The sequence below is a fragment of the Accipiter gentilis genome, chromosome W (assembly GCF_929443795.1).
Source record: "Accipiter gentilis chromosome W, bAccGen1.1, whole genome shotgun sequence".
Taxonomy (NCBI): Eukaryota; Metazoa; Chordata; class Aves; order Accipitriformes; family Accipitridae; genus Astur; species Astur gentilis.
Window position 1 is genome coordinate 12,375,093 of NC_064918.1, and position 72,089 is coordinate 12,447,181.

Sequence of the window (72,089 nt, forward strand, 5' to 3'; positions counted from 1 at the left end):
ATTCCTGCATTTGATATTCCACTTTAGTTCTAGACCAGAAGGGAACGATGACCCACAATGAGCATCAAACTCACCAAACTGCACCCCCTTTTAACTTTGGAGGCAAGAGGTGACTGTACCACCACTCCAAAGAAACCAGTCGAATCATGACTCTGGTCACGGGGTGGATTGTGGCAGTGCATTCCCCACCCCACCCCCCATCCTGCCAGCAGGAAACAAAATTTCTCCAGGAAGGGAGAAGGGGAAGGAAACCCTGGAGGCTGCGGGTTGAAATTTGAACTGGCCAATTGAGATGTGCCAGGTACACCGAGGTGACCCTCCTAGCCAATAGAATTAAATGACCACCGGTCAGATTCGATAGGGGTATAAACAGGGTCCCGCCGGAGGACACGTTGGCAGTCCTCCTTGGAGCAGCGGGTCTGCAGTCAGGGATTCCCCCTCAGGCCGGGGCACTGCCTGAGGTAACTACTCAAGGGAGAGAGCCCTCAGCTTTTAGGTGAGTGATACATGTGTTTTGAGCCATCTCTTTAAATCTTGGGGATTCTTAAGTCGGCCATGTAGTAGTAATTCTCTTTACATCATTGAGCCTGTGGTTTTATAAAATGTTACTGGACTTCTAACTAACTTTTGCTGAAGAATAAATCTGAGTTTTAGCACCTGTTGGATTTGGTTAGTTGTGCATCTATAACAGTCTAAATATTTTGGTGGTATTAATATTTTGTCCCAGCTGTGGAAACTGGTTTGCTGCTAGGTGACTGTAAAAGTGAGATTTGGTAAATAATTATTAGAAATCTTATACTAACACTATGATTGAAACAGTAGACAAAAGTATAGCCAAGCAATTAACTAGTAGAGGTAGTTTCTCATAAGTTTTGCAGTTCTTGGCTCTTATGACTAGATGTTCCTGTACGCTAGATGAGAACAATGTTGAAACTGACCACATGTGATTGAAACTGTGTTAAGCTTCAAGATCAAAGAACAAGGACAAGAATAAAGACTTCAAGGACAGCCAACAAGAACTTCAAATGGGTCAGTGGTTGCAAAAGCAGCCCTTCGACTCAAATGGATCCTTCATTGCACATGATCGGATGTAGGCAGTACTATGATAATCAGTTATAATAATTTTTATGTATTTGTATACTAATCTGATTAATATGCAATTAGTTATTCTATATAACCTGTTTGTGCTAAAGCTGTGGTATGCACGATAGGTGGAGTGATCCCCTGTGCATCCAGCGCTGCAATAAAGAATGCCTGCTTTCTAAAACTCCAAAATGAGTCTAAGAGTTTCTTTGTCCAGCTTTTCAGTATCAGAATTCACCCTGGCCACAGGCACTCCAGCAGCTCCAGGTGGGGGGGGGGGGGAGGAGGAGTGACAGGCATGATGGCTTTGTTTCCACCTCCAACTGCCAGCCTTCCCTGGGCCCCCCCCACCAAGGGCTGCTGGCCCCAAGCGACTGTGCCCCTCGGAGCCAAATGCCCAGTGCCCCCAAGCCTGCATCGCAATGCACTGAAGCCTGAAAACCCTATGGTAGCTGCCAGCTCCAGATCAGGTCCCACCAGCATCTCGGTGCCTGCAAAGAGAGAAAGACAACCACAGAACTAGGCTAGGCTCAAACCACCCCGCTGCCCATGCTCTCTGCCACTGGCTCCATACTGTGGCTGCCCCAGAACCACAACAGGAAGTGGCTGGATATGGCAAGAGGTGCCCAGGGACACCTATCTGCCTCCACTGCCCCCCCAGCCAGACCCAGGGCCTGCAGGGTTTTTCATCTGGTTGCCAGAAGCTGGCTGTGGCCTTGTGCTGTTCTCCTGTCACTGCTCGTAAGGCCTTGACAAAGTCTGGAGAAGATACAGGGAGAATTTACTGCTTTGTCATGTAAACCCTGCAGGATTTGGGGCTTAACTTCAGGTTCTCCACTTGGAAAGTAGGGGGCATTTCCAGGCGTGCCTCTCATGAAGCTTTCTAGAATGGGCACTGGACTGATCCAGGAGCAGTCAGGGCAGTAAATGTGATTTACAAACCAGACCCATTCCCTGAAATCCAGGTTTCACCCAGCCCTGAGACTTCCTACAAAGGTTTGGGAACGCCTATGCTGTCCAGAGCAGATAAAACATTTAGCAGAGGCCCGAGCCTGATAAGTTAACAGCATGTGCTACAGTCACATTGATGTGTCAGCCCAAATTTTGGAAGAGCAACAGCCACGCCACATCATGCAGTGCAAAGGCTTCTGCACTTGGCTCCAAGTAGAGGCTCTGTGCATGCCTTTGAAGGGGAATTCTCACTATTTTTTGTTTACATCACTACAAACAAAATCTGTGTATGTTTTAATAACTCTGATGCATATGGTCTTGACACAATATCACATCAGGCTTGCAGTATATATTTGACGCAGCTGTCACAGGAACACCCCCCCACCCACCCCAAGAGCTACAGTGACTGCTTAGCAGAGAAATAGGCAAGGAACCACCCAGGGTCACACAACGCTGACAGGAACTGCTTCCTGCTGCCTGTCATGTGCCTTTGCAGGCCTGCGACAATAGACTGCGCTTGGCCCTCGGGTGGCCCACAGTGATAGCGCGGCGACCCGCCAGGCCACAGGGCCCGTCGGTGAGGCAGCGCGGCCCCGACGCGGTCGTCAGCCTGCCCAGCTTCAGCAGCTTCCCTCTAGCCACGCTTAATTCCCAGCCTCCCACTGGAGCCCCTCTTCGACACAGGCCGACCAAGTACCGCCTGGAGACAATCCCTCCCTGGCGCTCCAGGCTGCCGTGACACCCACAACACCGCTACGCTCTCTGCCACCCAGCCCTTCCCCCCCTTTTCGCCAACAGTAAGCGGCCATAGGCGCAGTGGGATTGCGTCACGCGCGCAAGGACTGACGGGATTTGGCGGGGTGCAGAACGGCGGGTAGCGAGTTCGTGCCCTCTGGTCGTGCGCAGGGCCTTCCCCAACCCTACACCTTACCATGCCCGCCGTCATGATCCCCGCGGCGCCCACCGCGCACGAGGTGCTGGAGATCGCGGGCTGCATCATCGACCGGCAGATCCAGGATGATCGCTGTTACCCGGACCTCTCCAAGCTGCTGGCGGTGCCGGTGCCTGGTAAGGAGCATTCGGTGGCCCTCTGCCTCGGGCTCTCGTCGCTTCAGCCGCCCCGGTGCGTTCGCCGCACCGCGCCCCCTGCAGGGTGGCCTTGGTTGGCATTTTGAGTGACTTTTATTTGTCTATAGCTGTATGTCACACACATGTAGTTATGATGTATGGTATAACTCCTCAAACATTTCTTTTGTCCTCCTTGAAACATCAGGACAGCATTTTGTCGTGGTTTAACCCTAGCCAGCAACTAAGCACCACACAGCCGCTCACTCACTTCCCCCTACCCAGTGGGATGGGGGAGAGAATCAGGAAAGAAAAAAAAGTAAAACTCGTGGGTTGAGATAAGAAGAGTTTAATAGAACAGAAAGGAAGAAGCTAATAATGATAATGGTAACATTAATAAAATGACAATAGTAATAATAAAAGGATTGGAATATACAAGTGATGCACAATGAAATTACTCGCCACCCACTGACCAACATCCAGTTAGTCCCTGAGCAGCGATTCCCCCCACTCCCCCTAGTATATATACTAGGCATGATGTCACATGGTATGGAATATTCCTTTGGCTGGTTTGGGTCAGCTGCCCTGGCTGTGTCCCCTCCCAACTTCTTGTGCCCCTCCAGCCTTCTTGCTGGCTAGGCATGAGAAGCTGAAAAATCCTTGACTTGAGACTAAACATTACTTAGCAACAACTGAAAACATCAGTGTGTTATCAACATTCTTCTCATAGTGAACTCAAAACACAGCATTATACTAGCTACTAGGAAGACAATTAACTCTATCCCAGCTGAAACCAGAACACATTTCCTACTTCATTGGTGCCAACTGTCTGGTGAAGTGGGCTGTGAAGAGGCACTCTAGAGCTGTAGGTGACCTAATCAATGTATATTCAGCAGGTATCAGGATACAAGTTGTCGTGGTTTAACCCCAGCCAGCAACTAAGCACCACACAGCCACTCACTCACTCCCCCCCATCCAGTGGGATGAGGGAGGAAATCAGGAAAAAAAAGGTAAAACTCCTGGGTTGAGATAAGAACGGTTTAATAGAACAGAAAAGAAGAAACTAATAATGATAACACTAATAAAATGACAACAGTAGTAATAAAAGGATTGGAATGTACAAATGATGCGCAGGGCAATTGCTCACCACCTGCCGACCGACACCCAGCTAGTCCCCCAGCGGCGATTCCCTGCCCCCCACTTCCCAGTTCCTAAACTAGATGGGACGTCACATGGTATGGAATACACCGTTGGCCAGTTTGGGTCAGGTGCCTTGGTTGTGTCCTGTGCCAACTTCTTGTGCCCTGGCTGGGCATGAGAAGCTGAAAAATCCTTGACTTTAGTCTAAACAATACTGAGCAACAACTGAAAACATCAGTGTTATCAACATTCTTCACATACTGAACTCAAAACATAGCACTGTACCAGCTACTAGGAAGACAATTAACTCTATCCCAGCTGAAACCAGGACACAAGTAAAGAGTATCTGTTTTCTGTTATGATATGATGTAATGTGCATGGCCAAAGTGTAGCTGCCCTAGCAGCATCATGGATACACATCACATAAAATAATGGGGGTACATGGGTATTTTAACTTGATACTGGGAGTACAGATCAGCTTTTCTAGGTGAAGGAATATGCTCCTGGCTTGTTCATGTGGCATATTTAATGTCGGGCCATACAATGAAAAAAGGGCTGGGGAGTGTCATGGAAAAAAGGGTGTAAAGAGTCGGCTGGGGGCCAGATGAGTTGTTGTAAGAGTCTGTTTGCAAATCTGTTTGCTCATGTCTGATTTGAGATTTAGATTTATTGTTTATGGTCCTGCTCCTACAGAAGCCTTTGTTCACACATATCTTGTGAGTAGTGGTATTTATATGCTTAAAGTCTTTGCAGTATCAAGACGTTTTTCTGCATAGTCTGAAGGCCTATGTTATTAATCGAAATTAAAATGAGAAATGCGCATTAGTCTAATTTAGATTTCACAGATTAGGAAACAATCAGGTAAAGACAGAGAAAGAGAATATAAACATTTTTTGTAAATTACTAATCCTTTATAGGAAGTCTAATCTTTTTTGTTGTTCTTAATTGCAGGTAGCCCTACTGTTTCTGGTATGTCAGATATGGATTATCCTTTGCAAGGACCAGGTTTGCCATCAATACCTAATCTTCCAGAGATCAGCTCAGTCCACAGAGTCCCACTTCCCCCAGAGCTAGTGGAACAGTTTTGATGTATCCTGATGAAAAATAATGTGTTAGGTTATGTAAGTAATAATATTGGAAATGAACTTTTTTCTTTCATAATCTTTTATTCGCTGATCTTTCTGTCAGACTACCAGAAATTAACTTTGATATTGTTCACGTTCCCTTCATAAGGCTCCAAGTGGTAACAAGGTCTATTTGTATACAGTTGCTGGTGGAATTAGTTTCTGTATGAAGAACTTTGAATGTTTATGGTACATAGTTTGTATACTACTATATATAAAGTAATATTATTTTTTGAAGTGCTCCAAAGGGGATTTTGCCTTTGCTAGCCAAAATTCATTTAGTCCTTACATCAGCAGTGCTTCAGATATGCAGTGCAATTGTATGATGGGAGTATTTTCAGAAATCAGCAGAGCTTGGCTAACCATCGAAAGTGACATTTTTATGTGGAACTATGAAGACGGGTATGTAGAGAACACATTTCCAGTTATGTTTTATTGGTATTATATCAAAATCAGGCAATTCCAGTAGTGGGAGATTGTTTACTGGTAGCACAGAGGTGTGCTATTCAGTTTAACTTATCTTGATTCCTTTCAGGTTTTACTGAAACTTTAGAATAAGTGTTTAAGGATTTTTAAGTGTCCTGGTTTTGGCTGGGATAGAGTTAATCGTCTTCCTAGTAGCTGGTATAGTGCTATGTTTTGGGTTCACTATGAGAAGAATGTTGATAGCACTGATGTTTTCAGTTGTTGCTAAGTAGTGTTTAGACTAAAGTCAAGGATTTTTCAGCTTCTCATGCCCAGCCAGCAAGAAGGCTGGAGGGGCACAAGAAGCGGGGAGGGGACACAGCCAGGGCAGCTGACCCAAAGTGGCCAAATGGGTATTCCATACCATGTGACGTCATGTCTAGTGTATAAACTTGGGGGAGTGGGGTTGGGGTATCGCCGCTCAGGGACTAACTGGGTGTTGGTCAGTGGGTGGTGAGCAATTGTATTGTGCATCACTTGTATATTCCAATCCTTTTATTATTACTATTGTCATTTTATTAGTGTTATCATTATCATTATTAGTTCCTTCTTTTCTGTTCTATTAAAGTCTTCTTATCTCAACCCACGAGTTTTACTTCTTTTCCCGATTCTCTCCCCCATCCCACTGGGTGGGGAGGGAGGGAGTGAGCGGCTGTGTGGTGCTTAGTTGCTGGCTGGGGTTAAACCACGACAAAGCGTTAGTAATACTGCTACCAAATCATCTAGAGATGGAAGAAAGGAAAATGCATTTGCTTAGTTAGACATATCTAATATCCTAAAGTTATTGCTGTATTTATGCTAGGGCTTTAATTATGACAAAAAATTAAAAAAAAAAAAATACTAATTGCCTATTTTTTCTAAGTAAATTTAGTAAGTACACTGATGCATATACAGTGGTCAGTCATTCCCACAGTGGTAAGTAATATGGTCTTAGTACTTTGAATTATTGTGATTGTAGCTCTCCTGCCTAACTTATTTTAAGGATGCATAAACCTGAAAATAATTTTGTTATCTTTTCAAATGACAGTGATATGTTTATAATTTGCAGGTTTGTTTCCTTATTTGTCTATATAGTAGTAATTCTTTTAGTAGGAATTGCTCTCTATATATTCTTGCATTTCTTAAGATTAAAGTTAAGATTGTGCCTCACATAGCTCCGCTCCATACATTTACATTGTGTTACAGTGCATTAAATACATTCACCAAATAATACAACACTTCATGGTGTTAATCATAAGGTACTGGGGAGGAGGTTGGGTTTTTTTGATTTAGATATATTGTACTTTTTTCCCATGAAAAATAAGTCTCTCCCTCTTGATGTTAATCAGCATTGCAGATGCTGCATTGTGTAATTCAGAGTAGACTGTATGAATTGACAGAATCCAAAAATATAAAATGCTGCAGTTGGGTTTCAGGTTTGAAACTCCACTATAGGGACTCCAAGCAGCTCAAATGATTGTATAGTTTTGCTGTGAAACTTCTCTGTCATTCCATTCTGCTGGACCTGCTTTCACCCAAAGCAAAATGTGTAGATGGCTTCCCAATGGTACAATAAGTATTTATAATTTTTAAATATACAGAATCTGATTTTGTTTACTTTGTTATTATGTGATACTGTGTGACATGTTTTATGCAGGGGTTTTTTGTTTGTTGACAGGGGAGATCTGGCTTATTTTGATGGCCTTAGTGAAACTATTCTTGCAGTGGATCTTGTAAAGCCAAAGGGAGGTAAGGAATATATGATTCGTGACTAGAATTAGGCACTTACTGAACCTTCTATGTATATTTTTTTGTATATGCATATGTAAAAATCTGTTTTATGTACATATATATATATGCAAGATACATGGGGTTTTTTTTGTTTTTAGCAACATGAAATTAATTATAAGCCAAAAATAATGTATAGTTTAACAGTCATTTACACTGATGATCTTGCGTTTTTTTGCCACATCATACTCTAAAGTTTGTACTGTTTATAAATTTACACATTCAGGTGATAACTTCCATGAGATCCTGATTTCTAGTCCTCCTAGTTTTTTTGATAGCTACTGCTTTGTCGTGGTTTCAGCCCAGCCGGTAACAAAGGACCACGCAGCCGCTCGCTCACTCCTCCGCCCCCCTCCGGTGGGATGGGGAGGAGACGGAGACGGAGGAGAGAAAAGAAAAAGAAACTGGAACCTCGAGGGTTGAGATAAAGGCAGTTTACTGGGACAAACACAAAAGAGATTACAACAACAACAACGGCACTAATGAAAAAAAAGTATACAAAAAGAGTGATGCACAGTGCAACTGCTCACCACCCGGGACCCGACGCTCCGCCACTTCCCCCACCGAAAACAGAGACCACCCCCCGGCCCGCTCCCCATTTATATACTGGGCATGATGTCACATGGTATGGAATAGCTCCTTGGCTACTCCAGGTCAGCTGCCCCGGCTATGCCCCCACCTCCCAGGTTCCTGTAAAAATTAACTCTATCCCAGCTGAACCCAGGACATGCTTACATAACATTGAAATCAAAGTCGAATCAGAAGTAGGGCTGAATTTAAAAGAAGCACATTTATAAGAAAAATGTAATTTTAAAGATCCTGTATTTCATGAACTGGAAGCTGAACTGCTGACTGATACTGCTTTCTAATTCTAGAGTTTCACAGATCATTAGGTCTTAAATATAACTTTCCCCTCTAATCCTTCTGATGTGTCTGTCCAAAGAATACAGTGGATATCTCATTGTGAGTTTGAGAGGTTGGCTGCAAACTAAAATCTAATTTTCTCCCCCTCTTTAGGTATATTCCAGCCTCATGTACAACACTTGTTCTGGCTACCCCCGTTGATATTGTGATTTTAGGTCTCAGTTGTGCTAATATACAAGCAAGTAATTCTCTCTCCTCCCCCCACCTCTTTAAGTAAATAAAAGAAGCTAATAGGGTAGCATTCACAGTTGTGCATTAACAAGTATGTAAGTATACAATGGATATTTATTAGTAGCCATTTGAAAAAAGAAAAACATGACCATGTGGTAAGCCCCTTGCATGTGGTAAGCCCCTTGCTAATTTTTAAATCATGTTACAGACAGGGTCAAATAATTTTTATGGGGTGTGCACCTGCTGGATCCTGGACTCCCATAGGAGCATTGAGTTGTATTATTCACATGTTTAACATAAAAACCCCAACATTTAAAACAGATATTCCTGTTTGTCCTGGTTTCAGCTGGGATAGAGCTAACTGTCTTCCTAGTAGCTGGTACAGTGCTATGTTTTGAGTTCAGCATGCGAAGAATGTTGATAACACTGATGTTTTCAGTTGTTGCTCAGTAGTGTTTAGACTACAGTCAAGGATTTTTCAGCTTCTCATGGCCAGCCAGGGCACAAGAAGTTGGCACAGGACACAACCAAGGCACCTGACCCAAACTGGCCAATGGTGTATTCCATACCATGTGACGTCCCATCTAGTTTAGGAACTGGGAAGTGGGGGGGGGCAGGGAATCGCTGCTCGGGGACTGGCGGGGTGTCGGTCGGCGGGTGGTGAGCTATTGCCCTGTGCATCATTTGTACATTCCAATCCTTTTATTACTACTGTTGTCATTTTATTAGTGTTATCATTATCATTATTCTTATCTCAACCCAGAAGTTTTACTCTTTTTTTTTTCCCGATTTCCTCCCCCATCCCACTGGATGGGGGAAGTGAGTGAGCGGCTGCGTGGTACTTAGTTGCTGGCTGGGGTTAAACCACGACACTGTTAATTAAACAGCATGTTAGAGAGGGAGAGGAGAGATGGGCATGGATCTTGGAACTGCTGAATGCGGTTTGTTAACCTTGTTGGCATTTGTGTTCCAACCACAGAAATTGAGAACCTAATACCATTTTTTTAATGCCATATATATTAATAGAGAAAATACACAATTGTTGAGAAAGTGAGAGGATTATAATCTTTTGCAATCTTTTGATACTATCTTGATGTGAAATAGAAATGTAGAAATCTGTAGTTTAGACTTGTCGGGATTTAGAGGATATGACAATGTATGGAAATGAAAAAACATTACATTTCCTTGGAAACTTATACAGAGAATTTTCTTTATTTTTTTTAAAAAACAGAAGATTTGTTACTCTGCAGTTCACTTTGGAGAATAGCTATTCCAGAATATGTTTACTAATTATGAAATTTGCTGTAATTTTTCCTGTTTTCTGAAATGCTTCTAATCACAGACCTGTAATATATATTAAAAACCTAAAAACTGAAGAGGATTTATTTAAGGTACTGGATTGCTCAATGACAATATGTCTGGCGGGATGCAGCTGCTACCAGACCCTCTCTATTCGCTCCCTACTGATAATACTTGCATTCTGGCAATAACATCCACTGATAATGGGCGTATCTTTTTGGCTGGAAAAGATGGCTGCTTATATGAAGTAGCTTACCAGGTGATTATAGGTTTTACACACAGGCATTTTTCATTGTTTCATGGTTGTGGGGTCTAGGCACTAAGAGCTCTAAAACATGTCAGATTTGCCATCTTTTCTTCCATAATTATGTTGCATGGCTTATTTGCACAACTGCTCTGATGTCTTAGCATAGATGCATTTTCTTTGAAGAAGTAGTAATTATATGAGGAACAGCAATACAGCTTTGGTCAACTTCAAAAATAAAATTAAAATCATGATATCTTGCACCCTTTTTTCATGTAAAATTTTCCTTTTAATGATCATCTACTGCTTTCAACTGAATAATATACTTTACTGAAATCAATGGTGTGTAGTTAGATTTTTACTTGTTTTCATACTTGTCCTGTTAATGACTTTTAAATATAACTGCTAGTTTGGTTTTTGTTTTGGTTTGTTTTTTCTTTCAACGCTGTATCTGTTTTAAATTGTAGGCTGAGGCAGGCTGGTTTAGCCAGTGCTGTAGAAAAATTAATCATTCAAAGAGCATGCTGTCTTTCCTTATTCCTTCATTGCTACAGTTCATGTTCCCAGAGGATGGTAAGTATTGATGTTAAAGACTTATACAATAATTTAATGTAACCTTTTAAATAATACTACCAAGAAGTTCGACTGAATAGTTTCCTCATTCTGTGCATATAGTTATTGTCAATGAAACTTGCAGTGGTTGGCGATTATGAAAATCAGGTTACTTGTTTGTGTGTCTAGGTCAGGATATAGATGCCAAAGCCTGAAAAGTTTGACATTTACGACTAAAGTTAGTGTTCTGTAGTACAAAATTAATATGTGCTTAGTGAGATCACTGGAAACAGAAGAATCTTTAAGTAAATAATTTTACCCTGTTTCACTGTTTAGTGAAAAATTACTTTGAAATTATTATGCAATTTCTTGCTTTCTTTTTTGTTTGTTTGCTAATAATTGTGTGAAATTGTTTGCTGTTTTAAATCCCTTCCAGTAGGAGTCCTGTGTGGGACTCCTGCAGTTTTTGTTAACTTGCAATTAATTATTTTATAAATATTCTGTCTTAAACTTGTTTTCACCAAGTCCAATGTTGATTTGTTGCTTCTTTCTTTTGTTCCCCCTCCTCAGATCCTGTAGTTCAAATCGCCATTGACAACTCTCGAAATATCTTATATACCCGCTCAGAAAAAGGAGTGCTGCAAGTATGTGACTTATTCTAATGACTGTTGGCTATGTTACTAATGTGTATATAATTTTTTAAGTTTTTCTCAGTACCTGGGAATTCTCTGTAGGTGTGTCAGGTTATTATTCTGGTTTATCTTTCCCTAACACAGTATGTGTTGAAGACCTAAAATACTTTCTTCTGAGGAAAGAGTAGCCTTTTGATCTTCTCAATTATATGGAAACATGGGGATGGAATAAAAATAGAGTTTGAGTTGCTGCTTGATAGGTGAGGCTGTATGAATTAATTCAACTGTAAATCGCTGTGTTATTGTATTGCAGGTTTACGATTTGGGACAAGATGGTAAAGGAATGACCAGGGTTACTTCTCTTTCATAAAATGCTATAGTTTCTGCTGCTGGGAGCATTGCCAAGTATATTTATAAGTATAATGTAAGAGGATTCCTGTAAGACCAATAGTTTCACAGTATATTTTTGAAGAATGTTGTTTGCTTATTTCTTTTGATTGAGAGTGTATGGGGTTGGTTTGTTTTAGAACAATAGATCGTTCTGTATTTAAGCCTATTGTTCAAATAGCAGTGATTGAAAATTCTGAATCCATATACTGTCAACTACTAGCAATCACACATGCAGGTAAGAAAGCAATGCTAATTGCCCCCCTTTTAAACTGATAAACAGCATCTGCACAATTTAACAAAATTATGACCTTTTTTCCCTTTTGTTCAGGTGTCCGACTGTATTTTAGTACTTCACAAGTTAAGCATCCAACAGCTCGTCCCTCTATGTTAACCTTGGTTCATGTCCATTTGCCACCTGGATTTTCAGCTTCTTCTAATGTGGAGAAGCCCTCAAAGGTTCACAGAGCTATTTATAGCAAAGGTAAGCAGTGGAATACAGCTCAATGAATTGTTTTCCTGTTTTGGGGTTTTTTTGTGGTTTTTTTTTGTGACAGTCACTATTGCACTATTTTACATTGGCGAGTTTGAAGCAATGGGAATAACTGAGAACTAAACATGGCTTCTGTGTGTTACTGGGAGAGTTCTTGGAAGTGGAAGGTTGTCATATTTTTCAGTATTTAGTTCTTTTGCAAGGTACAGTGTTTGAGCAGAGAACTCTGTTCATGTGTTGATCAACCATTTTTTTCTTGCAATTGCTAATCTCCCCATAAAATAGATTTAATATAATGCAAATTTGCCTATATGTCTCTAGCCATGTGTGATAACTTCTGGAAAGCAGGGGATAGAATAGGCTTCTTGCCTATTCAGTGCCTCTCATCTTTGCTGAGTTTACCAAGTGTTCTGACTTGTTTATTTTTAAACTCATTTAGCTACTGATACCACGTAAGCTACCAAACAGCTGCCAGATCGTTCCAGCTTTATGTCACTTACGATTGTAGGCTGAATTTTTAAGTGCTGTAGAAATGTGGGGAGAAACATCTCTATGTTGCTGACCCTTTTAGTTGTACATACTGATTTTTATCCTTGAAGTCATTTCCGGATGGTTTTTTTCACCCAGGACCTGTTTAAACATCTCATTTTTGAGGCATGTTCTATCTATTTTAGGCTCATTATTGTTTGTACCTTTCAGAGTAGATGGCAAGATGGTGTCAAAAGTGACCTCCTGAAGAACCCCATGACATACAAACTCAGGAGATATTATTTGCTGTTCAAATTGTATGATGAGGACTTAAAGATTGATTTTTACTAAATAAGGAATTAATGAATTTGCATCTAATGCATGGTTATTGCTTCTAATACAAACTTAATAACGCTGTTCTTGCTAGGGGTCCTGCTAATGGCAGCTTCAGAAAATGAGGATAATGACATCCTGTGGTGTATCAATCATGATTCTTTCCCTTTTCAAAAGACAATGATGGAAACACAGGTACTAAAGTAAACAATAGAATTTTGATGGATTATAGATATTTTTTTTCTTTCTTTCTTTCTTTCTGATAACGAATACTTGAATAATACTATCTGAAAGAAATAGGTAGTTCACAGAAAACTTCCATGAGGAGTTTGGAAACACAAAGCTACTAATCAATATACTTCAAAGAAAAAAAACCCAAATTTTTTTAGTAGGCATTTTGTCAGTGAATGGGAACTGATCTCTTAGTAGGAATTCCCAGTTCAGCCATATTTTCTAGCTTCATGCAAGATATGTATCAAAAGCAATTGCCTTGACTTCTAAGATTTGACTTCTAATTAACATATTTGAAAATATTGTTGTCTATAGCACGCTGCATATTGTGCACAAGCACATGAAGACATGGTCCCCAGCCCATAGTGTGCTGACTGTTGTTTATTTTTAAACTCTCCTGGTTGTGTAGGGATGTTGTGGTTTAACCCCAGCTGGCAACTAAGCACCACGCAGCCGCTCACTCACTCCCCCCTCACCCAGTGGGATGGGGGAGAAAATCGGGAAAAAGAAGCAAAACCCGCAGGTTGAAATAAGAACGGTTTAATAGAACAGAAGAAACTAATAATGATAACACTAATAAAATGACAACAGCAATAATGAAAGGATTGGAATGTACAAATGATGCGCAGGGCAATTGCTCACCACCTGCCGACAAACACCCAGCTAGTCCCCCGAGCTGCGATTCCCCACCCCCACTCCCCAGTTCCTATACTAGATGTGACGTCACATGGTATGGAATACCCCATTGGCCACTTTGGGTCAGCTGCCCTGGCTGTGTCCTGTGCCAACTTCTTGTGCCCCTCCAGCTTTCTCGCTGTCTGGGCATGAGAAGCTGAAAAATCCTTGACTTCAGACTAAACACTACTTAGCAATAACTGAAAACATCAGTGCTATCAACATTCTTCTCATACCTAACTCAAAAACATAGCACTGTACCAGCTACTAGGAAGACAGTTAACTCTATCCCAGCTGAAACTAGGACAAGGGATGGGGTCAGGAAGGCCAAGGCGCAGCTGGAGCTGAACTTGGCAAGGGAAACAAAGAATAATAAGAAGGGCTTCTATAGGTATGTCAGCCAGAAAAGGAAGGTCAAAGAAAATGCCCCCCCCCGATGAACACGACTGGCAAACTGGTAACAACAGACGAGGAGAAGGCTGAGGTACTCAAAAACTTTTTTTACCTCAGTCTTCACTGGCAATCTCTCTTCCCATACCTCTCAAGTGGATGGACCTCAAGGCAGGGACTGGGGGAGCAAAGTCCCTCCCACTGTAAGAGAAGATCAGGTTTGAGACCGCCTGAGGAACCTGAACATACATAAGCCTATGGGACCTGACAAGATGCATCCCAGAGTCCTGAGGGAAATGCCTGATGTAGTTGCCAAGTCACTCTCCATGATATTTGAAAAGTCATGGCAGTCAGGTGAAGTCCCCAGGGACTGGAAAAAGGGAAACATTGCACCCATTTTTAAAAAGGGTAGAAAGGAGGACCCTGGGAACTACTGACCTGTCAGCCTCACCTCTGTGCCTGGGAAGATCATGGAACAGATCCTCCTAGAAGCTATGCTAAGGCACATGGAGGACAGGGAGGTGATTTGAGACAGCCAGCATGGCTTCACCAAGGGCAAGTCTTGCCTGGCCAACCTAGTGGCCTTCTACAATGGAGTGAGTGCATTAGTGGACAAGGGAAGAGCTATGGATGTCATCTATCTGGACCTCTGTAAGGCCTTTGACACGGTACCCCCCAACATCTTTCTCTCTAAATTGGAGAGAGATGGATTTGATGGATGGACTTTTTGCTGGATAAGGAATTGGCTGGATGGTCGCATCCAGAGGGTAGCAGTCAATGGCTCAGTGTCTGGATGGAGATCAGTGATGAGTGGTGTCCCTCAGGGGTCTGTATTGGGGCCAGCACTGTTCAATATCTTCATCAACAACAGAGACAGTGGGATTGAGTGCACCCTCAGCAAGTTTGCAGATGACACCAAGCTGAGTGTGGTTGACACACCTGAGGGACAAGGGATGCCATCCAGAGGGACCTGGACAAGCTCAAGAAGTGGGCCCATGTGAACCTCATGAGGTTCAACAAGGCCAAGTGCAAGGTCCTGCACCTGGGTTGGAGCAAACTCCAGTACCATTACAGGCTGGGGGATGAAGGGATTGAGAACAGCCCTGTGGAGAAGGACTTGGGGGTATTAGTGGATGAAAAGCTGGACATGAGCTGGCAATGTGAGCTCGCAGCCCAGAAAGCCAACCGTATCCTGTGCTGCATAAAAAGAAGCGTGGCCAGCAAGTCGAGGGAGGCAATTCTTCCCCTCTACTCTGTTCTGGTGAGACCCTACCTGGAGTACTGTGTCCAGCTCTGGGGTCCCAGAAGACAAGAAAGCCATGGACCTGTTGGAGTGGGTCCAGAGGAGGGCCATAAAAAATGATCAGAGGGATAGAACACCTCTCCTATGAGGAAAGGCTGAGAGAGTTGGGGTTGTTCAGTCTGGAGAAGAGAAGGCTCCAGGGAGACCTTATTATGGCCTTTCTATACTTAAAGGGGGCTTATAAGAAAGATGGGGACAGAGTTTTTAGTAGGGCCTGTAGCGATAGGACAAGGGTTAATGGTTTTGAACTAAAAGAGGGTAGGTTCAGACTAGATAGAAGGAAGAAATTTACAATGAGTGTGGTGAAACACTGGAACAGGTTGCCCAGAGAGATTGTAGATGCCTCATCCCTGAAAGCATTCAAGGTCAGGTTGGATGGGGCTTTGAGCAACCTGATCTAGTTGAAGATGTCCCTGCTCATTGCAGGGGGGTTGGAGTAGATGACCTTTAAAGGTCCCTTCCAACCCAAACCATTCTATGATTCTATGTTAGTGGTGTTCATTGACGAGGATAACACTTGGCAAAGGTGGTTGTTTAAAATTTAGGTGCTAGAGACTTTGGGTTTCTTTATTTAAACAGATATGCTATGTCTTCATTAAATTTCAGACATGATTAATCTCTTCATCTCTTCATTATTTCACTCTATTTTTTTTCTTTCCTGATTTTCTTTTTCCCAATTGTTACATAAGTGGGTTTGTAGGAGGGGCTTGGAGAGGGTTAGTTGCCTTATGCATCAGTTCAGGGATAACGTTCCATGCATTCCAGCACTGAAGGAAGTCTGGAGTCTTCTGCTGAAGTAGAAGGATGACATGTCAAAAATAGTATTATTGGAGGAGCAATGGTAGAATTGGAGTGAATGGAGAGACTGTATAAGTTAAAAGTTTCAAAGTAAGGTTTTGATTTATCTGCTGTTTTAGTAACTTACAAAGGAGATTTATTACTCCATCTCTCTTCCCTGCAAAAACGTACACATAAATATCCCAAGTGCTGACCTCTCTTTTTTCCGAGGCATTTGACAGTAACAGACAGCTAGATTTCCCAAACAAAACTGCAACCTGTTCTTGAGCAGTTCTTCTTCATTAGCATACATAGTTTTCTGGAATATCTTCACTACCATACATCTTTTCTTGAGTTATATTTAAAGTACTGCTGCCAACCATGAAAGTCTTGTAAACCCTTATGATTCAGTTGCAGCATTTTTTGTTTCTTTAATAATAAATAAATAAAACTAATGATACCTTTGGTACTTACTTCTCACATGGTTAACAGATTGTTGCTGTTTATATTGAAGCAGCACTAAAAGATCCCACTTTGCAAGTTGTTTTACATTTAAATACAAAACACTGTCCCTGTCCCCCAAAAGAAGCAATATATTCCGTGTCTCCCAAAAGAAGCAGTATATATAGCTGTAAATTTGGTGATAATCTTCTGTAAGACAATACAAGAACTTGCTTATTTTCTTTGGGTTTTCTTGTGTCAAGAGTAGTTTCTATTCTGTGTAATTTTAAATTGTAAATAGTAAAATATCCCCATGGATGTACAAAATCCATGTCTGTTGCCAAACTTTGGATAATATCTATCTGTTTAGATGACTATCTGTATTGATGGACATTCCTGGGCTCTTTCTGCTATCAATGAATTTAAAGTTCAGAAGATTGTAACACCGCTAAATAAAGACACTATTCCAAGAACTGATTCCCCTATTGTCGTGCAGCAACACATGTTGCCACCTAAGAAGTTTGTTCTGCTTTCAACCCAGGTGAGTATTACTTTTCTTAATACAGGAAATCAGAAGAATAAGTATAAAGTTGGAAGACTGATCTAAGCCTGTAAATATTTATTCATTTTTAATATGTTTTTAGGATTATATTACGAACATAAAAAGGAATAAGGGAGAAGATTGCTGAAACCATCTGTACCTATTTTAAATTTACTCAAAGCTCTTGGGCCAGCTTCTCTTGTATAGTGTATTAATCGTTTTTCTTGGCCTCAGGAGACCCTTGCAGATACGGATCATCTGAGAAGTTCTTTTAGCCTTGGTTATACTCATGATTATGTGAAGTTGAAACAGACACGGGCTGCCCAGAAAATATAGTTTGAGTAAATATTGTTGGCAATTGAAATTTGAACAAATAATTTCTTCTTTGTCATAGAAGAAGTCCCAAAAGGGTTTTTTGAAAGGGTTTTAAAAAACCAAAACAAAACCCACAAAAAGAAAAAAGAAATTAACTTTCCTACTTCTCTTTTCTGATAACATTTGGCAATATTTTAGGGTACTTACTATCTTAACCAATAGGCAATTTTAAAAAATGTTTAATCATTAATGTCTTGCAACCTCTAGACTCAACCTGCATTTGTTTAATGGCAGCTGTTTTGTTAAAGGCACTAATCAGACCCTCTGCAGTAGTTAGTGTGGATGCAGGCAAGATGATTGAATGGAGTCTTACTGTGCCCTTGATCCTGAATTCTTCAAGCATTTTTTTCCAGGCAGTTTTGAGGATTTGCAAGATGCATATAGCAAGTATATAAAGAAAAAGAAAGGCTTTATGTTTGTATTGTATGCTTCATGTTAGGCTAATTAACTCAATTTCTGGAGAGTTTATAGCCATTGCAGTATTTTTCCTGCTTTTCCTAGACTTGCTAGAGAATTTTCTGCATGTGAATGGGAACTAGGCTTTAGGCACCATTCAAATTACACTTTGATCCAATAGTGCAAGGAAGGAAAATTCAGAATGCTAAAGATAAGCATTTTGGGGAGGGAGTGTTGGTATGGCCAGTGTAAAGACAGCTTTATTCAAACTTTGTATTTTAGGTTACTTTTAGGGGAGCTTTATGTTTCATAAACTCAGACCTGTCAATCAGCTGCGGCATCTTCTTGTTAGCAATATAGGTGGAGATGGAGAAGAGATTGAAAGAATTTTTAAGTTGCATCAGGTAACAACTTTTGACCTGTTATGAAAAATGCAAGATTTATAATATTTATGTAAATCTAATAGCTTTTTGTAGCATGTGTCCCTTTTTTTTGTTGTTGTTGCTGCTGCAAGCTTCTAGTTAACATTTCATTTATCGAATTAAGTATTAGCTTTTCCTCCTGTGTTGTCTACATAAAACAAGATTGTATAATGAGAAATAATTTCTCATTTTATGATATGTGTGAGCTGACACAGGCAGGACACAGGAACAACCACAAAACCACAGATGAAATGCAAAGAGTAAATTTATTTTCATTACCTCGTGAACCGGGGGATCCCTGAAGCAGCACCTGGGCAGAGGCACACAAGCGGGGACGCAGGCACTGCGGAGCTCAGTCCTTGCTAGAGGATCACCAAACCTGCTGGTTTTGCCCGTTTTTCAGGGATTCGCACAGGTGTAGTTTACCACTGTGCTTTGATCTTTCCCGCAGCAGGGCAGGAATCTCAAGCATGTCCAATAGGGTGCCTCTGAGCCTATTCCAAGCCTATGTTATCTGAACACAGATGTTCTACTTGTCAAACACACAAGGATAGACAATTAGAATGATATATGTATTTTTCTACACCCCAGCTGCAAGTCACCTGAGTGTGTTTACAATCCTCCTTGCCATTCTTCTGTTATTTTCCCACAACATCTAAAAATGGAAGTGTAATTCATTTTCCCTGAAATTCTTATATTTCTTGTACACAGAAGTATAATGCAGTTCTTAGTTTAGGAAAGGAGTTAATCTAAGACCAGGGGAGGAAGAGTTTCTAAAAAAGTTAAATTCCTACCACTATAAGAGGTTTTTACATTTTGAAGGCCAGTACAAATGTGTAAACTGATCTATTTGTTTTGTTTAAGGTAAATAACAGAGAAGCAGGAAGGAAGCTATTGTGGATTACAATTTTAATTTGACTAGTGCTGATTAGTATCTGTAGTGAATGTTCACTGTAATCTGTTCTCTTGTGCTTTGATAGGACACACTAAGTGATATTTTAACATGCCATTAGAATATGCAAGCCATTATTACTTGTATAGATTATTTTTTTTCAAACACAATCTTAATTATACATTTCTGTAGATATTTCATGAATCTTAGTCATAATTAGGTGATTGTCATGGTTTAACTCCAGCCGGCAACTAAGCACCACACAGCTGCTTGCTCACTCCCCCCGCGTCAGGATGGGGGAGAGAATCAGAAGAGTGAAAATGACAAAACTCATGGGTTGAGATAAAGACAGTTTAATAGGTAAAGCAAAAGACACGCACGCAAGCAAAGCAAAACAAGGAATTCGTTCACCACTTCCCATCGGCAGACAGGTGTTCAGCTATCTCCAGGAAAGCAGGGCTCCATCACATGTAACGGTTACTTGGGAAGACAAACGCCATCACTCCAAACGTCCCCCCCCTTCCTTCTTCTTCCCCCAGCTTTATATGCTGAGCATGATGTCATATGTTCTGGAATATCCCTCAGGTCAGTTGGGGTCAGCTGTCCCAGCTATGTCCCCTCCCAACTTCATGTGCACCCCCAGCCTACTTGCTGGTGGGGTGGGGTGAGGAGCAGAAAAGGCCTTGACTCTGTGTAAGCACTGCTCAGCAGTAACAAAAACATCTTGGCATTATCAACACTGTTTCCAGCACAAATCCAAAACATAGCCTCATACTTGTGGGGAGAGACTTGAAGGAATCAGACAGGACAGCGGGTACTGCTCGGTTGTTAGAAAGGGATGTGCTGGAACTTGTAGGCTATAAACCTTGGGAGGCCTGATAAGGGAAATAGAGAGGCGCTGAGGTGGTGGAGAATTACTGACCTATGAGTCATTTTCGATAAGGTGCTGGAACTTAGAGTCTTTTGCAAAAATAGCTTAGTTGCTGACAGTCCAATTGTTAAAGTTAAGTAGCTACCAATTAGCGCGCGCTGATAAGAACTTTGAAGCATAATAACCAATCAGTTCAAAAAATGCGTCTTCTAATTTTCTATATAAACGAGTGTTATATGCAATAAAACGGACCCTCTGCTTGCATCAAGCTGTGTCCCATCTCTCAATCGCGGCAAATTGGCGACCCCGACGTGATTCCAGGGTCCAGGAACCGCCTATCTGCGTGGCATGCTGTGAGTCCCACAGAACGTTGAATGAGCTGCTGAAAGGAAGCAGGAGCCGGCCGGCCTGAAATCCCTCTGTAGTAGAGAGGTGAGCTGTGGGAAACATGGGGAATCAAGCGTCTTCCCCGGAAAGAGATGTATATGAGCTTATGAAAGCTCTTCTTCAAAAGCATGGGAAAGTTATCTCTGGGCATGATCTTAAAGCAATGCTTAAATGGGTACAAACAAAGATACCGGCTGTAACTGCTTCTAGCATCTTTACGCAGGAACTTTGGGATGATGTGGGGGTGAAGTTGTGGGACTCTGCCACATCGGGGGATGTAGAAGCACAGCATATGCTTCCGTGGTGGAGGATCATTTTTCAAACCCTAAAAGCTCAAGAGAAGAGTAATAATGGTGACGTAAAGACTAAAGGGAATGCCCCCACGGTCCCTTCTCTGCCTTCGTAAGGTCAAAGCTGCCAAGGACCCCCAGAGGTCGGCGCCACAAATTATCCTCCGGAGGAGGTCCCCTTTGATCCAGGGCCGGTAAACCCCAAGAAGGAGACAGACCTATATCCCCCTGACCCACACGACGTGTGGGCTAATATAAGACGCCAAGCCTTAAAGGAAGGGGATCTCGAGATTGCCAAAATGATAGTTGCCCCCGTAATTTATCAAGGCTGGGGGGTACAATGGGAAGCCTTATCCTTTCCCATAATTAAGGAACTGCGCTGTACCGTCACGGAGCACGGGCTTTCCTCTCCTTATTTCGCGAGCCTGTTATCTTCTGGTTTTGATACTTATGTTATGACTCCTCATGATTTAAAGTCTCTAGCAAAATTACTGTTAATTCCTACTCAGTTTACGCTGTGGGAGTCACATTGGAGGGGGGGGCTCCAGGCACTTCTCACGTTTGCGGGTAATGCTAATCAAGTTGTGGCTGCATTAACCATAGAACATCTTACCGGCACCGGTCAGCACACTGATCCAATAGCTCAGGCACGGGATATCCCTCAGGAGGCTCTTGAAGCGGTCCGTGAAGAAGTGAAAAAGGCTTTTTTTAAGGTCCCTGACACACAAAAGCCACAGAAAGCTTTTACAACTATTACTCAAGGACCCCAAGAGCCCTATATGCAATTTATTGATAGATTAAAACAGGCTCTGGAGTGTCAGATAGACAATGTGGAAGCGCGAGAAATTTTGTTGTTGAAACTGGCTGTAGAAAATGCTAATGTGGATTGTAAAAAGCTCCTGAAATCCCTCCCTAAACCAAATCCTACACTGATTGAAATGGTGGAAGCTTGTAATAGAATTGGCACTGTGGATCATAAATTTGAGGCCATGGCTGCTGCCTTTGCAGCCATGCGCGGTCCGTCACATTTGGGGAATTGCTACGGCTGTGGTAAACCAGGGCATTTAAAAAAGAACTGCCTGTCTATGAATGTGGGAGCCAGGCACCAAGCCCCTGGGGTTTGCCCTAAATGCCGAAAAGGGCGTCATTATGCTAATCAATGTTGGTCTAAGTATGATTTTCAGGGTCAATTGATACAGGGAAACCGGTCGCGGAGCGTGGGGCAGCGACGCGCGCAGACACAAGTACCGCAGCCAACATCTCAACCCCCATGGAGGGAAGCAGCAGTGCCTCAAGTCTTCATCCAGCAACAGCTGGGAGTGCCGGATTGGACCTGGCAACCGCCCACACAGTAACGTTACTTGACTGTTCAGTTCACTTGCTGTCGACAAATATTTCGGGACCCTTGCCCCCCAAAACACAAGCGCTGTTGTTAGGGAGATCATCTACCACATTGTCGGGGCTTTTTGTATTACCAGGGGTCATTGATTCTGATAGTACTGATGAAATTAAAATTATGGCATGGACTCCATTTCCTCCCTGCACGATACCTACAGGTAGTCGTGTAGCGCAATTAATATTGATTCCTGCGGGGATGAACTCCCCCATTCCTAGTCAATCTCCTCAAAGGCGGGGAGGGTTTGGGTCTACAGGGAACCCACAAATTCTATGAGTGCAATCTCTTTCTCAGAACCGACCTGTATGTCAATGTACCCTCATCCGCGGAGGGCAACAAGTAGTACTAAATGGAATTATTGATACTGGAGCCGATGTCACGGTAATATCTCTGGCTAAGTGGCCTCCACAATGGCCTCTGGCTAATGCTTCCCAAGCATTGGCTGGAATTGGAGGAACTGGTAACAGCCGCCAAAGTGTGGAATTAATCCAAATCCAAGGTCCAGAGGGGCATATAGCCTCTGTTAAACCTTTTGTGTTACCCGTCCCTATGATTCTATGGGGGTGTGATGTGCTGTCCCAGTGGGGAATGTCCATTCGGACACATTTTTAGAAGGGGCCATTGAAGCGCGCGACACCCTTAAATTGACATGGAAGACCAGTACCCCTATTTGGGTAGATCAATGGCCCCTACCACTGGAAAAGCTTCGCGCCCTCCAAGAATTAGTTATGGAACAGTTAACAAAAGGGCATATTGTGCCTTCTACCAGTCCTTGGAACTTGCCTATCTTTGTTATTAAAAAACAAACCGGCAAGTGGCACTTGCTTCACGACCTCAGAAAAATTAATGATGCTATGGAAGACATGGGAGCCCTCCAACCAGGACTCCCGTCCCCCACTATGATTCCTCAAAATTGGTATTTGACTGTTATCGATCTCAAAGATTGCTTTTTTAATATCCCACTACACTCCGAGGATGCTCCTAAATTTGCCTTTTCAGTTCCAAGCGTCAACATGCAAGCCCTGTTGCAAAGATACCAGTGGGTTGTGCTGCCACAAGGAATGAAGAATAGTCCTACAATTTGTCAGTGGTATGTAGCTAAAGTACTTAGTCCGGTTAGGATTGCGATGCCTAGTGTCTTGTTATACCATTATATGGATGACATCTTGGTGGCTGCACAACATCACGAGGTCGTGGAGGAAGCTGTAGCCCTTGTCATGGCTGCCATCAACTCGGCAGGCCTCTGTATTGCGCCGGAAAAAATTCAAATTACTGGCATCCCTCATTCCCCTACAGGTCAATCTCTAATTGAACGTTCTCACCAGTCTTTGAAGCGCTTACTACAACAACAAAAAGGGTGAGTAGGGATTGCCACCCCTGAGGAACGACTACAGAAAGCTTTGTATGTTTTTAACTTCTTGAATTGTTCTTTGCTAGATAATAATCCTCCGATAGTTCAACATTTTAACGTGAATACGTCATTCGAGACACGAGTTAAAGCCCCAGTGTTGGTTCGCGACCCAGAAACAGGTAAAAATAATGGGACCATATCCCCTTGTCACGTGGGGAAGAGGTTATGCTTGTGTCTCCACAGAGAAAGGCCCCAGGTGGATTCCAGCAAAGAACGTGCGTCCATTCCATGAATCCCTGCCTCGAGCGCCCGACGAGCCCGGCAGGGACTCTGCTCAACCCCCAGATCGCCCTCCTGAACAACAACTCCCTGACCTTCTTGAGGCTACGGAGAACACCTATGGAACTTCATAGACTGGGGATCATTAGTATTGTTTATGCTTTAGCCGTCTTTATTCTCTTATTGCTTTTTATACGCTGCTTGTTACAATGTTTGCAACGACTGATAGAGCGCTGCATGAAAAAGATTCTTTTTCTGCAACAGGAAGGGGGAGATGTGGGGAGAGACTTGAAGGAATCAGACAGGACAGCAGGTACTGCTCGGTTGTTAGAAAGGGATGTGCTGGAACTTGTAGGCTATAAACCTTGGGAGGCCTGATAAGGGAAATAGAGAGGCGCTGAGGTGGTGGAGAATTACTGACCTATGAGTCATGTTCGATAAGGTGCTGGAACTTAGAGTCTTTTGCAAAAATAGCTTAGTTGCTGACAGTCCAATTGTTAAAGTTAAGTAGCTACCAATTAGCGCGCGCTGATAAGAACTTTGAAGCATAATAACCAATCAGTTCAAAAAATGCGTCTTCTAATTTTCTATATAAACGAGTGTTATATGCAATAAAACGGACCCTCTGCTTGCATCAAGCTGTGTCCCGTCTCTCAATCGCGTCACATACTAGCTACTATGAAGAAATTTAACTCTATCCCAGCCAAAACCAGCACAGTGATAGGCATGGAGATTGTTTCGTACCAGTAACCTTACTGAGTTTGCAAAAACTGTGTATAACAAAAGCTTGCCTGCTATAGTGGGATGCCTCACTATGATTCACTTCCTGTCTATAATTGGGAAGAGCTGATTTCCTTGCCTTTTAAATAATATGATGCAAAAAGTATTTACTGTTTAGTTATTGACCAATATAACTTCTGTATATTTCTTATCAACTTGATATAAGCTGCCACGCTAATAGTACAATATGCTCTAGGAGGGTCAGGCCTGTGCCTTTTGCTTCATCTTGGCCTGTTCTAATGCTGCATGTGACAGAGAAGTGTATGCCTGGGCTATTCGAGCATTCTTCAGGTAAGTTTCAGTTCTGTAGTTCTGAATATTATGCTTAGGATTACTACAGCCACTAAATAATCGTATAGACTCTTTAATCATAGAATTGTAGAATCATTTAGGTTGGAAAAGACCCTTAAGATCATCGAGTCCAACCATAAATCTAATGCTGCCAAGTCCACCACTAAACCATGTCCCTAAGCACTACGTCTACACATCTTAAATACCTCCAAGGATGGTGACTCAACCACTTCCCTGGGCAGCCTGTTCCAGTGCTTGATAACCCTTTCAGTGAAGGGTTAAAGATACTGAAGCATAAGCCTGATTTTGAGAACTGGTAAATTTCTCTTTAAAGCCATATCTTATCATATCATATCATATCATATATCACCACAGAACTTAAAACATCCACAAAAAAATTAGTTGTTCATTTAACTTATCTTTGCAATTGCATATATTAATGCTTTTCATATAACATGCATTATGTTAGTTTTCTTTTCTTGTGCCGAAAGTATCATACATTCACAAATATTTCTGAGAAGTTATACCGGTTTTGGGTTTGGATTTTTTTATTCCCCATTTTAAAAGAACCCCCAAATTGCTGATAATTCTCAAAGACATGAAAATTAAACAGACTGTTGTCCTGGGTTCAGCTGGGATAGAGTTAGTTTTTACAGGAACCTGGGAGGTGGGGGCATAGCCGGGGCAGCTGACCTGAACTAGCCAAGGAGCTATTCCATACCATGTGACATCATGCTCAGTATATAAATGGGGAGCGGGCTGGGGGGTGGTCTCTGTTTTCGGTGGGGGAAGTGGCGGAGCGTCGGGTCCCGGGTGGTGAGCAGTTGCACTGTGCATCACTCTTTTTGTATACTTTTTCATTAGTGCCGTTGTTGTTGTTGTAATTTCTTTGTGTGTGTCCCAGTAAACTGCCTTTATCTCAACCCTCGAGGTTCCAGTTTCTTTTTCTTTTCTCTCCTCCGTCTCCTCCCTATCCCACCGGAGGGGGGCGGAGGAGTGTCCTGGTTTCAGCTGGGATAGAGTTAACTGTCTTCCTAGTAGCTGGTACAGTGCTATGTTTTGAGTTCAGTATGTGAAGAATGTTGATAACACTGATGTTTTCAGTTGTTGCTCAGTATTGTCTAGACTATACTCAAGGATTTTTCAGCTTCTCATACCCCTCCAGGACACAAGAAGTTGGCACAGGACACAACCAGGGCACCTGACCCAAACTGGCCAATGGTGTATTCCATACCATGTGACGTCCCATCTAGTTTAGGAATTGGGGAATTGGGGGTGGGGACGGGGAATCGGTGCTCGGGGACTGGCGGGGTGTTGGTCGGCGGGTGGTGAGCAATTGCCCTGCACATCATTTGTACATTCCAATCCTTTTATTACTACTGTTGTCATTTTATTAGTGTTATCATTATCATTATTAGTTTCTTCTTTTCTGTTCTATTAAACTGTTCTTATCTCAACCCAGGAGTTTTACTTCTTTTTTTCCCCCCATTTTCTCCCCCATCCCACTGGATGGGGGGGAGTGAGTGAGCGGCTGCGTGGTGCTTAGTTGCTGGCTGGGGTTAAACCACGACAGTCCATTTTGGCGCCCAACGTGGGGCACGAAGGGTTGAGATAATGACAAACCTGACCAGAGCTTGTTAAAACAAATTTGTTCTAAGCATTCATTATGTTGATTTATGTGTTCTTAGAGTTGTTGCTCTGGTCTTTAAAGCTCTGTTATGTATCACCTTGCTTGCTGTATATAGTTCCTCTTCTACTGCTTATCATCCGTGGGAGGTGGATTAAGGTTTTCGCTTTCATGTATGGTATAACACTGGTTTATGGTATGATAAAGTCATCGGCTGTGGGATTAATCCGGTATTTGCACTCAGCATTGTCACCTTTATACTGTGGGAGCCATCTGTGGGAAACTATTAATAATTATACCATTTACCTTTCCTCCATGGAAAACCAGTCTATGGGTGGGGTACCTTTCTTCCCCTCTCCTTTCTCCTTCAGTCCAGTTACAATGGTGTTTGAGAATTTTGAAAAATTTGAATACTCCTGGGGTGTTGGGACTAGCACGGTCCTAGCCCTACTGCTAGGAATTAGCATGCTTCTGAATGTGGTTCAGCTCTCGTTTAAGGTTAAACAACTACTTAAGAAGATCACCCAGAGATGTGCCCCAAGGCTGGATAATTATGAGTGGCAGGGTGTGTGGGGTAGTATGGGCAAGTACCTAGAAAAGTGGGCACCTCCAATGTTTTGGAAATTCACCCCTGAACAAGTGCAGGATCCAGAAGAACTAGTAAAATATTTGGAAAAGGTATGCTGTCACCCCGGCAGCTCCAGAGAGATACAAATCACTGCAACGTGCTGGGGCCTGGCCCATGCCTATCAAGCCCTGTTCGACACCACTCAGTACCCTCAAAGGGAAGAGAAAGTCTCTAGACCTAACAACAAAACGATGAGCACCGTGGCCACCCAAACCTCTGCAATGGGCGCTGCGGCCCCTCCAGGCCTAGCAAGGAGCATTGCAGGCACCCAGACCTTGGCGACAGGCACCGTGACCCCTCCAGCCCCGGCGATGAGATCTCGGGCTACCCAAACCTCAACAACAGGCACTGCGGTTATCCAAAACCCAGCGAGCGATACTGCAACTGAACCAGCGGACCAACCTGCACCAGTATCAGTTGCCCCTGTACAGAAAAGAAATATACAAAAAAATCAGTTCGCTTAGTGAAGGATGAAGGTGAACCAGGGTCATCACAGGAACAGGAGGAAGGGCAGAACCAGAGGTAATCCACCGGATCCCTATCCTTGAGTGAGCTGCGGGATATGCGAAAAGATTTTGGCCGCTGTATAGGTGAGCATATTATCACCTGGCTCCTCCGATGCTGGGACAATGGGGCTAATAGCTTGGAATTGGAAGGTAGGGAAGCCAAGCAGCTGGGATCGCTTGCCAGGGAAGGTGGCATTGACAAGGCAATTGGAAAAGGGACACAAGCCATCAGCTTCTGGAGGTGACTCCTGTCAAGTGTGAAGGAATGGTACCCCTTTAAGGAAGATGTTATATGTCAATCAAGCAAGTGGACCACCATGGAAAAAGGTATCCAATATCTGAGGGAATTAGCTGTGCTAGAGACGATTCATCATGACCCGGACAACCCACAATTACCCAAAGATCCAGACGAAGTCCAATGCACATAACCCATGTGGCGGAAGTTTGTACGGAGCGCACCATCATCCTATGCCAACGCATTGGGAATAATGTCCTGGAAGGATGAAGAGGCACCAACAGTGGAGGAAGCGGCTCACCAACTCCGTCAATATGAAGAAAATCTCACTCCCCCACACACAGGTTGTGTCCTGTGCCAACTTCTTGTGCCCTGGCTGGGCATGAGAAGCTGAAAAATCCTTGACTATAGTCTAAACAATACTGAGCACCAACTGAAAACATCAGTGTTATCAACATTCTTCGCATACTGAACTCAAAACATAGCACTGTACCAGCTACTAGGAAGACAGTTAACTCTATCCCAGCTGAAACCAGGACAAGGAGTGAGCGAGCGGCTGTGTGGTCCTTTGGTACTGGCTGGGCTGAAACCACGACAGTCCTTTCTGGCGCCCAATGTGGGGCAGAAGGGTTGAGATAACGACAAATCTGGCCAGAGCGTGTTGAAACAAGTTTGTCATACGCATTTCTTATACTAGATAAATAGATGTTAGTCACAATGTTGTTTCATTTGTTTACATGGTGGCATTTTGTAAGCTCTTATATGCTCTATGTATTGCCTGTAGTTGCGTATCTCATCTCTGGGAGAGTGATTGGGATTATCATTTTGCTGTACTGGGCAATGTCGACTTGTGAAATGATTACATCACTGGTCATGAGGTTAAGGTGGTATCTGTATGAGGCAGTGATATCATTTCCATACTTTGGGCACCTTCTGTTGGATGTTATTGGTAATTACACCCAATCCATGGGGAAGTTGGGGGGGATACTTCCCCCCGTCCGTTCACCTCCCTTTTCTCCTTCTGACTAATTACAACAGCTTTCGAGAATTTTGAATATCCTTGGGATGCGCAAGCCAGTGTGCTGTTAGTGCTGTGCCTCCTGAATATGTTTCAGGTCTTGTTTAGGGCTACAAAAAGGCTCTTTAAGAGTACCACTCAGAGATCTCCCCCAAAGCTGGATACTCATGGGTGGCACGGCATGTGGGAGGATGTGGGCAGGTATCTAGAGAACTTCTCACCTCCAGTGACTTGGAAGTTCACTCCCGAACAACTACAGAACCCTCATGAAGTGATAGAATATTTGAAAGAAAAATGCTGTGGCTATCCCAGAGACACAAACCTCACTACACTGTGCTGGGCCCTGGCCAGTATCTACCAAACACTGCTTGATACTAGGCAGCACCCTCAGGGGGAAAAGATGGAAAACAGGACAACATGCACCATGGCTACCCAAAACCTGACAACAGGCACCGTGGCTGCCCCAACCCCGGTGACAGATACTGCAGCTAAACCAGAGAACCAACCTGTGCCAGTATCAGTCGCCCCTGTACAGAAAAAGAAACACACTAAGAAATCAGTTCGCTTATTGAGGGATGAAGATGAACCAGGGTCATCGCGAGAACAGGAGGTAGAGGCAGAACCTGAAATAATTACCCGATCTCTATCCATGAGTGAGTTGCGTGACATGCGAAAAGATTTTAGCCGCCACCCAGGTGAGCACATTGTTACCTGGCTGCTCCGATGCTGCGATAGCGGGGCTAGTAGTTTGGAATTAGAGGGTAAGGAAGCCAAGCAGTTGGGATCTCTGTCTAGGGAAGGGGGCATCGACAAGGCGATTGGGAGAAAAACACAAGTCCTCAGCCTCTGGAGGCGACTTCTGTTAGGTGTAAAGGAAAGATACCCCTTCAGGGATGAAGTTACATGTCACCAAGGCAAGTGGACCACCATGGAGAGAGGTATCCAGTACCTGAGAGAATTAGCCGTGCTGGAGGTGATTTACAATGATCCAGAAAATGCGCAGTCACCCACAGATCCAGGTGAAGTCCAATGCACACAACCCATGTGGCGGAAGTTTCTACGAAGTGCACCACCAACCTATGCCAACTCGTTGGCAGTAATGTCCTGGAAAGAAGGCTATGGACAAACGGTGGATGAATTGGCTGTCCAACTCCGGCAATACGAAGGAAGTCTCTCTTCCTCCCTACGGGCCTGTGTCTGAGCTGTAGAGGAATTGTGAGTAAGTGAGTAACGGATATTCTAACCAGGATTAGAGGGACCCTGCCTCCAGCCAGGTGGAGGAGAGGGACAACCGAGTCTACTGGACAGTGTGGATTCGATGGCCTGGCACATCAGACCCACAGGAATATAAGGCTCTAGTAGACACTGGTGCACAATGTACCCTAATGCCATCAAGTTATAAAGGGGCAGAACCCATCTGTATCTCTGGTGTGACAGGGGGATCCCAAGAGCTAACCGTATTGGAAGCTGAAATGAGTCTAACCGGAAATGAGTGGCATAAACACCCCATTGCAACTGGCCCAGAGGCCCCGTGCATCCTTGGTATAGATTATCTCAGGAGGGGGTATTTCAAGGACCCAAAAGGGTACCGTTGGGCCTTTGGTATAGCTGCATTGGAGACGGAGGAGATTGAACAGCTGTCTACCCTGCCTGGTCTCTCCCAAGACCCTTCGGTTGTGGGCTTGCTGAAGGTTGAAAAACAACAGGTGCCAATTGCTACCACGACAGTGCACCGGCGGCAATATCGCACCAACCGAGACTCCCTGATCCCCATCCATAAGCTGATTTGCCAATTGGAGAGCCAAGGAGTGATCAGCAAGACTCACTCACCCTTTAATAGTCCCATATGGCCCGTGCGGAAATCTGATGGGGAATGGCGACTAACAGTAGATTATCGTGGGCTGAATGAAGTCACGCCACCGCTGAGCGCTGCTGTGCCAGATATGTTAGAGCTTCAATATGAACTGGAATCAAAGGCAGCTAAGTGGTATGCCACAATTGACATTGCTAATGCATTTTTCTCCATTCCTTTGGCAGCGGAGTGCAGGCCACAGTTTGCTTTCACTTGGAGGGGCATCCAGTACACCTGGAATCGACTGCCCCAGGGGTGGAAACACAGCCCCACCATTTGTCATGGACTGATCCAGGCTGCACTAGAAAAAGGTGAAGCTCCAGAGCACCTGCAATATATTGATGACATCATCGTATGCAGCAACACGGCAGAAGAAGTTTTTGAGAAAGGGAAGAAAATAATCCAAATCCTTTTGAAGGCTGGTTTTGCCATAAAAGAAAGTAAGGTGAAGGGACCTGCGCAGGAGATCCAGTTCTTAGGAGTAAAATGGCAAGATGGGCGTCGTCAGATCCCTGTGGATGTCATCAACAAAATAGCAGCTATGTCCTCACCGACTAATAAAAAGGAAACACAGGCTTTCTTAGGTGTTGTGGGTTTTTGGAGAATGCATATTCCAAATTACAGTCAAATTGTAAGCCCTCTCTACCAAGTTACTTGGAAGAAGAACAATTTTAAATGGGGGCCTGAGCAACGATAAGCCTTTGAACAAATTAAGCGGGAGATTGTTCATGCAGTAGCTCTTGGGCCAGTCCGGACAGGACAAGATATTAAAAATGTGCTCTACACTGCGGCTGGGGAGAATGGCCCTACCTGGAGCCTTTGGCAGAAAGCACCTGGGGAGACCCGTGGCCGACCTCTGGGGTTTTGGAGTCGGGGATATCGAGGATCCGAGGCTCGCTATACTCCAACTGAAAAAGAGATCTTGGCAGCATATGAAGGAGTTCAAGCCACCTCATGTTGAGAATTTCTTGGCTGGGCGAGGGCATGTGAGCAATCCAGCCGTTAGCTGGGAACGAAGCATAAGTTTACAAAATGCTGGAGCAGACAAGGACACTGTGTCCTTGTACGCTGGGAAAAAGGAAGATAAGAAGATCCTGACAATCAACTCCTGGATGCCTAAGAATGAGATAAGTAACTGCTGGACACCTCGTGAAGAAGCTTGCACAGCCAATGGAGGATAAGATAGTGTCGCATGAACCAGGGTATTGTACCAATTAGAGTATTGTATAAGGCGCATGCGCAAGCACATAAGGTATATAACTGTACTAAAAGTTGTAGTAAATGGACTTCACTTCATCACATTGGTCTGTGTGTGATTTCCCCTGTGGATCCTCCGCAACAACCGGCATTCCTCATTCTCCCACAGGTCAAGCTATAATCGAACGTACTCATAAAGGCGATGATTTTTTTGATGTCATTTTATGTCAGGGCACAGGTAGCGGCGAATAGTGTTGATAGTGCTCCTAAGCAGAGGCATAGGGTAAGGGCGGTTTGATTAGTAGAGAGTAGGTGGTGGGTGCGGATTTTCCTGTGGCTGCTAGGATGAGGCCTAGTAATGGGAGGGTTGGAATTTGGTTAGGGGAGATAGCTTGTTGGATTTCTCAGGTATTTATTGTTGAGGCTAGGTATGCTATGCTTAGGATAAGACCAATGTCTCCGATTCGGTTGTAGAGGACGGCTTGGAGGGCAGCGGTGTTGGCTTCTGCGCGGCCCTGTCATCAGCCGATTAGTAGGAAAGATATGATCCCGACTCCTTCTCAGCCGATGAATAGGAGGAATAAGTTATTGGCGATTGTTAGGGTTAGTATGGCGATTAGGAATGTTAGGAGGAAGGAGAAGAATTTTGTGGTGTATGGTTCTGATGCTATGTACCATGAGGTGAATTGGAGAATAGATCATGTCACAAATAGTGCAATGGGGAAAAATGTTATGGAGTATTGGTTGATTTTGAAGCTGAGGGGGATTTTAAAGTTTGTGATGAATTTTCACTCTCAGTGGGAGATGATGCTTTCTGATCCTGAGTATATGAATAGTGATATTGGGATGAGACTGGTTAGGAAGGCAGTTTTAACGGTACGTGTGATGGTGGTTGGGGAGGGTAGGAAGGGGGTTGGGAGTAGGGGAAGGAGAATTGGTATTAGGATAATGGATAGTGTGAGGAGTATGGAAGTGTTTAGGAGTAGTGTTGTTTCCATTACTTTTACTTGGATTTGCACCAAGATGGATGGCTCCTAAGACCAGTGGATTACTGTTATCCTTTAAAAGTTAAGGGGACTGAGGTTTTAAACTCAGATGCAGGAATTAGCAGTTCTTGCTGGTTGAACTTCCCCTTGGCAGGTAAGAAGAGTTTAACTTCTATTTTTAGAATCACAGTCTAATGTTTGGGTTAAAACTATACTTGCATAAGGGTATTCCTGAGATTATTTCTGGTTTGAGGATTAGGAGTAGGAGGGGGGCAATGTGAAGGGTCATTAGGAGGTGCTCTCGTGTGCTTGAGTTTTGTATGGAGGTGATATGAGTTGGTAGTGTGCCTCGTTGGGTTGTTAGTAGTATGGATAAGGTGTAGGAGGCGGTTAGTAGGGTTGTGGCTCCTGTTAGAATGATGGTGAGGGTAGATCAGTTGAATAGTGAGGTTATGATGGTTAGTTCTGCTATCAGGTTTGTAGTTGGTGGGAGGGCTATGTTTGTGAGGTTTGCTAGAAGTCATCAGGTAGCTATAAGTGGTAGGAGGGGTTGTAGGCCTCGTGTTAGGAGGATTCGGCTGTGAGTGCGTTCATAGGTTGTGTTTGCTAGGCAGAATAGTATTGAGGAGGGGAGGCCATGTGAGATTATTAGGAGTATTGCTCCTGAGAATGATCAGTGGGTTTGGAGGATGCATGCGGCGATGACTAGTCCTATGTGGCTTACGGAGGAGTAGGCAATGAGAGATTTTAGGTCAGTTTGGTGTAGGCAGATTGAGCTAGTTATTAATGCCCCTCAGAGGGCTAGTATTAGGAATGGGTAGTGTAAGTGTGGTTTTGTTTGGCAAGGTTTTGGTAGCAGAGGGGGGTTACAGGGGTGGCTTCTGTAAGAAGCTGCTGGAAGCTTCCCCTGTGTTCGAGAGAGAGAGAGCCCATACCAGCCGGCTCTAAGACGGACCCGCCGCTGGCCAAGGCCAAGCCAATCAGTGATAGTGGTAACGCCTCTGTGATAACATTTTTAAGAAGGAAAAAAAAAAGTTGGGATGGGGAGAAACTGCCGCCGGAGTGAGGAGTGAGAACATGTAAGAGAAACAAGCCTGCGGACACCAAGGTCAGTGAAGAAGGAGGGGGAGGAGATGCTCCAGGCGCCGGAGCGAAGATTCCCCTGCAGCCCGTGGTGAAGACCCTGGTGAGGCAGGCTGTCCCCCTGCAGTCCAGGGAGGTCCACGGTGGAGCAGATATCCACCTGTAGCCCGTGGAGGACCCCACGCCGGTGCAGGTGGGTTCCCGAAGGAGGCTGTGACCCTGTGGGAACCCCGCGCTGGAGCAGGCTCCTGGCAGGACCTGCGGATCTGTGGAGAGAGGAGCCCACGGAGCAGGTTTTCTGGCAGGACTTGTGACCCCGTGGGGGACCCGCGCTGGAGCAGTGTGCTCCTGAAGGACTGCACACCGTGGAATGGACCCATGCTGGAGCAGTTCGTGAAGAACTGCAGCCCGTGGGAATGGCCCACGTTGGAGGAGTTCGTGGAGGACTGTCTCCCGTGGGTGGGACCCCACGCTGGAGCAGGGGAAGAGTGTGATCAGCCCTCATCCTGAGGAGGTGAAGCGGCAGAAAATAACGTGTGATGACCATAAACCCCATCCCTGTCCCCCTGTGCCGCTGGGGGTCTTGGTGGTGAAATCCGGGAGTGTAGTTGTGCCCGGGAAGAAGGGAGGGGTGGTGGGAAGGTGTTCTGAGATTTCGTTTTATTTCTCATTACCTTGCTCTGGTTGATTTGTAATAAATTGAGTTAATTTTGCAAACTGAGTCTGTTTTGCCCGTGACGGTAATAGTGAATGATCTCTCTCCTGTCCTTATCTCGACCCGCGAGCCTTTTGTTATATTTTCTCTCCCCTATCCAGCTGAGGATGGGGGAGTGATAGAACGGCTTTGGTGGGCACCTGGTGTTCAGCCAGGGTCAACCCATCACAGGGGCCAGTTAGGAGGGTTAGGCGTATAATGCCATAGCCTCCTAATTTTAAGAGTAGGGCTGCAAGTAGTATGGATCCTGCGATTGGGGCTTCTACGTGGTCTTTAGGTAGTCATAGGTGGAGGCCATAGAGGGGGGCTTTTACTATGAATGCTATTAGTAGGGCTAGGCTTAGTAGGAGGTCGGTTCATGAGTTGGTGAGTATTGGGTGGAATAGTTTGAGTATTGTGAGGTGTAGGGTGCCAATATGTGTGTGTAGATATAGAATGGTTACTAGTAGGGGTAGTGAGCTGATGAGGGTATAGAATAGCAGGTAGATGCCTGCGCTTAGACGTTCTGGTTGGCTTCCTCAGCGTGTGATTAGGATTAGGGTGGGGATTAAGGTTGCTTCGAATGTAATGTAGAATAGTATTAATTCGGTGGCTGAGAATGCTAGGAGAAGGAGGGGTTGGATTGTGATTAGGGTTGTGATGAAGACTCGTTTGCGGGTTGGTGGTTCTTGTTGTAAGTGGTTTTGGCTTGCTAGGATTATGAGTGGGAGTAATCAGCAAGATAGTACTAGTAGGGGGGATGAGATTTGGTCGATGCTTGTTCATTGGGTGAGGTTTTTATGGGGATAGTGTGTGGGGAGTAGTCAGTGAAGGCTGATGGTAGCGATTAGAAGGCTATGGGCGGTGGTATTGGTTCATAAGAGGTTTTGAGGAGATAATATGGCAGTGGGGAGTAGTATAATTGTTGGGAGGAGGATTTTTAGCATTGTAAGAGGTTTAGGTTATGGAGGTGGTCAGATCCGTGGGTTCGTGTGGAGGCGACTAGTATGGCTAGGCCGGTTCCTGCTTCGCAGGCTGAGAATGCTAGTATAAATACTGGAGCTAGAGTGATGGATGGTGTTTGGGTTTCGACTGGTCAGATTGATAGGGCAATATATATGGAGAGTATTATGCTTTCTAAACATAATAGGGCGGAGATTAGGTGGGTTCGGTGAAAGGCTAGTCCTAGGCAACTTAGGGTGAAGGCGGAGTAGAAACTTAGGTGTAGGAGTGACATGGAGAGAGGCATAGGGTCGATCTATGGTTTGTTGAGTCGAAATCAACTGTCTTAGTTAGACTACCTTTCTGGGTTTATTCAGCTCATTCTAAGGCTCCTTGAATTCATTCATAGATTAGTCCTAGTGTGAGAAGATAAATTATGATGAAAGCTCAGGTTAGGGTGGTAGTGGGTGATTGGAGTTGGATGGCCCATGGTAGTGGTAATAAGAGTGCGATTTCTAGGTCAAATAGTAGGAATAGGATGGCTACTGAGGAAGAATCGGATCGAGAATGGTAGTCGGGCGGATCCTAGGGGGTCGAAGCCGCATTCGTATGGTGAGAGTTTTTCTGAGTCGGGGTTTGTTTGGGCGAGTCAGAGGTTTAACGTGACTAGGATAATGCTTAGGGTGAGGGATAGTATGAGTATAAAAGTGATTGTGTTAATTGCTCTTCTCTGGGGTTGCACCAGATTTTATAGATTGGAAGTCAATTGTAATTAGTATACTAGAAGAGCAGGATCCTCATCAGTAGATGGTTATGTAGAGGAATAGTCAGATAACGTCTACGAAGTGTCAGTATCAGGCGGCTGCTTCGAATCCGAAATGGTGGTTGGATGTAAAGTGGAAGTTAATTAGGCGTAGGAGGCAGACAAATAGAAAGGAGGATCCGATGATTACATGTAGTCCGTGGAAGCCTGTGGCAACGAAGAAGGTTGAACCGTATACACCATCAGCAATTGAGAAAGGTGCTTCGTAGTATTCTGTTGCTTGTAGTGCTGTAAAATAGAAGCCTAGGAGAATAGTTGTAGTAAGTGCATGGATTGCTTGTTTTCGGTTGCTTTCTATGATGCTGTGGTGTGCTCATGTTACAGTAACGCCTGAGGCAAGGAGGATTGCTGTGTTTAGTAGGGGGACTTCTAGGGGGTTAAGGGGGTTAATTCCTGCTGGGGGTCATTGCCCGCCTAGTTCTGGGGTTGGGGCTAGGCTAGAGTGGAAGAATGCTCAGAAGAAACCTAGGAAGAAGAATGCTTCAGATGTAATGAATAGGATTATTCCGTATCACAGGCCTTTTTGGACGGTAGGAGTGTGATGGCCTTGGAATGTGCTTTCTCGTACGATATATCGTCATCATTGTAGTATCACTAGGAGTATGGAGAGGATACCTATAAATAGGAGTTGAGAAGAGTTGTAGTGGAATCATATGATAAGTCCGGAGGTGGTGAGTAGGGCAGCTGCTGCGCCAAAGATGGGTCAGGGGCTAGGGTCTACTATGTGGTAGGAGTGTGCTTGGTGTGCCATTAGATGTTTTCTTGTAGATATAAGCTTAGGAGTAGGATGAAGACGTAGGCTTGGATTATGGCTACTGCAATTTCTAGGATAGTTAGTAGTAGTAGGATTAATGAGGTTAAGGCAGATACTGTTGGGAGGATTGGGAGTAGAGCAATAGTAGCAGTGGAGATGAGTTGGATTAGTAGGTGTCCTGCTGTTAGGTTTGCTGTGAGGCGGACTCCTAGGGCTAGGGGACGAATGAGTAGGCTGGCGGTTTCGATTAGGATTAGGGCTGGGATTAGTGGTGTTGGGGTTCCCTCAGGCAGGAGGTGGCCTAGGGATATTGTGGGCTGATTTCGTAGGCCTATGAGGAGTGTAGCTAGTCAGAGGGGGAAGGCAAGAGCTATGTTTATTGATAGTTGGGTAGTTGGGGTAAATGTATATGGTAGTAGTCCTAGAAGGTTGATTGTAAGTAGTAGTATTATTAATGATGTTAGGACTAGGGCTCATTTATGTCCTCCTTTATTTAGGGGTGATATTAGTTGTTTTGTAGTTAGGTGGATAAATCATAATTGGAGGGTAGAGAGACGGTTGGTAATTCAGCGGTTGGTGGGTGAGGGGAATGATAAGGTAGGGAATGTTATTACGATTAGGATGAGTGGGATACCTAGGAGTTGGGGGCTTGTGAATTGGTCGAAGAAGCTTAGGTTCATGGTCAGTTTCAGGAGGAGGTGTGGGTAGGTGAGGTGAGTTTGTTGGAGGGGGTGTTAGTGGAAGTGAAGGGGAGGATTTTAGGTTGAATGATTAGTGTGAAGGTTAGTCATGATAATAGCATAATGGGGAATCATGGAGTTGGATTGAGTTGTGGCATATCATTAAGGAGGGATGAGTGGTCCTCTTTCTCTAGCTTAAAAGGCTAGTGCTGTTGCATAGCTTCTTAATGATTAGGAAGATATAAGTGTGGATCAGTGTTCGAAGTGGGTTAGGGGGGTAGATTCTACTACGATTGGCATGTAGCTGTGGTTAGCCCCGCAGATTTCTGAGCATTGGCCGTAAAAGATCCCAGGGCGAGTGGTAATGAATGATGTTTGGTTTAGTTGTCCTGGGATTGCATCAGTTTTTACGCCTAGTGCGGGGACTGCTCAAGCGTGGAGTACATCATTAGCGGTAACGATAATGCGGATAGGTGATTCTATTGGGATGACTACGCGGTGGTCAACTTCTAGTAGTCGGAAGTGTCCTAGTGGTAAGTCGGTTGTTGGTGTTATGTAGGAGTCGAATGTTAGGTCTTTGAGGTCTGTATATTCGTAAGTTCAGTATCATTGATGGCCGATGGCTTTCAGTGTGAGGTCTGGTTCGTTGATTTCATCTATTATGTAGAGGATTTGTAGGGATGGGAGGGCTAGTATAATTAGTATGATTGCTGGTAGGATTGTTCAGATTAGTTCAATTTCTTGGGCATCAACGGTGTTTGAGGATAGGCTTTCTATTAGTATTAGTGCTAGGAGATATAGGACTAGGCTGCAGATTGCTAGTGCAACTATTAGGGCGTGGTCGTGGAATTCGATGAGTTCTTCTATGATAGGGGATGAGGCGTCTTGGAAACCGAATTGTGAGTGGTTGGCCATGATGAGGTGTACGGGGGTTTCACCTGTAATTTAGTCTTGACAAGGCTATGTAATTGTTTTACTAACATCTCATGGGAGAAAGAAGCATAGATGGTTAGATGCGGCTGGCTTGAAACCAGTGTACGGGGGTTCGATTCCTTCCTTTCTTGTACTTGGACAAAGGCTGGTTGTTCGAAGGTGTGGTATGGGGGTGGGCAGCCGTGGATTCATTCAACATTGGTTGTGGTTAGTTCTGGTTGTAGAACTTTTCGTTTTGAGGCGAAGGCTTCTCAGATGATGAATATTAGTATAATTACGGCTACTATTGAGATTAATGAGCCGATGGAGGACATAGTGTTTCATAGGGTGTAGGCGTCTGGGTAATCTGAGTATCGTCGAGGTATTCCGGCGAGGCCTAGGAAATGCTGTGGGAAGAAGGTTAGTTTTACTCCTGTAAACATGACTCCGAAGTGTGCTTTAGATCATGTGGGGTGGAGGGTAAATCCTGTTAGTAGGGGGAATCAGTGGGTAAACCCTGCTAGAATGGCAAAGACAGCTCCTATTGAAAGTACGTAGTGGAAGTGAGCAACTACGTAGTATGTGTCGTGTAGGGCAATGTCTAGTGAGGAGTTTGCTAGGACAATTCCTGTTAGGCCTCCAATAGTGAATAGGAAGATGAAGCCTAGGGCTCATAGTATTGGGGGGTCCCATTTAATGGTTCCTCCGTGGAGTGTTGCTAGTCAGCTGAAAACTTTAATGCCAGTTGGGATAGCAATAATTATAGTGGCGGATGTGAAGTATGCTCGGGTGTCTACATCTATTCCTACTGTAAATATATGGTGGGCTCATACAATGAAGCCTAGGAATCCAATTGATAGTATAGCTCATACTATTCCTATATAACCGAAGGGTTCTTTTTTACCTGCGTAATATGTTACTACATGAGAAATAATTCCAAAGCCTGGTAGAATTAGGATGTAGACTTCTGGGTGGCCGAAGAATCAGAAGAGATGTTGATATAGGATGGGGTCACCTCCACCGGCAGGGTCGAAGAATGTTGTGTTGAGGTTTCGATCTGTTAGTAGTATAGTAATGCCGGCAGCTAGGACTGGAAGTGAGAGCAGTAGTAGGACGGCGGTGATGAGGACGGATCATACAAATAGGGGTGTTTGGTATTGGGAGAGGGCTGGGGGTTTTATGTTAATGGCGGTTGTGATGAAGTTAATTGCTCCTAGAATGGATGAGACTCCGGCTAGATGTAGGGAGAAGTGTAGACATTCGTCTGATCACCCCGTGGGACTCGGCACAGGGTCCACCATACCCTGGGCCACAGAGCACTGACACCAATATGAGGATGCTGCAAATGGCGTTTATTCAACTGCGTCACGCCCTTATATACTGTCTGTCGGTCATCCCGCCTCCTTTAACCCTTCTCTTTCCGTACATCGCGAGATCTTCCGAGCGCCAATCCCTACAAGTCCCCCCTCACTATGGCGGATGACCGACGGTACAAACTGGCGTTACAGCTATAAGTGATTCCACCACCTCATAGTAATTCGTGTACTGGTGGGTACCCGCACTCTGTATAAAGAGTTTCCGCACGCAAACAGTCAGTGCTGGTATCCCACAACAAACCATAATAACCACCACCAAAAGGATTCCAAATAGGGTCAACGTTTTTCAGTCAATCAAAGACAGGAGCCATTGCCAGGTCGACGAGAGGAGATTGTCAAGCCACTGTCACCTGCCTCCTGTAATTGATTGGCTTTGTCTAAAAGCATATCATAGTCCCCTGCTTGCGGGGTACACACAGCGGTTGCTGTAAAGTGGATCTGCGGTGTTCAAAACATCGGTCACACCATTTTGATGCTCGGTTGGTGCGTCTCCAGAGTTGTTGTCCACAGCAGTCATACTTGGTAAGCACCCAAAGGTCACAGCGACCACAGTGCAGGTACTCAGATGATCTTCTGAACGGCATCCTGCAAAATAACTCACAACAAATCGTTATTGACTGAGGTCTGGTTTCAAACACCGTGACGGCACCCAGCGCACACGTGAGTCTGGGTGCTCTGATGATTGTACTGCAGCATACCCTCTTCCCTGTGTCACCAAGCGCCACCCACCTTCCCACTTTCCTGTTTCTGGGTCTTTCTTGTTGGGCCTCAACTAGTGCTGCTTGTAATCTGTTTGTCCAAGCTTCTTTCTAAATCAAGAAAAAGGTGTGAGTCAAAATCATACTGCAAAACTGTCGCGAATCCCAGGGAGTCAGTGAACCTGAAAAAACCACATCTAAAAGAGAGCCTGTCATGGGATGTCCTAAGCCGTAATCATCCACGGTCTTCTTCACTTGTTGCAAAAGCTTGCTATCTAACGGAGACCACTCCACCCCTACACCACCTGGACCAGCTCGGACTGGGCAAACTAAAGGGGGTCCTTCAAAGCGTATGCCGTCCATAACACATTCCTTTGCTACAATTTTCCAGTCTGGCAACGTGACCTTCGGTGAATCGGGAACTCCTTTCTGTTCCCCAGCTGCTTGTAGCAGCTGCCGCTGTTGCTTCACCTGCTCCTGCATCTCCTCTACTACTCGCTGCAACATCTGCAGCGGATCTGTAGCTGGGTCGGGCGCAGGTATTAAAGGCATAGGCGTTGCCTTTTCACTGGCTGCTGCCGACTGCGCCTTACAGCCGGAGATAGCCTTTTGTTTTATCGCTGCGTGCGGCGGACGACAGCGGTTTCCGCCCACCAGTTGCCACGCCTCCTCTAACTGTTGAGCCGACCCCTCGATTGAGTCCGGCCCACTCTCTTCCTCTTCCGCTACGCGCGGAAGAGGGAGTGTCCTGACTTTCCTTCCTCCTTCCTTTGGCCGTGCTCCGCCTCTCCCGACCTCCGGAGAGACATCCGGGGAGAAAGCGGATGTCGGCGCCATCTTAGGGTGCGCTTGTGGCGCGGTTCGCAAAACACGTCCCGGCACCCAATCCTCCGGATCATACAGGGGAACCGCTCCCTCCTCTACCTGCTCCTTTTCTGATCCCTTCATCACAGCCCTCTCCGCCTCCTCTAGTCTCTGCCTCTCCTTCTCCCGTCTCCTTTGCTCAGCCACGGGTTCCTCTGCCTCCTGAATTAACTGTCGCTCTTTCTCCCGCTCCTCCTCTCTCGCCCGTTCACGCTCCCGTTCAAACTCCTCCCAAGGGTATCCCGGTGGTTCGGCCGGTGCCGACGGCTGCACTGGGAGCACCAGAGGCGTCTGCTCCGCTACCTCCGTCAGCCCTTCTGTCCGCGCCTCCCCATCCGCCTGCACGCCCCGATCCGCCTGCGCGTGCATCAATCTCTTTGCTTCCTTCCATGTTAAGCCCTCCTCCCGCACTTTCCTGAAAATCGCCCTAATCCGCCCCCACGTCTTTAACTCCGGACCATGCTGCGTCGCCATAGCCTGTTCCGCTAAAGCCGCGGTGCATTTCGGCCAGCACTCAGGAGACAATATGTCCCCCGGGCGCTCTATCGCTTCCTCTTTCAGGAGCCGCTCTAGGCAAGCTTTCGCTTCTTTTTGTCCCATAGGGATTTTTACCTCTCTAGAGCATGAGTCCAACACCTTCAGGACTCCTTCCATGCCTGGCCAGGCCTTCGATTACGCCCCGCGTAATCCGCCGATGTCCAATCACGTCAGGGTCACCACTTGTAGACATTCGTCTGATCACCCCGTGGGACTCGGCACAGGGTCCACCATACCCTGGGCCACAGAGCACTGACACCAATATGAGGATGCTGCAAATGGCGTTTATTCAACTGCGTCACGCCCTTATATACTGTCTGTCGGTCATCCCGCCTCCTTTAACCCTTCTCTTTCCGTACATCGCGAGATCTTCCGAGCGCCAATCCCTACAGAGAAGATAGCTAGGTCTACTGAGGCTCCAGCGTGGGCTATATTGCCAGCTAATGGGGGGTAAACAGTTCATCCAGTACCAGCTCCTGCTTCTACGGTTGAGGAGGCTAGTAGGAGGAGGAAAGATGGGGGGAGTAGTCAGAAGCTTATGTTGTTTATGCGTGGGAAGGCTATGTCAGGGGTGCCAATTATGAGTGGGACGAGTCAGTTTCCGAAGCCTCCGATTATGATTGGTATGACTATGAAGAAGATTATTACGAAGGCATGTGCGGTGACGATTACATTGTAGATTTGGTCGTCGCCTAGTAGTGTGCCTGGTTGGCCGAGTTCTGCGCGGATGAGGAGGCTAAGGGCAGTGCCTACTATGCCGGCTCAAGCGCCGAAGATTAAGTATAGGGTACCAATGTCTTTGTGGTTGGTTGAGAATATTCATCGATTAATAAATGTCACAGGTAAGATGGCTGAGTGTTTAAGCGTTAGGCTGTAGTCCTTTTTACAGGGGTTTGATTCCTCTTCTTATCGGCCCTGTAGTGAAGTTCATGTTGAGTTGCAAGCTCATTGATGCGCATTAAGGATGTGCCAGGGTCTGTTAGGTAGAAGCTCGCTGGTTGGGGCACCTAGCTGTTAACTAGGGTTTTATGGGATCAAGGCCCATCTATCTAGGTAAGGCTCTAGCTTAGTTAAAGCATCTGAGTTGCATTCAGGGGATGCAGGGTAATATCCTGCGGGTCTTAGCAGAAACTAAGAGGGTTTAACTCTTATTTAAGGCTTTGAAGGCCTTCGGTTTGGTAGTTATCCTAAGTTTCTAGGTGGTGGCTAGGATTAGAGGGGATAGTGGCAGGATTAGTGTGGATAGGGTAGTGAAGATGGCAGTTGTAATATTTGTTGTTTTAGTGAAGTGCCAGTGTTTTATGTGGTTTGTGGAATTAGGGGGTAGTGTGATTGTTGAGTGATATGCGAGGCGGAGGTAGAAAAATAATCCTAGGAGGGAGAGGATGGCTAGGGTTGTAGCTGTTGTGGTTATTTCTTGTTTAGTTAGTTCTTGAATGATTAGTCATTTGGGTAGGAAGCCTGTAAGTGGAGGGAGTCCTGCTAGGGAGAGTAGGGCTAACATGAGGGTTGCATTTAGTGTGGGGGATTTTGTTCATGATGTCATTAGTGTTGTTATTTTTAGGGCTTTAGTTGAGTTGAGGGTGAGAAATACGGCAGTGGTTATTATGGTGTATAGGTAAAAGGTTAGTAGGGCGAGTTTGGGGTTGTAAATGATTACTATGGCTATTCATCCTAGGTGTGCGATGGATGAGAAGGCTAAGACTTTTCGGAGTTGTGTTTGATTTAGACCCATTCATCCTCCGAGGGCTACGGAGGTAATGGCTAGGATGGTTAGTAGTGCTGGGTCAAGTGAATGGGAGGTTATGAGGAGTAGGGTAGTTGGGGGGAATTTTATTATTGTGGAGAGGAGTAGGGCGGTGATTAGAGGTGAGCCTTGTAGTACTTCTGGGAATCAGAAGTGGAAGGGGACTAGTCCGAGTTTTATTGCAATTGCTACTGTTAGCAGTATGGATGAGGTAGGGTGGGTTAGTTGGGTGATATCTCACTGACCTGTAGATCATGCGTTTATTATGCTTGAGAATAGGAGGAGTGTGGAGGCTGTTGCTTGTACTAGGAAGTATTTGATTGCTGCTTCAGTGGCTCGGGGATGGTGGGATTTTGAGATAAACGGAAGGATGGCAAGGGTGTTAAGTTCTAGTCCAGCTCAGGCTATTATTCAATGAGTGCTTGAGATTGTGATAGTTGTTCCTAGAATTAGGCTTAGGGAGGAGATTAGTTTTGTGTGGGGGTTCATTAGCAGAGGAAGGAGTTAAACCATCATTTTCGGGGTATGGGCCCGATAGCTTTGTTAGCTGACCCTTCTAGAAAATAATATAGAGGAAGTATGGAGGGGTTTGATCTCTTCTGTGTAGGTTCGATTCCTACTTTTCTAAGGTTTGGTGGAGATGTTAGGAAATGAGAGGGTTAGTGTACCTCTATGTTCACTTTATCATAGTGACCCTTTACATTCAGGCACATTTCCTTAAGCAGGGGGGTACTCCTGCGTAAGAGATTGGTATGCTAATGTGCCAGAGGCATAATGATAGTGTTAGGGGTAGGAAGCTTTTTCAGAGGAGGTGTATGAGCTGGTCATAGCGGAAGTGTGGATAGGAGGCGCGGATTCATAAAAATCCGGAGGATAAGAGTAGGATTTTTGTTGCGAGGGTTATTGTGAATAGTTGTGGGGGTAGGTTTAGTGAGCTAGGGTTTAGGAATAGGATTGCGGTTAGTGTGTTTATTAATATAATGTTTGCGTACTCAGCTAGGAAGAATAGGGCAAATGGTCCTGCAGCATATTCTACGTTAAAGCCTGAGACTAGTTCGGATTCTCCTTCTGTGAGGTCGAATGGGGCTCGGTTTGTTTCGGCTAGGGTAGAAATGTATCATATTATTGTAAGGGGTCAGGAAGAGAAGATGAGGTAGAGAGGTTCTTGGGTGATGGTAAGTGTGCGTAGGGTATAGTTGCCACTTAGGAGGATTACAGATAAGAGAATAATGGCTAGTGTGACTTCGTATGAGATGGTTTGTGCTACTGCTCGGAGGGCTCCAATTAGTGCATATTTTGAGTTTGAGGCTCATCCAGACCATAGGATTGAGTATACTGCCAGGCTTGACATGGCTAGGAGGAAGAGTAAGCCGAGATTTAGGTCGGCAAGGGAAAATGGGAGGGGGAGGGGGATTCAAATAGTGCTAGGAGGAGGGCTAGTATGGGGGTTATAGTGAAGAGGAGGGGGGAGGAGGTGGATGGGCGGATGGGTTCTTTGATAAATAATTTTACACCGTCAGCTACGGGTTGTAATAGCCCGAAGGGTCCTACGATATTTGGACCTTTTCGAGCTTGTATGTAACTTAAGATTTTTCGTTCTACTAGTGTGAAGAAGGCCACGGCGATTAGGATTGGGATTACATAGGACAGGGTTATGGTAAGGTAAGTTAAGGCATGGAGTTGGATCATTGATTGTAGGGCTAGGGAGAGGACTTGAACCTCTGGGTAAAGGGCTTAAGCCTTTTGCATTTGCCGGACTCTGCCAAGCTAGCGGCCCTTCTCTGGGGCTTGGGGTTATGTGGGGGTTCCTTTTATAATTTAGTTGGAGTCACTATTTAGGGAGAAGGCGTGCTTGTAGTATTGGCCTTACTTTTCCGGTCCTTTCATACTAGGAAAAGTGTAGCATAGATAGAAACCGACCTGGATTGCTCCGGTCTGAACTCAGATCACGTAGGACTGTTAATCGTTGAACAAACGAACCCTTAATAGCGGCTGCACCATTAGGATGTCCTGATCCAACATCGAGGTCGTAAACCTCTCCGTCGATAGGGGCTCTTAGGAGAGATTGCGCTGTTATCCCTGGGGTAGCTTGGTCCGTTGATCAATTTTTATTGGGTCTGGTCACTGTTAGTACTTTGAGAGGTTGCTCTTAGTTAAGAGGTGTGGTCTTGTTTTTGGAGGTTTTTTTCTTCTCCAAGGTCGCCCCAACCAAAAAATGTGAGCCAGTACTTGGATTTGTAATTGTAGACCTGGTAGGTTGGTGTTTATGCATGGTGGCTGCTGGTTTTTAAGTTCCACAGGGTCTTCTCGTCTTATGTGCTTATTCCTGCTTTTGCACAGGAAGATCAATTTCACTGACTATCTGTGAGAGACAGTGTATTGGTTTTGTTTGGCAAGCTTTTGGTAGCGGGGGGGGTTACAGGGGTGGCTTCTGTAAGAAGCTGCTGGAAGCTTCCCCTGTGTTCGAGAGAGAGCGAGCCCATACTAGCCGGCTCTAAGACGGACCCGCCGCTGGCCAAGGCCGAGCCAATCAGTGATAGTGGTAACGCCTCTGTGATAACATTTTTAAGAAGGAAAAAAAGTTAGGACGGGAGAGAAACTGCCGCCGGAGTGAGGAGTGAGAACATGTAAGAGAAACAAGCCTGCGGACACCAAGGTCAGTGAAGAAGGAGGGGGAGGAGATGCTCCAGGCGCCGGAGCGAAGATTCCCCTGCAGCCCGTGGTGAAGACCCTGGTGAGGCAGGCTGTCCCCCTGCAGTCCAGGGAGGTCCACGGTGGAGCAGATATCCACCTGTAGCCCGTGAGGGACCCCACGCCGGAGCAGGTGGGTTCCCGAAGGAGGCTGTGACCCCGTGGGAACCCCGCGCTGGAGCAGGCTCCTGGCAGAACCTGCGGATCTGTGGAGAGAGGAGCCCACGGAGCAGGTTTTCTGGCAGGACTTGTGACCCCGTGGGGGACCCGCGCTGGAGCAGTGTGCTCCTGAAGGACTGCACACCGTGGAATGGACCCATGCTGGAGCAGTTCGTGAAGAACTGCAGCCCGTGGGAATGGCCCACGTTGGAGGAGTTCGTGGAGGACTGTCTCCCGTGGGTGGGACCCCACGCTGGAGCAGGGGAAGAGTGTGATCAGCCCTCGTCCTGAGGAGGTGAAGCGGCAGAAAATAACGTGTGATGACCATAAACCCCATCCCTGTCCCCCTGTGCCGCTGGGGGGGCTTGGTGGTGAAATCCGGGAGGGTAGTTGTGCCCGGGAAGAAGGGAGGGGTGGTGGGAAGGTGTTCTGAGATTTCATTTTATTTCTCATTACCTTGCTCTGGTTGATTTGTAATAAATTGAGTTAATTTTGCAAACTGAGTCTGTTTTGCCCGTGACAGTAATAGTGAATGATCTCTCCTGTCCTTATCTCGACCCGCGAGCCTTTTGTTATATTTTCTCTCCCCTATCCAGCTGAGGATGGGGGAGTGATAGAACGGCTTTGGTGGGCACCTGGTGTTCAGCCAGGGTCAACCCATCACAGACAGTTAAGGCCTCGTTTAGCCATTCATACAAGTCCCGATTTATGGGACAATTGATTGCGCTACCTTCGCACGGTTAGGATACCGCGGCCGTTGAACCGAAGTCACTGGGCAGGCATCACCTTCAATACTGGGTTTGCTGAAGGCTATGTTTTTGGTAAACAGTCGGGTCTTAGGTTTGCCTAGTTCCTTTTACAGATTTTAGTCTTTCTAGTGGGCGCTCCTGGGTTGGGTTAACAGGGTGGTTTTAATGTGTGGGCTTGTTAGGGTTGTAGTATTAATTAGGTGCTGTTAATAATGTAATGATGTAAGTTTGCGCTTTAGAGGAGATACTCCTAATTACTCATTGTAGCATTGGTTCTCCTATTGTAATAGGTTGGCCCGTTAGTGTAGAGGGAATCATGTTGTTTTTATATTTTTGGGGAGAGAGCTTTGACGCACTCTTTGCTGGTGGCTGCTTAAGGGCCTACAAGTTAGGGGGATGGTGGTATATATCCGCTGCGGGAGATTGTACTCTTTTTCAAAGGAGCTGTACCTCCTTTGAATTACTCTTAATTCGTTACGTGGGGGTTGGTTGATAGTCCTTGGAGAAGAATTAAGGATGAACTTAAATTCATTTCACAGGCAACCAGCTATCACCCAGCTCGATTGGCTTTTCACCTCTACTAGTAGGTCATCCCACTCTTTTGCAACAGAGACGGGTTCGCTCGCTCAGATGTAGCTGCCTACAAGTAGCTCGCTTGGGTTTCGGGAGGGCAAGCTTTAATTCGTTTTGCTTGGTTGTTCTTGCTAGATCATGATGCAAGAGGTACAAGGGTTTATCTTTGCTGTATGTTGCTTAAGTTTTCATTATTATTTCATCTTTCCCTTACGGTACGAGTCTCTAATGCGCCGGTAGGAAACTTTTCTATCGCCTATACTAAGTTAGGAGAATGTTTTAGTTTGTGGATGAAGGTAGGTTCTGGTTGTTATTTGATGGCATGGTTGGGCTAGAGTTTAGCTTCAGGACGACCTAAGAGGTAGTAGGTATCTTTCAGGTGTAAGCTGAATGCTTTGCGTTATAGCTACGTCCTGGTATGCTAAGTGCACCTTCCGGTACACTTACCTTGTTACGACTTACCTCATCTTTGGCAGTATAGGCTATTAGTTATGGGGATTATGGCCTACGAGGAGGGTGACGGGTGGTATGTACGTGCCTCAGGGCCAGCTTAAATAGGGCTTTATTATCCCATTTTACTGCTAAATCCGCCTTCCGGAGGCTGGTTTCATGCCCCCTTCCGTATGATCTTCTACCTTAGAAAATGTAGCCCATTTCTTCCACTCCGCAGGCTATACCTTGACCTGTCTTTTTAGTGGGTGAGGCTATTGGGCCCACTGTTGAGCTCTCAGAGGAGGTGGGCTGGCGACGGCGGTATGTAGGCTGCTTGGGCGAGGGGTGGTTGGGTGTAGCGTGGATTATCGATTATAGAACAGGCTCCTCTAGGTGGGTTTGGGGCACCGCCAAGTCCTTAGAGTTTTAAGCGTTTGTGCTCATAGTTCTCAGGCGGATACTTTTGTAAAGTGAGTATCAAGATTTAGGGCCAGGCATAGTGGGGTATCTAATCCCAGTTTGAGCCCTGGCTTTCGCGGGGTTTAATTGATCGCGGGTGTTGGGATCATTTTGAGGGTGGTTTTAGACGCATCTTAGGCATATGACAGCTTAGTTGCGATTTAATCCTAACTATCTGGATAGGTAAGGACCCGCTCTTTACGCCGTGTGCTGTTAGCTTGGGTCTCTTGTATGACCGCGGTGGCTGGCACAAGATTTACCAACCCTGGGTGGGTGCTATAACTAAGTCAAGTTTACACTTATTGCTTAATGTTAATTACTGCTGAGTACCCGTGGGGGTGTGGCTAAGCAAGGCGTCTTGGGCTACATTGAATGGGTGTGCCTGATGCCTGCTCCTGTCATCTTAGTAAGAAATTAAGGGCATTTACACTGGAGCGTGGATACTTGCATGTATATGTTTAGCACTAGTTAACAGCAAGGTTAGGACTAAGTCTTTTGTCCATGGGCTATGTGTAGTGGCCATCTTGGCATCTTCAGTGCCATGCTTTGTTATAAGCTACTGGGACCTGTGGGGAGAAGTCGTGAATGTGAATTATTTATTTTTTGGTTTTGATATAAGGCTGTCGTGAATGTGAATTATTTATTTTTTGGTTTTGATATAAGGCTGTTGTAGGTTTGTGTGATTGATTGTAGTTGATGAGGGAATGACGGATGGGATGTTTGATGTGTTTGTGCAAGGGGGTTCCTTTAATACTTATGTGTAGATAATGTAATGTTGTTTAGGGTTATTAATGGAATTCCAGTGCTTTTGTTATGTGGTGATGTGGGAAGGTGTAAATAGGATGTGGGAAGACATGGTTTGTGTTGTTGGTTGTAGAGAAATTGATGTTGTTTGGGGTGGAGGAAGGGTAGTGGGGTAGGCTCGGGTATAATGTTGGGTATTGTTTGTAGGTAGGGTTTAGGGGGTATTTGGTGGTTGGGAGTTGTGTGGTTGTTTTTGTGGGAAGGTAGTTTTAGTTGTGGTAGTTAGTGTTGTAGTGGTATTTGGGTTGGATGGGGATTATTAGAGTTGTAGTTTGGGTTAATGTTACAGGGAAATGATGGGGTGGGTTGAGTTGTTGTTTAGGCGGGGGGTTGGGGGAGGTAGTTTGTTGTGGGCGTAGCGTATGTTGGATGGGTTGTGGGGTATGTGGTTGTTTTGGTGAGGGAGGAGGGGAAAGTCTTTTTGGGTTTCTGTAGTTGAAGTTTACAACGGCGATTTTTCAGGTCGTAGGTTTTGGAGAAAGGCCAAGCAGAAATTATAATGGCATATTTTGTCCTTCTTTTGGGGGTAGGGTTTGTTTTAGGGGGGTTGGCAGTGGCGTCTAATCCTTCACCTTATTATGGGGTGGTTGGGTTAGTGTTGGGGTCTGTTGTAGGGTGTGGGTGATTAGTAAGTTTGGGGGTGCCGTTTGTGGCTTTGGTGTTGTTTATGGTGTATTTAGGTGGGATGTTAGTGGTTTTTGTTTATTCAGTATGTATGGCAGCAGATCCTTTTCCTGAGTCTTGGGGGGACTGGCGGGTTCTGGGGTATGGGCGGGGATAGTTTTGGTGTTGGTTGTGGGGGTGATTGTTGGTGGGGTTGAATGTTGGAAGATGGGGGTAGTTACTGTTGATAGTGATGGTATTTTTGTAGGGCGGTTGGATTTTAGTGGTGTTGCTATGTTTTATTCATGTGGCGCAGGCATGTTCTTGGCGGCAGGGTGGGGGTTATTGTTGACATTATTTGTTGTGTTGGAACTTGTGCGAGGGTTATCTTGTGGGGCGATTCGGGCGGTTTGGGGGGGGGGGGGGTCAGAGAATAGTTTAATGAAAAATACCAGCTTTGGGAGTTGGTGATAGAGGTTTAAGTCCTTTTTTTCTGAGGTTTGTATAGGTGGGGGAAGGAATATAGTTTTGAGGGGTTGGTTTGTGGGGACGAAGTTGGTGGGTGGAGGTGAGGTGGTAAGTGGGGAAGTTTGATTGTTGGTGTGGTTTTAGTGTTTTTAGGGTTTAGAGTAGATGTGGGGAAAGATAAATGTGGGTGGTGGGTTCAGCTATTTAATGAAATTCCAGTGCTTTTAACATCTGAATGATGTGAAAAAAGGAATAAATAATGGATGATAAAGTTCCATTGTTAATGGAATTCCAGTGCTTTTGACATCTGAATGATGTGAAAAAAGTGATAAATAATGGATGATAAAGTTCTGTTATTAATGAGATTCCAGTGCTTTTGACATCTGAATGATGTGAAAAGAATAAATAATGGATGATAAAGTTCCATTGTTAATGGAATTCCAGTGCTTTTGACATTTGAATGATGTGAAAAAGTGATAAATAATGGATGATAAAGTTCTGTTATTAATGAGATTCCAGTGCTTTTAACATCTGAATGATGTGAAAAAAGGAATAAATAATGGATGATAAAGTTCCATTGTTAATGGAATTCCAGTGCTTTTGACATCTGAATGATGTGAAAAAAGTGATAAATAATGGATGATAAAATTCTGTTATTTGATGGAATTCCAGTGCTTTTGACATCTGAATGATGTGAAAAAAGTGATAAATAATGGATGATAAAATTCTGTTATTTGATGGAATTTCATTGCTTTTGACATTTGAATGATGTGAAAAAGTGATAAATAATGGATGATAAAATTCCGTTATTAATGAGATTCCAGTGCTTTTAACATCTGAATGATGTGAAAAAAGGAATAAATAATGGATGATAAAGTTCCATTGTTAATGGAATTCCAGTGCTTTTGACATCTGAATGATGTGAAAAAAGTGATAAATAATGGATGATAAAGTTCTGTTATTAATGAGATTCCAGTGCTTTTGACATCTGAATGATGTGAAAAAAGTGATAAATAATGGATGATAAAATTCTGTTATTTGATGGAATTTCATTGCTTTTGACATTTGAATGATGTGAAAAGTTTGTATGATAACATGATGTATATTTTGGTTGTTAAATGGTTAGTGTTGTTAAAAAAAAGGGAAAAAATGATAATGTAATATGTCCAGCAAGCATTCACCAAATAACCCCTATAATAGGGTTTGTGGATACACCATAACCAAGTGCTCGTGACCAGTGCATCAATGCCAGACAACAGTTCCATAGTGCTCCAACCATCTCATCGGACATCCCCTGAGGTCAAGGAATAGCGCGAGGACCAGATGCTCCTGACCAGTGCATCAGTGCCAGATAACAATCTCAATCGCACGCCAGCCATATCATTGAGTAGCGCTTGAAGTACCCTGAAATAGACCGAGGACCATTAAGCCCACGTCTTAGACCAATCTCTCCTGAACACATATGTGAGGGCCACCTGTGAGGTTACCCAGAAAGAGAGGGAACCAATAGAGAAAAACCACTTGAGTGATACGATTCAAGCGGCCAAGTAGTACCTGAAATAGCTTAGGATCACTGAAAGGCAATACTAAGGGATTAATCAAGTTACGGCCCTGAGGTAAGAACCAGAGGCACCAAAGAGCAAGTAGTGCTAGGGGTTTAGGGGGAAAGAATGATCCTGAAGCTGGGAATGTAGGGCCTTTACGTGCACCGGGTTGATGATCTCTCTGGGACAGAACGATTAATAGATAACCTAGCCGCTCTTGGTTAGCTAACGAGAGAGGTAATGGAGGGGCATGAGTGTTGGCAGAGATCATGCGTGGCTTATGACTTACAATCACCGCAGTCTCACTGTTACGTAGTGAATATTCATATGGAAGATCAAGTTGTGTATAATAGGTTCACCTTTGGCATGGGTTTAGTCCTGTTAGAGTGGTGTTAGTCCGAGAGTGCATGAAGTGATAACCTGTTCTTGAAAGTAGGATGTGGAAGATAATTATATGTTTACATAACATGATATATGTACATAATACATACATTATATATGTCATTCATGAAATGAATATAATGTGATAGTATATTGGATATATAACTCAATGTACAATAATACATAGTGGGGGGGGGGGGGGGGTTGGTAGGGGATTTCGTAGTTAAAATTTGGCAATAATGACCCTTTCGGGTCAGGAACTCTAAGAAGGGGACAGTCTTCAGTCTTTGGTTTACAAGACCAATGTTTTTTATAAACTATTAGAGTATTTAGTGGTTGAGGAGTTTGTTTTCTAGGGCTCCGGTTAGTGGGAAGAGGGCTAAGAGGATGAGGAAGTATGTAAGAGAGGCTAGTTGGCCAATAATAATGAAGGGGTGTTCTACTGGTTGGCTGCCGATTCATGTGAGGATTAGGAGATTAGCAATTAGGGTTCAGAATAGAATTTGAGAGAAGGGTCGGAAGGTTATTGTGCGCTGTTTGGATTTGTGTAGGAAGGGGATTAGAAATAGGATTAATACGGAGGCAGCTAGGGCCAGTACTCCTCCTAGTTTATTTGGGATTGAGCGTAGGATAGCGTATGCGAATAGGAAATACCATTCTGGCTTGATATGTGGGGGTGTAGTTAGGGGGTTTGCTGGGGTGAAGTTTTCTGGGTCTCCCAGAAGGTTGGGGGAGAATAGTGCTAGGGTTGTTAGTGGGAGTAGTATTAATAGGAAGCCTAAGATGTCTTTTAAGGAGAAGTAGGGGTGGAAGGGGATTTTGTCGCAGTTTGAGATGATGCCTAGGGGGTTATTTGAGCCGGATTCGTGGAGGAAGGTAAAGTGGATTAGAGTGAGGCTTGCGATTAGGAATGGGAGTAAAAAGTGTAGAGCAAAGAATCGGGTGAGGGTAGGGTTGTCTACAGAGAATCCTCCTCAGGCTCATTCTACAATGGTCTGTCCAATGTATGGGATGGCAGAGAACAGATTGGTGATAACTGTAGCCCCTCAGAAGGATATTTGGCCTCATGGGAGAACGTAGCCTACGAAGGCAGTTGCTATGAGGGTTAGTAGGAGAATGATACCTGTGTTTCAGGTTTCTTTGTACAGGTATGAGCCGTAGTAGAGTCCTCGGCCGATATGGAGGTAGATGCAAATGAAGAAGAAGGATGCTCCATTGGCATGTAGGTTGCGGATTAGTCAGCCGTATTGTACGTTCCGGCATGTATGAGCTACGGATGAGAAGGCTAGGCTGGTGTCTGCAGTGTAGTGTGTTGCCAGTAGTAGGCCGGTTAGGATTTGTGTTAGTAGGCAGATTCCTAGTAGGGATCCGAAGTTTCATCAAATGGAGATGTTTGGTGGGGTAGGTAGGTCGATTAGGGAGTTGTTGATTATTTTGAGTAATGGGTGGGATTTTCGGGGATTGGGAGCCATTAATGGGGGGGGGGGGGTTAGTGTGTTGACAGGAGAATGATGAGGGTAGATAGGGTGAAGGTTCCTAGGTAGGTTTTAAGTAGTCCGGTGTGTAGGGGGGGTGAGGTTTTGATTGCTGTAAGTTGGAGGTTAGCAAGCCCTTCAGGGCCTATTTTTTTGTATCAGGACAGGTCGATTAGGTGAGAGGCAATTTTTTGTCCGCTGTTTAGAAGGGTTAGGGAGCTAAGGCGATGTGTTAGGGGATTAAAGTATCCTAGTATGGAAGAGAAGTTTAGGTATGGGGTTTGTTTTGGTTGAGTTAGGGTGTGTGTGATGGTTGATAGTTCTAGGGCTAGGATGATGCCTAGGATTGTGACGATAATTGCAGCGGTTTTTGTGAGGGTTGGTATGGTTAGTGGGAGGGTTTTTGTGGGGGTGATGTAGGATGTGATGAGTAGACCTGCTGTGATGCTTCCTAGGGCGAGGCGGGTGATTGGGTTGATAAGTGTAGGGGTGTTTTCATTTATGGGTGTGATTGTGGGTGTTCGTGGGGATCCTGTTTGGACTAGTAGGGTCATGCGTAGGCTGTATGCTGCGGTGAACGATGTTGCTAGGAGTGTTAGGAGTAAAGCTCAGGCGTTTAGGTAGGATGTGTTTAGGCTTTCGATGATTGGGTCTTTTGAGTAAAACCCTGCTAGGAATGGTGTTCCTATTAGGGCAAGGTTTCCGATAGTTAGACAGGTGGTGGTTGTTGGAAGTATTTTTTGTAGGCCTCCTATTTTTCGGATGTCTTGTTCTCTGTTGAGGGCGTGAATGATTGACCCTGAGCAGAGAAATAGTATGGCTTTGAAGAAGGCGTGGGTTGAGATGTGTAGGAAGGCTAGTTCGGGGAGGTTTAGTCCGATGGTAACTATTATTAGTCCGAGTTGGCTGGATGTGGAAAAGGCGATGTATTAAAAGATTTTTTGGAAGAAACAAAAAATGGGGGAATTAGGGGAATCTCCTTCAAATAGACTCGTGAAAGCAATATATATGATGAATTTTTTGACTCTGCATGGAGAGTCAGTTGTTCCTCCTGTAGTTTGGCATTTTCAAACAATGAATAGTGGGATTCAAAATATTGATAATGGGTGGAAAGTCTGGGTTAAAAATATTGAGCGTCAGCAATGGGAGGGACCTTTTAAAGTAATAACGTGGGGCCGAGGTTATGCTTGTGTCATTACAGAAAATGGGCCAAAGTGGATTCTAACTAAATGGATGAAACCTTATGCTGAGATTGATATGGAACACACTGACTGTAGTAAGCAGCATGACAGTGATACTGGTGATTGATCCACATCGTTTAACGCCGTGGGACAGTAAGAATGGGTGTCACTAGCTAAAGCTATTAATCAAACCTCTTTTTGTGTGTCATTGGCATTACCTGAACAGTCTTTTATTCTTATGTATTTTATTAGGTATAATGTTACTTTTACTGTGTTTAATTAATTGTGTTCATAGATCTTTGCAAAGGGCAATACAGCAGGTGTTAATTGACGAAATACAAAAAGGGGGAGTAGGGAACCTCTCTCCACAAGAAAAGTTAGCTAAAGCCAAAATTAGGGGTAAGGTCATGGTTTTAGTTAAGAATGTAGAAACAGGGCAGTGGGAAGGTCCATTTCCATTAATAACCTGGGGGAGAGATTATGCTTGTGTTTCCACAGATGCAGGCCCACAACGGACTCCCGCTCAATTTGTACAACCATCATCATCTGGAACATCCCAGAGGGTGCGGCAATATGAATACCACCTCAGCCAAAAACTAACGTGTAGGTCACCTTGGCCAACATGACAGGTCAAGATTCTCTGTGCATTGCAACCGCATCACAAAGCCCATGAACCAATAGACAGGATGGCTATGACTCGTGCAGCACGCCTGACCAGCGAGCGCATGCGTCATAGGTTGCAACTGAGGTGGATTTTGGCACCCGCTGGCCGCGTGTGCTGAAATCCGTTCCTCTGCAAATGTATAAATACCGGGATTTTCCGAAGAGCATCGGACTGGTGTACGGCAAGACCATTGTTGCCTCCGTGGGGACACCCACGTAAAGCTGATACCTACTGATTCCTGGGCTGAGTTCGCGGAGCAAGGTGGCACAAGAATGTATGGATGGTTCATCTTCCTCACAGTCCTCGTATGGACATAGTCATGGATACCACCGCAAACCAAAGAAAACATCTGGATGACCCTGGCTGATGTGACCGGACAAGATTGCTCATACCTCAGTACAGCAACACCAAGCAATCCCTTTTTCACAGGTTTAATAGGGGGTTCCACTGGCATCAGCAAAGTTTAAGAACTTATTGATGGAGACCCCTGTGCAGCAGGTCATGGACTCAATGGATGGGAATGCCTGGTTTTCACGGATCGGGCATTAACCCTCATTGCCACCCCAGGAATCACAAATTCTGGGGTCCCTGAATACAGATTGGTGTAGTATTATCTGATTTACTGTTAGATATAGATAGTATTAGACACACAACCTTACAAAATAGAGCTGCTCTTAAATCATTAGTTAAGATAGTTTTGATTTATCTCGTAGTGGGGTTTTTTGTGTGCCTTGTAGGTTGCAATGTGTTTAAAAATTAATTGATAGATCAAGTAAGGCTGTGTTAATTGACGAAAAACAAAAAAGGGGGAATTGTGGACACATATTTAGCTAATGGTCACAAGAGCATTCCAGATGCTTTTAGAAGGCCTTGAACAGAATAAACAAGAAGACAAAAAAAGAAAGATGCCAATTAGAAGAATACAGGTGTGCATTCCACAAGAAAGGGAACTTGGCACAAAGAACCTCAATTCAGCTGTTTATCTTGACCAATTAGACTGAGACAAGTTTCGCATGTTTTAGTTGGTATAACCAATTATGTCCTATGTTTATGCGCGTGTACAGAGTTAGTATAACCAATCATATTTTATGCTTGTGCACATGTACAGTGACTTTGCAGAATATGTGACTATAAGTATGTGTGTGTTTTAGCAATAAAGGGTCATCTGTTGTCTGCTTTCAAGATTACAGGCATCCATCTACTTCAATCTCCTCACTGGCACACCTCGTTACTTTCCTTTAGGCAAGTGGTTTAGCCTGCATAGTAAATAAACATATGCATTACATTAATGGGTCTCAGTTTTCTTTTTAGCCTCTTAAAAAAAGATTCCAACCTAGGAAATGTCTCTCTCTTTAAAATCTAAAAGGAAAGAATATTGATAATTTTTTTTCCTCTAATGCTTGCCATTCATAATTACTGTAGTTATTTGTGAAATTTTTCACTGTAGCTGAAGAACAAATTATTTCAACCATCAGTAGTGATGGAGTTGATCTTGAGGGTAGCTAGGTGGTGCTTTTCAGTTTTGTCCATGAAATTAAGAATAAAAGCATTGTTATACTTGCTCGTTGTTACAGTGACTTTGACAAGGGACCAAGGAGAGGGACGTTAAACAAAAAGTATTAATAGAATTCCTATTGCCTCTAATCTTGTAAACGCAGTATAACTGTATGTTTACAAAACCATTACAGTTTTTACAGGTTCAGGTTTTCCTAGAATTTATCTAGGGATTTAACCAGAATTTACAGGTTTTCACCCTGAATGAAGCTTAGAAGGCAGCAATAGTTACTTTTGGATGGCTGTGCAGATCACATTTTAGAAAATAGTAAAGTTTGTTTGTATCAAAGTACAAAGTAAAAATGTGTATTTATGCATATAATAAGATTTTAGGCAACCACATGTATTTGTTGTCTTTTGAAGTATCTACTGCTATCTGCAGGGGCAGATTCTAAAAACAATTCAGGAGATTTCTGGATCCTTTTGGAGCTTCTTTCTGCTTTTGAGATGCTCAAATGTTCTGACGACTTGGTATTATATAAAAACCTGGAAAATATCTTGCTACAGCACTATATGTTCTTTTACAATGCTAAAATATTGTTACTGACACTTAAACATGATAAAGATGCAGTAGTGTTTCAGATAGAGCTGGCTATTCTGGCAAATGAAATGATAGTATGTTCTTTTGTGATGAAACAAAAGTTAATGAACTTTTCTTAACTGCATAGTTCCATGGCAGAACTGTAATAAAGTGCTTAGTGTAAGTAATCCCTGTCATGCATTGCTGATAGCTTAATACCATCTTTGGAGGTAGTTACATTTTGCATATCCTTTCCTCTGTGCAGATTGGGGGAAACTTACATCTGCTTCACAGGTGAAAGGTACCAACTGTGTGGAAGACAGAAAATCAAACTTTGAGCTAGTAAATCACTTTCAAATGCCTTTCTTTGCTAGACTACCATTAACAAGTTGGAATCTAAACATCCCATTATATTTTTCCTCCAGACTTTTTAGTGCAGTTTCTAGAGCAACAGGTCTGCACTTTGAACTGGGATGTAGGTATTGTAACATATACCATGCAAGAAATCAGAGTGCCATTGCCAAGGCTGCTTGAAGTATATGACCAGTTGTTTAAAGCATGGGTAAGGAAAATAGCCACAAAATAATTTTATTTTCAACTACTATCAAGGTCTTTCTTTGGCAGGAAACATAAAATAATGTAAGGTCTGATATATCAAAATATCAATTTTGTAGCTTTTGTTCCTTTTTACTCAAAGGTTCTTAATGTTGCTCTTTTCCCCCCTGTTGATTTTATTAACTTCAGTCCTAAAGTATGAGGAAAATTGTTTTGATTTTGTTAATCCTTTTACATCACCTAAATTTGATTTAGGATTAAGTAGGATTGGAATTGTTATGCTGCAGAAGGAACAGCATATCTTGAATATATTAATTGTATTTGTTTCCTATTCATGATTAAAATTTGCTATATTACTGCATCTTTTCTAATAATAGATTAGATGCAATAGGCAAAAATAATAAGAATTCATATTTTTAACTTTTGGTTTGTAGAACAGGATTTCTGAATTAAAAAAGAAGAGAATTGACTTGGTTCTTTTTACCCAGATCCTTTACAATGTAAGGAATTCAGAACTTCCTAAAATCTATTACTTTACAGACTGTTAGGCAATGGAAAACTGAGTTAAATTCATGTATGTTTTAGTACTCAAAAGTCAAAATAGTACTCAAAACATAGACTTAATATAGATTAAGATAGAATTCTCATTTCTCTTACATTTTTGTTACAATCAATAAATAATTACCACAGCTGGAAATTGTATACTCATACAAATGGTATGGAATATTTGTACCATTTTTATACATTTATGTATTTCTTGTCTCCTTAATATTTTGGAATCTTTTTTTAGGGCCCATATTGGAATAGAATGAAGAAGCCTTTACACCTTTTAGAGTGCATTCATGTGTTATTATCAGAATATGTATGTGATCCAAGCAGAGTACTTCTGAGGTAAGAGAGGTAACTATATCCTAATAAATAGTAAAATATATGAAATATCCTAAAGCAGTGCACTTCCTCAATCCCCAAAGCTTTTCTTCTTTTCTTTTAGGTGAATTTATTATTTCTTTCCAAGTAGTGGTTACTGAGACTCCTCATTGTAAACCAGTTGGTAGAAACTTGTGGGGTTCTCCCTGCATCGAGTTCTTGTATTCTGGAAAAGACTAAACGGGTATAGATCTTCCCAAATTATTTTTAAGAGGTTGGTGATGAATCGCTCTCCAAGACTAAAATTCAGCTTAATCTGCAACAGGAAAGAATTTAGGTTTAATATTAGAAAAAGTTTCTAGCTAAAAAAAATAGCTATGTACTTGAAGAAGTTGCCTGCATATTATGGAGTCTAGCATTGGCAACTTTTGTGAATAGACCATACAAACTTCAGTCAGAACTATCTTGTCTCAGAAACAAGAAGCAGAACAAGGCAATGTCTTGATAACTTTTCTAACTATACATTTTTCTGATTCTGTTGAAAATATACATGCAAATATCCCCCGTTCAAATATAGTTTACATCTGTTTTTTCTCACTTTTTTGGTCTTTTATGGTTAGCTGATTTAAATACTCTTAACTTATATAGAACTTAAGTGAATGTTGTCTAATTTTAGTATCTACTTAGATATTAATATCTAAATTGTTGTATTTTGATGTTCATGTTAGATATTTAAATTGCTATCTAAATTAATAACTTATTGTATTCATATCTAAATTAATATCTAAATATAACTAAATATTTCACCTTGCTATTAGCTGTATCATGGTTTATTTTTATATTTAATATCAGATAAATAGTAATGATTCATTTATTTTCCCATTATGTCTCAGTCACAAGCATTAGCTTTCAAAAATCAGCTTTTCTAATAAACAGTTAAATACTTAAAAGTAGTTGACAGATATCCTGCTGATATGTTATTCCATTAAAACTCGAAGAATGCTAACTTTCTATTTCAGATGAATTCTACTATACAGAAACAAAAAGGAGCTTGTTATTATTCTGTTTTCTTTACAGATGACGACTCACAAATGTTTGCTTGGATACTGTTAGTTGCTACTTGGTTGAACTTCAGTCTATGAGCCCGATGCTAATGGTGCAGACTATTGTTGGGAATTTTAAATCACTACAAGCTAAATTAGAACAGCTTCACTGATTGACTAATATAATAAAAGAATCATTAGCTCAGATAAAATGAGCTATGAAATAAAAGTTCAGATGCCTGCACTGAATCTCTGGAAGAACCAACACTCAGAAAGAAATTCTGAGAAAGTTGTATCTCCTGCTGCAGTTATTGATTGTGTGGCCTGTATTCTGCTATACTGAAGGTATCTACAAATTGTAGAATGTAAATGTGACAAATTGAGTTTCTTTTGCTACTACCAAATTTTTTAACAATAGAAAGTTTTTTTTAATACTGTTGAAGATCTTTCCCTTGAGAATTAAAAATATTTGGAAAATATTTTTCTTTACTTAACATAAAGTAATGGAGAAAAGTAGGATGTAAAATCTACTTGATAGCTGTTTTACAATTATCAAAACAAGAAATGACAACCGCAGAAGGCAAGAAGATATTAAAAGCGCATATAGATGAGTCAGGTTGTAAATGTGGTCTGTAGCAGTACACTCCCCCCTCCCCCCCCAGCAGGAAACGAAACTTCTCCAGGCAGGGAGAAGAGGAAAAAAAACCCCTAAACCCTGGAGACCGCAGATGATTGAAATTTGAACTAGCCAATCGAGATGTGCCAGGTACACCGAGGTGACCCTCCTAGCCAATAGAATTAAATGACCACCGGTCAGATTCGATAGGGGTATAAACGGGGTCCTGCCCAAGGGCATGTTGGTAGGCCTCCTCGGAGCAGCGGCTCTGCAGTCGGGGGCTCCCCCTTGGGCCGGGGCACCGCCCGAGGTAACTCCTCGAGGGAGAGAGCCCTCAGCTTTTAGGTGAATGATATGCGCATTTTGAGTCATCACTTTTGAATCTTAAGGATTCTTAAGTCGGCTGTGTAGTACTAATTCTCCTTACATCATTGATCCTGTAGTTCACTACTGTTACTGGAGTTCTAACTAACTTTTCTACTGAAGAATAAATCTGAGCTTTAACACCTGTTGGATTTGAGTGTGCGTGTGTCCATAACATGGTCATATCAAGGAGTAGTGATGCACTCATAACTCTGTGCATGAGTTTATTGGCAGGTCTTTCAATAACAAAAATAATCATTATTTCCTAACTATCACTTTAAATGCAACCTGCTTCTGTAAATAGAATATTTGGGATTAAAGTGTAGAAACTAGCAACCTAATTTGTATTACAAATGAAAGAACAGTATTTAAAGCCCATCGAATTATTTTCCCTATACCATTTTAATAAATGTTGTATCTGTTAAAGAAGTTGAGTAACTTCTATTTTCATTACATTCACACAAGCACTAAATTGTGTATATTCCTCAAAATGAGCAAAGCCTACGCATCATCCTGTATACATGCTTCCTAAGATTTTAAAGTCTCATCCTACAAAGAAATTTGTTTTGTATCCATTTTACTGCTATGCATAACAACAGAATGAGTAGTTGATACACATATCACAGGTGTTCAAAAAACAGAAAAAAGTATTATGGATTAAGACATTTATTTACATGCAAGTTATCTGCTTGTAGCCTTTACTACCAGGTCTGATTGCTATGCTCTAAAGTTTTGTTTAAAGTGCAGCCATTAAATTTCTTTCCCTGTGAACTGCCAGGTACATTGTGATGGTTTTCAGCCAGAGAATGCACCCAGTGAAGTAATATGTAAATTAAAATAAATCTGGTTTTTATCTCTTGTTAGATAAAAGTAGAGTTGAAATCTTAATATTGGTTTTTCTCTTGTCAGCATTGAAATTTCCTCACAATTTATTTAAATAGAGGAATTACCTTATGTCCTGGGAAAAATATTTGTGTCTTTCCATATAAAGTAGACCATCTTTAGCTATTACAAGTTATTTTCTGCTGGTAGCTGTTTCACACCAAGGATGTCATGTACATTTACCCTAGTCTTGTTATTGCAGTTGTGTTCATACCCCATACAAGTGATGTCCCAAGTCTCACCTGATGTATTTAACTTTTTTCCTAAATTTTAATATTTGCACAAAAGTATATTGTATTGAGCCATATTCTGTAATCTAGATAAATAGATTTCTATTTTCAGATCCAGAGAAATGACCAAAGAGTTGGGAACAGGCACAAGTCACAGACTTGAGGTTCAGCTCTTCTTTTTTTTCCTAAGTTTATCGAGTAAAAATGCTTCTAGTGCTATTGCAAGTTTTTCAGAGTAACTCTTTATACACTTTGAAATACTTTTATCTTTGATATTTTCAGATGATTGCAGGCAATTTTAGTGTAGTGTCACAGGAGAAAAGTCAGAGGTCATTCAGGCAGATCTGAGCTAGTAGTTAGTTTATTGAGTTCTAATCAGTAAATTTAGGTACGTAAAATATTTCATAAGTACAGATGGATTGGTGGTCATTACTATACTTAAAGTTAGTATGGGATACAAAGATTATTACATAAGCTTACTATATGTATCTTAAATGTTACATGCATGCAAAAAATATCACTTACCAACCCATTGATGTCTGGTGTCAGGTAAGGGATCTCTCAGCCTCAAGGGATAACCTTGAGAGGCATCCCTACTCAAGGGGCTATGCAGCCAGCTGCTATGGAGGGAGAGCTCAATGGACCCTGATGGCTCCAGGTATTTATAGCGTAAAGTGGTTGATTCATAGTCAGATTTTCTGCTGTGTTCATGCAGTTTTGGCCACTTATCAGTCCAGTCTCCAGCCAAACCGATTTTTTGGGTTTGGTGCTGAGTTCTCACTGATAGCCTCATACAATAGGATTAACATCCAGTTAGGCCTACTTGCTGAGCATCTGCCTAGACCAAAGTTCAGTTAGTTCAAACAGGAGGAGTGCATCCATCACATGTAGATATTGCCTTTTGTTTTCATAGCACTTGCTTTGCTCTCATGGAGAAAGGGTAGGTTCTGTTTCCCAATTTAAATTTGGAGGGATGTTGAAACCTGAGATCAGAAGGAAAGAGTGGGGTGGATTAATGCAGTAGGTGAAACAAACGGTGACAAGTACAAGGAAGTAACTGACCAATGTGAACCATTTCTCAAGTGAGTAGGTTATTAACAAAATTATCAACAATTGGATTATTACTTTCGTTGGTAATTTTTTTTCTTCTGTCCCAATGTTACTCTTCTCAATCAAGATTGTGGTTAAGGGAAGGCAGAAAGGGACTTGGTCTAAAGTGGTTTGAGGGAATAGCCACAAGATACATTTCAAGGTGATGAAATACAAAGTGACTGCTAACCCTACTTCTTGTTTCACCTAAATTCTTATATGTGATAGGGAGTGTTGGTCTTTTATAGCTGTCTCCTACTGTCACTCATCCCCCAGTCCCCAAATACTGATGATGATACAAATTCTCCCTTATGGCAACCTCAGCAGGGTGCCCTGAGCTGTCACTGTACGTGGTACATAATGCCCGGCTTTCCACCTTGGGGAGAGGTGCTAATCAGGTCTCCATGGTCTCCTGCCAAAGCCGGCAGGTTCAGAAGCGAAAGGGCAGAGGGAAACCGTACTCTGAGCCCGGCCAGGGGAGTCGGGGAAACAAACGGAGATCCACTTTTGCGATGACGAGAGGTCTAGTCAGGGAGACGACCTGAAGGCGGCTGCCGGGATGAGGGCTGGGTTTATGGCCGGGGCGGTGGCAATCCGTCGGGCGGGGCTCGCACCTGTGCACTGCGCTACCCGTGCCCCGTCTCTGGCCGTTGACACAGCAGCAGGTAGTGGTTTGTGTAGCGACAGAGTGAGTGCGGTCCAGGCGATGCTGGGGTTGGGGCTCGGGTTCCCGTTCCTGGGTGTTGTGGCGGCCCATCAGTGCTCCGGCTCTGCCGGTTGCGGTGTGTAGCGATTTGGGCACGCACGATCTCTCTTTGTTTATGTCCTGAGGGACCGTCTCCGCCCTGACTCGGGCAAAAGTAGTGGTGGGATTCTCGTGGATGGTGCCTGGAGGAGTGGAAGTCTGTCCCGTCCGTATGTCCCGTCCCCCCCCCTGCGCAGGGGGAAGCGGCTTACCCGCGTTCTGCCTTGTTTTGGGGGCTGTGCTGCCCTCCGAATAAATCCCCGAAATGTGAGGCAGTAGCCTAACGACCGTCACTGGTACCCTTCGGTTGCGGGGTGTACCATGTTCTGTCACCCCGCGGCCTGAGGTGGCTCCGAGACTGGGATGCCCTCCTCCTGCCCTCTCCCTCTGCGTGGCATCGGGTCTGAAACGTAGCCGGCCCTCTGTGCCCAAGGAGCCCAGCTGGTGTTTTGCTTGAGTTTCTGATCTCTTGCGCTTAGGAGACTATAGTACGTTTTCCTCGCTTTCTACGTTCTTATTAGAGCTTCTAGCAAGGTACTTTGTCTTGTGGCTCCTTTCTCTCAACTTCTTCTGGAACAAGTATGTAATCTGTATGGCTGAACTGTAAATAGCCTGTGTGCTACGTGAATGAAAATAGCTGGTTTAGTTTGGAAATATAGGTAACCATCAGTTCTGTTTGTGTTTAACAGGGAGCTGCTATAGTTAAGAGTTTGTGTCCCGGTTCCCATCCTCTACCCTTCAAATAATAATTTTTTTTCTCTTTTTTTCTCTTCAAATTCTCTATGGGTATGTGAAAAAGCCACTATTTGGTTTTCTTTATAATGGTTATCTAGAAGTTTAATAATAATGGAGATTAAGCTAGATGTTCTCATCTCTACACATATCAAGCAAAGAAAGCTATGGCCACGCATCTCTTGGATTGGACAGATAAGTGTAATGAACTTTTATTTAAATAATAAAACTCTACAAAGAATTGGGGGGGAGGGGTTGGTTATATAACACTTTGCATTTCTATTTGGGGGGGTGGGTGTAAAAAAAAAAGTGTCAGGAGGTGATTTGAAAGTTATTGAAATAAATGGCTGCTTTTTCTATCTTCTTGACTTGAGGCCAGAGATTCAAATTTCTCAGATAAACAATGGGGAGGGTTTTGTGGTGGTGGTGGTTAGTTTTGGTGTGGTTTGGATATTTTTTTTAATTTTTTTGTTGTTGATTGGTTTTTTGGTTTGGTGGGTTTGGGGTTTTTATGTTTTGGTTTGTTGTCGGTTGGGGTTTTTTGTGGTTTGGGGGGGGGGGGGGGTGTTTTGGTTTGGTTTTCTTTCAAAAAATGTGTCCCTTACATGATATTCTTATTTTAATGGTTCTAGTTTTTCATAATTTTTTTTTACAGTACATTATTGGAAATCATGAACAAAAATTTTTTTCCTATTCCCTGCTGCATCTGTTGAAAGACATGCTTTCTTAAGCTTCTTTGATAAAATGAGACTAACTTTTTTTTCTTCTCTTCTAATGTATGATTTGAGTTTAAGTAGGTAACTATTTAAGGCCCTTTCCTCCTTCTGTTGAAATCACTGGCAAAAATCTCATTGAATTAAACACTACAAGACAAGATAACTAGTGTCTAATCTTGCATTTGTTGGCAAGTAGTTCAGTTGAGGTACTTCAATAATGATTGTAAGTTTAGTTTAATAGCTTGAAACCTGTAAACCAAATTTGTCATCAGTGTAGGTTGATGCTAGATATGATAATGTACTGTAAAGCAAATATGCTAAAGAATGAAGTTAATGTGGTGCGGTGGTGCATTTCTTTCCCCCTCTCCAGGCTGGTTTATAAACTAGGGAAGGCTTGCTAGGCCTTGGCATAAGTGTAATGAGTCGGGCAGTTAAGTGACCCTTGACTGTGCCAGGAACTCTTACACAGCTAAGACAGGGAGATATGCTGTGTGTCTCAAGGACTCCTGCTACCTGGCAGAGGCGGGGGGGACGGGAGTAGAGATAGCCAGTTCTCATAACAACCTGCAGCCAGTTCTTTCTCATAACAACCTTGAGACATTACAATCCTCCCCTGACAATCTTGGAGCATCCTGTATCTATGTTTTGAGTTATTCTCCAACAGTCTTGGAATTTTCCAGCACAGCTGGGATTCTAGAAATTTGTTGATGACGAAAGTCAATCATCTCCTGAACCTATAAACAGCAGTACTAAGTGAGGCCCTTTGAGCTCTCCTGGACTGCAGCGGGCTGCAACCACATCTCCCTCTGAGTGGGATGCCTCTCATCAGGGCTCACAAACGTTCCGGTTTGCGAAAATTGGAGGTCTGTCACCGAAAGCCGACATGACCTGGGCTGATTCTCTTTGCTCCTTGAGGCTTGACCCTTTGCCCGTTGAGACAAATACCGAAGCATTCGATGTGAATATTTTCACCGACCTCTAGGGGAGTTTTTAACAGGTATACCTCTTTTCCTCTCTTTTATTCTCTTATGTATTTCTCTTGGTGTCTTTATGCATGCATGTGTACTAGCCTGAATAGTCTATAGCAAGTAAGTTATAGCAAGTACATTATAAGATATAAGTTATTACTTTCAAATTTATACTTAAATTACTGTTGTGATTTTTATTCAACTGTGAATGAATTTTAGGCTACTATTATACTCATAATCCCTTTAGACCAAGTCTGGGACTAGGAGTTGATCCAGCCGCACCTAGACTCCAACAGGAGTTTAGAAAGCAAGGGGGTCTTCTCCGAACCTTGTGACTCAATGACCCTTTTCCACATTTCCTTTTACCCTATTGTGTTTTTGATCCCTATATACATAAGTTTAGTTTGGTTCTGATTTAATTTTCCTGTGTGCATTTTATCCATGTACTAAGTAATAGAGTGAACCTTGCCAACGAATTCTGTGACGTTGCGCTTTTATACAAATTTCTATTAAATCATTTTTCTATTGCTAATACAATTGGAGGTGATTCTTTAAGCGATCTGAATCTCTCTTTTTTAAATTCCCCCCACGACATGTGGTAGTTGCAGCTGTAACATATCTATTTTTAAAATTATTTTTCCCTAATATTTTTTATTTCTGTCTGCATTATTTTGCAGGCTTAAATAGAAAATAATATTTTAAAAATGAATACTCTTTTTCTTTCAATAGGAAAAAGAGGCTATTTTTCTTCTAGATGATAAGCATATATAAATGAAATTAACCTGGTATCAGGTAAGACAAAGAAGAAAACCCCTTGACTGCAATAACTGTTGAAAAATGTAGTTGTTTTAACAACATCAAGAAATGGTTAAGTGCCTCACCTTGAGTACTGTGTGCGGTTCTGGGCCCCACAATTTAAGAAGGATGTTAAGGTCCTTCAATGTGACCAGAGGAGGGCAACAAAGCTCGTGAAAGGGCTGGAAGGAATGTCCTATGAGGAGTGGCTGAGGACTCAGGGTTTGTCTAGTTTGGAGAAAAGGAGGCTGAGGGGTGACCTCATTACTCTCTACAGCTTCCTGAGGAGGGGAAGTGGAGAGGAGGTGCTGATCTCATCTCCCTGGTATCCAGTGTGTTATTTCCTCTGAGGTAGGTGGGCATCACAATGCATCTTACTGAATTTCTATGCAGAAATCCTGTTCACTCTATGTGATTGCTGTGGCCATGAACATGTCATGTGTACATGAATCTAGTCAGCCTCAGCTAAGCATCTAATTTAGTGTAGCCTAATGTAATAGACTTAATCTAGTATATTTATTTTGCAGATAGTGTATAGTTGTAGCCTAATTTCATACACAGTAGCATACTATGTTTTATCTTCCTTTCCCCTTCCACATAGTAATAAACCCAAGCTTCCCACTTATGTCTCCCACCACAGTTCTGTTTCCTCTCCATATTCTTGATCTCCTGCTCTTAAATGTTACTTCTAGCTTTTCTTCCTGTATCACACTGTACAATACATCAGCTCCTTCATGTCTCTTTCACTCATCCTAACAATACATGCAACTTCCCACCCATTCCTTATGTTCTTTATTTACATTCAGTTTGCCAAATAGATATGGTATGTTTTGTGGATGATCTGGAGTAACATATATGCTGATGGGCCAGCCAATATCAGAACTAGCTAGCTGCTGATAAGCAAGACAGTGGCAAATTTGTCCTTGCCTTTTCTTCTATGGTAGCACTATTTTCTTTCCCCTCTTTCTCTTCTGCCTAGGAGCTGTGCTCTTTTACAGTTTTGTTTATTTCAGCTTAACTTCATGAAATATAAATACGGGTGTGAGAATCTACCTTTTTGTCAAAGTTTTTTGAAATTGACAAATAGATTAAAAATTGGAATGGGACTAGAGGTGGACAAGTAAAATTTAGAGAGATGAAATGTGTAACCGTCCATAGACCTGTTCTTCGGAAGTGCTTTTACAGTAAAACAAAATATATATGTTAAACTTACTAAATAGTTTTACAACTACTTTTTACAATGAAAAAACTTATTTCACATCATAGGAAATTGAAAACAGATAAGAGAAAATGCTTTTCCCCATGAATAAACTATTGTGGGTTTTAAATATTTAAGTTTCCAACTATATTTAACATTTGTAATCTTGTGTGTAATCTAAAAACATAACCTAATTACTGAAAACTTTGTAGGAGTGACTATAACCTGAATAGATTTTTTTTTTAATTTAATAGTGACTTGGCAATTAAAAAAAAAAAAAAAGAAAGAAAAAAAAGGGGGTATTCAAAGTCACCTTCTCTCATATGCTCAAAACTTGTATTTAGCTGTGACAATAGAAATTTGCTGGAGACTCGCATGTTTTACTCTGCTTTTCATAAATCTGTAATACTGAAGTAAGTGCATGTGTGTTTGCACATGTGAAACTGTAACTATGTAGAGCTTTTAATTTGTTGTATATTTGGTTTTTAAAGGTGAGGAGAAGTTCCTTTTAGGCTCATACAGAGAATCTGTGAACATTTGGAAAAGATCTCTTTGTGAAATTGAGGCAAAAGGTAAGGGATAAAATCTTTTCCCTGAGAAAATTCCATGCATGTCTATGTTGATATCAGAGTTTTCTTGTGAAGTACTTGGTACAGAAAGGTTCTAAGTATATTTCTGGGAAAGAAAGAGACAATGAAAAACAGATGAACAAAAATCAATTCTTTTAGTAGCTGTAAAATCAAAAGTCTTAGTGTTTGGGGAGTAACAAACCAAAATAATTTGTGACAGGAGTTTATTTAGGCATTGATTTGAAACAATTATTCCAGAGACTTTTCCCAGGCATCATGAGAAAAAAAACATTCTAGTTATTGTGATGAGGAATACCTCATGCAGAAAGAATTCAGGATATTGGAAGTTTGGTGGATGTCTAAGCAATTTCATTGTGTTTTAGGCATCCCTTTACTTAACTAGGTGAAAGTTCACAGCTTATGCCTTAAGGCTTCAGCAAATTTAGCTACTAATGCTAAGCAAGTTATGCTAAACAAGTTCTATATAAGTAGTATACCAAATCACACAACACAACTGGACTTCTGCCCTTCTTTTCTCTTTTAATGCAGGAGGAAAAAGAACATGTTTTTCTCAGAGTAGATATTATCTTGCAATATTATTTTGCCACCTGTACAATATAACTTGTGTGAGGCTCAGGGACTCTGTGATCATCTGGTAGGAGAGATTCTAAGGTGATCACAGATCTCAACGAGGCAGATGGAAAATATTTCTGGTATGTTTATATTGCATAAAAGCGTGATAACGTATGTTGATATTGCTTAAATAACCTAGTATCTAATTTCTGTGCCATCACACATGCACTTGACACCATGCTTTTCTCTTTACATTGGACTGAAGTCTGTTTTCAGTGATTTTTAAAGATCTTTTTCTGATCCTTGGATGTTCTTTCAGCTGCACTTGGAGTGTTTAGATAATTTTCATTGTATAATTAATAGTGAAAGCATGGCCTGTTAAACATTCTTCAATTCAAATCTGCTTAAGGAAAGACTTTGGATAAGAAAATTAAGGGAGAAATTATGTGATTTCATTTTGTATTGATCTAACATTTTTTTAATGATACAATATGATGAAATCATTGATTTTTAGATTGGTCATCAATCCTAAATTGACAGTAGGGGGTTTTTTGCAGATGCTTGTAACGTTTTCTATTAACTCGGAGTATGAAATCTAAATTTCCAAATTTAAACACTTTTTTTTGACTAAGCACTGATCTAAACTTAGATACTAGAGGTCCATCTCCAGTCATTTAAAACCTAATATGGTGTTTGAGAATTCTGAAAAATTTGAATACTCCTGGGATGTTGGGACTAGCATGGTCCTAGCCCTACTGCTGGGAATTAGCATACTTCTGAATGTGGTTCAGCTCTCGTTTAAGGTTAAACAACTATTTAACAAGATCACCCAGAGATCTGCCCCAAGGCTGGATAATTATGAGTGGCAGGGTGTGTACATTCCAATCCTTTTATTACTACTGTTGTCATTTTATTAGTGTTATCATTATCATTATTAGTTTCTTCTTTTCTGTTCTATTAAAACGTTCTTATCTCAACCCACGAGTTTTACTTCTTTTTTCCCGATTTTCTCCCCCATCCCACTGGATGGGGGGGAGTGAGTGAGTGGCTGCGTGGTGCTTAGTTGCTGGCTGGGGTTAAACCATGACAGATTTTCATACTGAAACTGCTATGGCTGTGATTCGATCCATGGCACAATTCATGGCTGCTTATTTCACAAATCAGCTGCTCTATATCTTTCCACCCAACAATGTTGACATCCTGTATCCACTTTGCATCAAATGAGTTATTTTCTTTAAAATCTGTTTAATTTGTTGTGCTTAACCCAGCTTTTTTTTTTTTACATGTATATTAATGCTGTCAATTGTGCTTGAACTTGGTGATTTATGGTTTCAGCATCATTAATTGTAAAGATAAAATAACCTAGTTTTTCCAGATATTTTTGTTGAGAACTGTGCGTGTCTGTGTGTGAGATTTAATGTTTTGTATCTCTTGATTATGGAAAATATTTTGAGTATTTAAAGTTAGTAGTTTGACGTGTGCAATTGAATTATGTCTTTGTCCTGTTTTTGGCCAGGATAGAGTTAGTTTTCTTTCTAGTAGCTGG

General features: G+C 43.1%; 3 pseudogenes; 1 reads left to right on the forward strand and 2 right to left on the reverse strand.

The window, feature by feature from the left end:
- The first annotated feature begins 2,861 nt into the window (after positions 1-2,861).
- Positions 2,862-24,737, forward strand: LOC126035565 (nuclear pore complex protein Nup155-like; annotated as a pseudogene).
- Positions 24,738-43,154: 18,417 nt separating this feature from the next.
- LOC126035334 (NADH-ubiquinone oxidoreductase chain 2-like) lies at positions 43,155-46,109 on the reverse strand (annotated as a pseudogene).
- Positions 46,110-53,536: 7,427 nt separating this feature from the next.
- On the reverse strand, positions 53,537-54,680 carry LOC126035321 (cytochrome b-like; annotated as a pseudogene).
- Positions 54,681-72,089: the final 17,409 nt, after the last annotated feature.